This window comes from Silene latifolia, unplaced genomic scaffold (assembly GCF_048544455.1).
Source record: "Silene latifolia isolate original U9 population unplaced genomic scaffold, ASM4854445v1 scaffold_247, whole genome shotgun sequence".
In the NCBI taxonomy this organism is placed as follows: domain Eukaryota; kingdom Viridiplantae; phylum Streptophyta; class Magnoliopsida; order Caryophyllales; family Caryophyllaceae; genus Silene; species Silene latifolia.
Genome location: NW_027413194.1, coordinates 162,684 through 234,772, shown reverse-complemented (window position 1 = coordinate 234,772; position 72,089 = coordinate 162,684). Strand labels below are relative to the sequence as shown.

General features: G+C 43.0%; 1 protein-coding gene across 1 annotated transcript; it reads right to left on the bottom strand.

The window, feature by feature from the left end:
- Window positions 1-33,048: 33,048 nt before the first annotated feature.
- On the bottom strand, window positions 33,049-53,047 carry LOC141639001 (uncharacterized). Its single transcript, XM_074448185.1, has 4 exons — window positions 52,473-53,047; window positions 52,340-52,390; window positions 52,012-52,084; window positions 33,049-33,461 (listed from the first exon to the last, which is right to left on the bottom strand). Exons 1-4 carry the CDS (start codon window positions 53,036-53,038, stop codon window positions 33,291-33,293), a joined length of 861 nt encoding a protein of 286 aa, XP_074304286.1. The 5' UTR covers window positions 53,039-53,047; the 3' UTR covers window positions 33,049-33,290.
- Window positions 53,048-72,089: the final 19,042 nt, after the last annotated feature.

The following is a 72,089-nucleotide window of genomic DNA, read 5'->3' as shown; positions in this document are numbered from 1 at the left end:
TGGGGTTAGATAAAGCGGCCACGCAATATTTGAGCACCAACGGAAGACATTTGGGGGTGCCGGTGTGCCAGAAACCAACATTCGCCGAAACACGGATTATCGTGAAAAATGCGTTAAAACTCGTTATTTGAGGTCAAATCGAACAAAGTTAACTCCTGAAATGAGCTAGGTGCCTGATTGAAAAACAGGAGAAAAAGAAACCGGTCCTGACGACCTCCCGAACGGCCGAAATTGAAGTGTATAATACACGGTTTTTCGGGATTCCGAGTCCCGAACAAAACTCTCCGAAATCGCATAGGATGTTCCTGGGTCGATAAAGCGGACACGCAAAATTTGAGCACCAACGGAAGACATTTGGGGGTGCCGGTGTGCGAAAACCAAGATTCGCCGAAACTCGATTATCGTGAAAAATGCGTTAAAACTCGTTATTTGAGGTCAAATCGAACAGGTTAACTCCTGAAATGAGCTAGGCGCGTGATTGAAAAACAGGGAGAAAAAGAAACCGGGTCCGGTACGACCTCCCGAAAGGCTGAAATTGAAGTGTATAATACACCGTTTTTCGGGATTCCGGAGTCCCGGAACAAAATTCTCCGGAAATCGCATAGGATGTTCCTGGGGTCAGATAAAGCGGCCACGCAATATTTGAGCACCAACGGAAGACATTTGGGGGTGCCGGTGTGCCAGAAACCAACATTCGCCGAAACACGGATTATCGTGAAAAATGCGTTAAAACTCGTTATTTGAGGCTGAAATCGAACAGGTTAACTCCTGAAATGAGCTAGGGTGCCTGATTGAAAAACAGGGAGAAAAAGAAACCGGGTCCGGTACGACCTCCCGAACTACCGAATTGAAGTGTATAATACACGGTTTTTCGGGATTCCGGGTCCCGAAACAAACTCTCCGGAATCGCATAGATGTTCCCCGGGGTCGATAAAGCGGCCACGCAAAATTTGAGCACCAACGGAAGACATTTGGGGTGCCGGTGTGCGCTCCAAAGATTCGCCGAAACTCGGATTATCGTGAAAATGCGTTAAAACTCGTTATTTGAGGTGAAATCGAACAAAGTTAACTCCTGAAATGAGCTAGGCGCGTGATTGAAAAAAGGAGAAAAAGAAACCGGTCCGCACGACCTCCCGAAAGGTCGAAATTGAAGTGTATAATACACGGTTTTTCGGGATTGGTCCCGGAACAAAATTCTCCGGAAATCGCATAGGATGTTCCCGGGGTCAGATAAAGCGCCACGCAAAATTTGAGCACCAACGGAAGACATTTGGGGGTGCCGGTGTGCCGTAAAAGCAACATTCGCCGAAACTCGGATTATCGTGAAAAATGCGTTAAAACTCGTTATTTGAGGCTGAAATCGAACAGGTTAACTCCTGAAATGAGCTAGGGTGCCTGATTGAAAAACAGGGAGAAAAAGAAACCGGGTCCGGTACGACCTCCCGAACGGCTGAAATTGAAGTGTATAATAATACACGGTTTTTCGGGATTCCGGAGTCCCGGAACAAAACTCTCCGGAAATCGCATAGGATGTTCCTGGGGTCAGATAAAGCGGACACGCAAAATTTGAGCACCAACGGAAGACATTTGGGGGTGCTTAGGTGCGAAACCAAAGATTCGCCGAAACTCCTGATTATCGTGAAAATGCGTTAAAACTCGTTATTTGAGGTCAAATCGAACAGTTAACTCCTGAAATGAGCTAGGCGCGTGATTGAAAAACAGGAGAAAAAGAAACCGGTCCGGCATTTACCTCCCGAAAGGTCGAAATTGAAGTGTATAATACACCGTTTTTCGGGATTCCGGAGTCCCGAACAAAATTCTCCTAAATCGCATAGGATGTTCCCTGGGTCGATAAAGCGGCCACGCAATATTTGAGCACCAACGGAAGACATTTGGGGGTGCCGGTGTGTCCGAAACCAACATTCGCCGAAACACGGATTATCGTGAAAATGCGTTAAAACTCGTTATTTGAGGTCGAAATCGAACAAAGTTAACTCCGAAATGAGCTAGGTGCCTGATTGAAAAACAGGAGAAAAAGAAACCGGTCCGACGACCTCCCGAACGGCGGAAATTGAAGTGTATAATACACGGTTTTTGGGATTCCGGTCCCGAAACAAACTCTCCGGAAATCGCATAGGATGTTCCCTGGGTCGATAAAGCGGACACGCAAAATTTGAGCACCAACGGAAGACATTTGGGGGTGCCGGTGTGCAGCGTAAACCAAGATTCGCCGAAACTCCGATTATCGTGAAAATGCGTTAAAACTCGTTATTTGAGGTCAAATCGAACAGTTAACTCCTGAAATGAGCTAGGACGCGTGATTGAAAAACAGGAGAAAAAGAAACCGGGTCCGACGACCTCCCGAAAGGTCGAAATTGAAGTGTATATATACACCGTTTTTTCGGATTCCGGTCCCGGAACAAAATTCTCCGGAAATCGCATAGGATGTTCCTGGGGTCAGATAAAGCGGCCACGCAAAATTTGAGCACCAACGGAAGACATTTGGGGGTGCCGGTGTGCCAGAAAGCAACATTCGCCGAAACTCGGATTATCGTGAAAATGCGTTAAAACTCGTTATTTGAGGCTGAAATCGAACATGTTAACTCCTGAAATGAGCTAGGACGCGTGATTGAAAAACACGGAGGAAAAGAAACCGGGTCCGGTACGACCTCCCGAACGGCTGAAATTGAAGTATATATATAATACACGGTTTTTCGGGATTCCGGAGTCCCGGAACAAAATTCTCCGGAAATCACATAGGATGTTCCTGGGGTCAGATAAAGCGGCCACGCAATATTTGAGCACCAACGGAAGACATTTGGGGGTGCCGGTGTGCCAGAAACCAGCATTCGCCGAAACTCGGATTATCGTGAAAAATGCGTTAAAACTCGTTATTTGAGGCTGAAATCGAACAGGTTAACTCCTGAAATGAGCTAGGGTGCCTGATTGAAAAACAGGGAGAAAAAGAAACCGGGTCCGGTACGACCTCCCGAACGGCTGAAATTGAAGTGTATAATACACGGTTTTTCGGGATTTCGGGGTCCCGGAACAAAATTCTCCGGAAATCGCATAGGATGTTCCTGGGGTCAGATAAAGCGGCCACGCAAAATTTGAGCACCAACGGAAGATATTTGGGGTGCCGGTGTGCCAAAGCGATTCGCGAAACTCGGATTATCGTGAAAATGCGTTAAAACTCGTTATTTGAGGTCGAAATCGAACAGTTAACTCCTGAAATGAGCTAGGACACGTGATTGAAAAACAGGAGGAAAAGAAACCGGTCCGGTACGACCTCCCGAACGGTCGAAATTGAAGTGTATATAATACACGGTTTTTTCTGGGATTCCGGTCCCGAACAAAATACTCCGGAATCGCATAGGATGTTCCTGGGTCGATAAAGCGGCCACGCAAAATTTGAGCACCAACGGAAGACATTTGGGGGTGCCGGTGTGCCATAAAACAGCATTCGCCGAAACTCGGATTATCGTGAAAAATGCGTTAAAACTCGTTATTTGAGACTGAAATCGAACAGGTTAACTCTTGAAATGAGCTAGGGCGCGTGATTGAAAAACAGGGAGAAAAAGAAACCGGTCCTGTGACGACCTCCCGAACTATCGAAATTGAAGTGTATAATACACGGTTTTTCTGGGATTCCGGTCCCTAACAAAATTTTCCTGGAAATCGCATAGGCCGTTCCCTGGGTCGATAAAGCGATCCACGCAAAATTTGAGCACCAACGGAAGATATTTGGGGTGCCGGTGTGCCAGAAGCAAAGATTCGCCGAAACTCCGATTATCGTGAAAATGCGTTAAAACTCGTTATTTGAGGTCAAATCGAACAGGTTAACTCCTGAAATGAGCTAGGGCGCGTGATTGAAAAAACAGGAGAAAAAGAAACCGGGTCCGTCGACCTCCCGAACGGCCGAAATTGAAGTATATATAATACACGGTTTTTCGGGATTCCGGGGTCCCAGAACAAAATTCTCCGAAAATCGCATAGGATGTTCCTGGGTTCAGATAAAGCGGCCACGCAAAATTTGAGCACCAACGGAAGACATTTGCGGGTGCCGGTGTGCAAAACCAAAGATTCACCGAAACCCGATTATCGTGAAAATGCGTTAAAACTCGTTATTTGAGGTCAAATCGAACAAAGTTAACTCCTGAAATGAGCTAGGATGCGTGATTGAAAAACAGGAGAAAAAGAAACCGAGTCCTCATTTACCTCCCGAACGGTCAAAATTGAAGTGTATATAATACACGGTTTTTCGGGATTCCGCGGTCCCGGAACAAAATTCTCCGGAAATCGCATAGGATGTTCCCCGGGGTCGATAAAGCGGCCACGCAATATTTGAGCACCAACGGAAGACATTTGGGGTGCCGGTGTGCGAAACCAAAGATTCGCCGAAACTCGGATTATCGTGAAAATGCGTTAAAACTCGTTATTTGAGGTGAAATCGAAGTTTAGCTCTTGAAATGAGCTAGGTGCCTGATTGAAAAACAGAGAGAAAAAGAAACCAGGTCCGGTACGACCTCCCGAACGGTTGAAATTGAAGTGTATATAATACACGGTTTTTTTCGGATTCTCGGTCCCTGAACAAAATTCTCCGGAAATCGCATAGGATGTTCCTGGGTCGATAAAGCGCCCACGCAATATTTGAGCACCAACGGAAGACATTTGGGGTGCCGGTGTGCAAAAACAAAGATTCGCCGAAACTCGATTATCGTGAAAAATGCGTTAAAACTCGTTATTTGAGGTCGAAATCGAACAGTTAGCTCTTGAAATGAGCTAGGTGCCTGATTGAAAAACAGAAGAAAAAAACCAGTCCGTCGACCTCCCGAACGGCCGAAATTGAAGTGTATAAATACACGGTTTCGGGATTCCGGTCCCTGAACAAAATTCTCCGAAATCGCATAGGATGTTCCTGGGTCAGATAAAGCGGCCACGCAATATTTGAGCACCAACGGAAGACATTTGGGGGTGCCGGTGTGCGAAAAAACCAAGATTCGCCGAAACTCGGATTATCGTGAAAATGCGTTAAAACTCGTTATTTGAGGTCAAATCGAACAAAGTTAACTCCTGAAATGAGCTAGACGCGTGATTGAAAAACAGGAGAAAAAGAAACCAGGTCCTGACGACCTCCCGAACGGCGAAATTGAAGTGTGTAATACACGGTTTTTGCCGGATTTTGGGGTCCCTGAACATAATTCTCCGGAAACCGCATAGGATGTTCCCTGGGTCGATAAAGCGGTCACGCAAAATTTGAGCACCAACGGAAGACATTTGGGGTGCTTAGTGTGCGAAAAAAAGATTCGCCAAACTCGGATTATCGTGAAAATGCGTTAAAACTCGTTATTTGAGGTCAAATCGAACAAAGGTTAACTCCTGAAATGAGCTAGGGCGCGTGATTGAAAAACAGGGAGAAAACGAAACCGGTCCTGACGACCTCCCGAACGGCTGAAATTGAAGTGTATAATACACGGTTTCTCGGGATTTCGAGGTCCCGGAACAAAATTCTCCGGAAATCGCATAGGATGTTCCCTGGGGTCGATAAAGCGATCACGCAAAATTTCAAAGACCAACGGAAGATATTTGGGGGTGCCGGTGTGTAAAACGATTCGCAAACTCCTGATTAACGTGAAAATGCGTTAAAACTCGTTATTTGAGGCTGAAATCGAACAGTTAACTCCTGAAATGAGCTAGGACGCGTGATTGAAAAACACGGAGGAAAAAGAAACCGGTCCTGGTCGACCTCCCGAACGGCTGAAATTGAAGTGTATATAAATACACGGTTTTTCGGGATTCCGGTCCCGAACAAAATTCTCCGAAAATGGCATAGGATGTTCCTGGGGTCAGATAAAGCGGCCACGCAAAATTTGAGCACCAACGGAAGACATTTGCGGGTGCTTGTGCGTAAACCAAAGATTCGCCGAAACACGGATTATCGTGAAAATGCGTTAAAACTCGTTATTTGAGGTCGAAATCGAACAGTTAACTCCGAAATGAGCTAGGATGCGTGATTGAAAAACAGGAGAAAAAGAAACCGAGTCCGATGACGACCTCCCGAACGGCTGAAATTGAAGTGTATAAATACACGGTTTTTCGGGATTCCGGGGTCCCGGAACAAAATTCTCCGGAAATCGCATAGGATGTTCCTGGGTCAGATAAAGCGGCCACGCAATATTTGAGCACCAACGGAAGAGATTTGGGGGTGCCGGTGTGCCATAAACCAGCATTCGCCGAAACTCGGATTATCGTGAAAATGCGTTAAAACTCGTTATTTGAGGTCAAATCGAACAGGTTAACTCCCCGAAATGAGCTAGGTGCCCGATTGAAAAACAGGAGAAAAAGAAACCAGGTCCTGTCACGACCTCCCGAACGGCTGAAATTGAAATGTATAATACACGGTTTTTCGGGATTTCGGGGTCCCGGAACAAAATTCTCCGGAAATCGCATAGGATGTTCCCTGGGTCGATAAAGCGCCACGCAAAATTTCAGCACCAACGGAAGATATTTGGAGGTGCCTGTGCCGAAACCGCATTCGCCGAAACTCGGATTATCGTGAAAATGCGTTAAAACTCGTTATTTGAGGCTGAAATCGAACAGGTTAACTCCTGAAATGAGCTAGGACGCGTGATTGAAAAACAGGGAGGAAAAGAAACCGGGTCCGGTACGACCTCCCAAACGGTTGAAATTGAAGTGTATATAATACACGGTTTTTCGGGATTCCGAGGTCCCGGAACAAAATTCTCCGAAAATCGCATAGGATGTTCCTGAAGTCAGATAAAGCGGCCACGCAAAATTTGAGCACCAACGGAAGACATTTGGGGGTGCTGTGTGCCGAAAACCAAAGATTCGCCAAACCCTGATTATCGTGAAAAATGCGTTAAAACTCGTTATTTGAGGTCAAATCGAACAAAAGTTAACTCCTGAAATGAGCTAGGATGCGTGATTGAAAAACAGGAGAAAAAGAAACCGAGTCCTAGTACGACCTCCCGGACGGTCGAAATTGAAGTGTGTATAATACACGGTTTTTCAGGATTCCGGGGTCCCGAACAAAATTCTCCGGAAATCGCATAGGATGTTCCTGGGTCAGATAAAGCGGCCACGCAATATTTGAGCACCAACGGAAGACATTTGGGGTGCCGGTGTGCGAAAACCAAGATTCGCCGAAACTCCTGATTATCGTGAAAATGCGTTAAAACTCGTTATTTGAGGCTGAAATCGAACAGGTTAACTCCTGAAATGAGCTAGGACGCGTGATTGAAAAACACGGAGGAAAAGAAACCGGGTCCGGTACGACCTTCCGAACGGCTGAAATTGAAGTGTATATAATACACGGTTTTTCGGGATTCCGGGGTCCCAGAACAAAATTCTCCGAAAATCGCATAGGATGTTCCTGGGGTCAGATAAAGCGGCCACGCAAAATTTGAGCACCAACGGAAGACATTTGCGGGTGCCGTGTGCGAAACCAAGATTCGCCAAAACCCTGATTATCGTGAAAATGCGTTAAAACTCGTTATTTGAGGTCAAATCGAACAGTTAACTCCCGAAATGAGCTAGGATGCGTGATTGAAAAACAGGGAGAAAAAGAAACCGAGTCCGATCGACCTCCCGAACGGTCGAAATTGAAGTGTATAATACACGGTTTTTCGGGATTCCGGGGTCCCTGAACAAAATTCTCCGGAAATCGCATAGGATGTTCCTGGGGTCAGATAAAGCGGCCACGCAATATTTGAGCACCAACGGAAGACATTTGGGGGTGCCGGTGTGCCGAAAACCAAAGATTCGCCGAAACTCGGATTATCGTGAAAATGCGTTAAAACTCGTTATTTGAGGTCGAAATCGAACAAAGTTAACTCCTGAAATGAGCTAGGGTGCCTGATTGAAAAACAGGAGAAAAAGAAACCAGGTCCTGACGACCTCCCGAACGGCCGAAATTGAAGTGTATAATACACGGTTTTTCGGGATTTCGGTCCCTAACAAAATTCTCCGGAAATCGCATAGGATGTTCCTGGGGTTAGATAAAGCGACCACGCAAAATTTGAGCACCAACGGAAGATATTTGGAGGTGCCGGTGTGCGACGAAGATTCGCCGAAACTCGGATTATCGTGAAAATGCGTTAAAACTCGTTATTTGAGGTCAAATCGAACAGTTAACTCCCGAAATGAGCTAGGACGCGTGATTGAAAAACAGGAGGAAAAGAAACCGGGTCCGTACGACCTCCCAAACGGCTTCGAAATTGAAGTGTATATATAATACACGGTTTTTCGGATTCCGAGGTCCCTAACAAAATTCTCCGAAAATCGCATAGGATGTTCCTGGGTCAGATAAAGCGGCCACGCAAAATTTGAGCACCAACGGAAGAAATTTGGGGGTGCTTGGTGTGCCGAAACCAAAGATTCGCCGAAACTCGGATTATCGTGAAAAATGCGTTAAAACTCGTTATTTGAGGTCCGAAATCGAACAGGTTAACTCCTGAAATGAGCTAGGTGCCTGATTGAAAAACAGGAGAAAAAGAAACCAGTCCTGACGACCTCCCGAACGGCCGAAATTGTAGTGTATAATACACGGTTTTTCGGATTTCGGTCCCTGAACAAAATTCTCCTAAATCGCATAGGATTTTCCTGGGGCTAGATAAAGCGACCACGCAAAATTTCAGCACCAACGGAAGATATTTGGAGGTGCTGGTGTGCGAAACGGCGATTCGCTAAACTCGGATTATCGTGAAAATGCGTTAAAACTCGTTATTTGAGGTCAAATCGAACAGTTAACTCCTGAAATGAGCTAGGACGCGTGATTGAAAAACAGGGAGGAAAAGAAACCGGTCCGTGACCTCCCAAACGGCCGAAATTGAAGTGTATATATATAATACACGGTTTTTCTGGGATTCCGAGGTCCCGAACAAGATTTTCCGAAAATCGCATAGGATGTTCCCTGGGTCGATAAAGCGCCACGCAAAATTTGAGCACCAACGGAAGACATTTGGGGGTGCCGGTGTGCGAAACCAAAGATTCGCCGAAACCCGGATTATCGTGAAAAATGCGTTAAAACTCGTTATTTGAGGCTGAAATCGAACAGTTAACTCCTGAAATGAGCTAGGACGCGTGATTGAAAAACAGGAGAAAACGAAACCAGGTCCTAGACGACCTCCCGAACGGCCGAAATTGAAGTGTATAATACACGGTTTTTCGGGATTTCGGGGTCCCTGAACAAAATTCTCCGAAATCGCATAGGATGTTCCCTGGGTCGATAAAGCGATCACGCAAAATTTCAGCACCAACGGAAGATATTTGGGGTGCCGGTGTGCTGACGGCAAAGATTCGCCGAAACTCGGATTATCGTGAAAATGCGTTAAAACTCGTTATTTGAGGTCAAATCGAACAGTTAACTCCTGAAATGAGCTAGGCGCGTGATTGAAAAACACGGAGGAAAAGAAACCGGTCCCACGACCTCCCGAACGGCCGAAATTGAAGTGTATAATACACGGTTTTTCTGGATTCCGGGAACAAAATTCTCCGAAAATCGCATAGGATTTTCCTGGGTCGATAAAGCGGCCACGCAAAATTTGAGCACCAACGGAAGACATTTGGGGGTGCCGGTGTGCGAAACCAAAGATTCACCGAAACTCGGATTATCGTGAAAATGCGTTAAAACTCGTTATTTGAGGTGAAATCGAACAAAGTTAACTCCTGAAATGAGCTAGGACGCGTGATTGAAAAACACGGAGGAAAAGAAACCGGTCCTGCATTTACGACCTTCCGAACGGCCGAAATTGAAGTGTATATAATACACGGTTTTTCGGGATTCCGGGGTCCCAGAACAAAATTCTCCGAAAATCGCATAGGATGTTCCTGGGGTCAGATAAAGCGGCCATGCAAAATTTGAGCACCAACGGAAGACATTTGCGGGTGCCGGTGTACGAAACCAAAGATTCGCCGAAACCCTGGATTATCGTGAAAATGCGTTAAAACTCGTTATTTGAGGCTGAAATCGAACAGTTAACTCCGAAATGAGCTAGGATGCGTGATTGAAAAACAGGAGAAAAAGAAACCGAGTCCTAGACGACCTCCCAAACGGCTGAAATTGAAGTGTATAAATACACGGTTTTTGGGATTCCGGTCCCGAACAAAATTCTCCGTAAATCGCATAGGATGTTCCTTGGGTCAGATAAAGCGGCCACGCAATATTTGAGCACCAACGGAAGACATTTGGGGTGCCGGTGTGCGAAAACCAAAGATTCGCCGAAACCCGGATTATCGTGAAAAATGCGTTAAAACTCGTTATTTGAGGCTGAAATCGAACAGGTTAACTCCTGAAATGAGCTAGGATGCGTGATTGAAAAACAGGGAGAAAAAGAAACCGAGTCCGGTACGACCTCCCGACGGCTGAAATTGAAGTGTATAAATACACGGTTTTTGGATTCCGGGTCCCTAAACAAAATTCTCCGGAAATCGCATAGGATGTTCCTTGGGTCAGATAAAGCGGCCACGCAATATTTGAGCACCAACGGAAGACATTTGGGGGTGCCGGTGTGCCGTAAACCAAAGATTCGCCGAAACTCCGATTATCGTGAAAATGCGTTAAAACTCGTTATTTGAGGTCGAAATCGAACAGTTAACTCCTGAAATGAGCTAGGACGCGTGATTGAAAAACACGGAGGAAAAGAAACCGGTCCGACGACCTTCCGAACGGCTGAAATTGAAGTGTATATAATACACGGTTTTTCGGGATTTCGGGGTCCCGAACAAAATTCTCCGAAAATCGCATAGGATGTTCCCCGGGGTCGATAAAGCGGCCACGCAAAATTTGAGCACCAACGGAAGACATTTGCGGGTGCCGGTGTGCGAAAACCAAATTCGCCGAAACTCGGATTATCGTGAAAATGCGTTAAAACTCGTTATTTGAGACTCGAAATCGAACAGTTAACTCCCGAAATGAGCTAGGATGCGTGATTGAAAAACAGGAGAAAAAGAAACCGAGTCCGTGACGACCTCCCGAACGGCCGAAATTGAAGTGTATAAATACACGGTTTTTGGATTCCGGTCCCTAACAAAATTCTCCGAAAATCGCATAGGATGTTCCCGGGGTCGATAAAGCGGCCACGCAAAGTTTGAGCACCAACGGAAGACATTTGGGGGTGCCGGTGTGCGAAAAACCAAATTCGCGAAACTCGATTATCGTGAAAATGCGTTAAAACTCGTTATTTGAGGTCAAATCGAACAGTTAACTCCTGAAATGAGCTAGGTGCCTGATTGAAAAACAGGAGAAAAAGAAACCAGTCCGGACGACCTCCGAACGCCCGAAATTGAAGTGTATAATACACGGTTTTTTCGGATTTCGGGTCCCTAACAAAATTCTCCTGAAATCGCATAGGATTTTCCTGGGGCTAGATAAAGCAAACACGCAAAATTTCAGCACCAACGGAAGATATTTGGAGGTGCCGGTGTGCGAAAGAAGATTCGCCGAAACTCGGATTATCGTGAAAATGCGTTAAAACTCGTTATTTGAGGTCAAAATCGAACAGTTAACTCCTGAAATGAGCTAGGACGCGTGATTGAAAAACAGGAGGAAAAAGAAACCGGTCCGTACGACCTCCCAAACGGGCCGAAATTGAAGTGTATATATAATACACGGTTTTTGGATTCCGAGGTCCCTAACAAAATTCTCCGAAAATCGCATAGGATGTTCCCTGGGTCGATAAAGCGCCCACGCAAAATTTGAGCACCAACGGAAGACATTTGGGGTGCCAGTGTGCCGGAACCAACATTCGCCGAAACTCCTGATTATCGTGAAAATGCGTTAAAACTCGTTATTTGAGGTCGAAATCGAACAGTTAACTCCTGAAATGAGCTAGGTGCCCGATTGAAAAACAGGAGAAAAAGAAACCAGTCCTAGACGACCTCCCGAACTACTTTGAAATTGAAGTGTATAATACACGGTTTTTCGGATTTCGGTCCCTGAACAAAATTCTCCGGAAATCGCATAGGATTTTCCTGGGGCTAGATAAAGCAGCCACGCAAAATTTCAGCACCAACGGAAGATATTTGGAGGTGCCGGTGTGCGTAAAAGATTCGCCAAACTCGATTATCGTGAAAATGCGTTAAAACTCGTTATTTGAGGTCGAAATCGAACAGTTAACTCCTGAAATGAGCTAGGACGCGTGATTGAAAAACAGGAGGAAAAGAAACCGGGTCCGGTACGACCTCCCAAACGGCTGAAATTGAAGTGTATATATATAATACACGGTTTTTCGGGATTCCGAGGTCCCGGAACAAGATTCTCCGAAAATCGCATAGGATGTTCCTGGGGTCAGATAAAGCGGCCACGCAAAATTTGAGCACCAACGGAAGACATTTGGGGGTGCCGGTGTGCGAAAACCAAAGATTCGCCAAACCCTGATTATCGTGAAAATGCGTTAAAACTCGTTATTTGAGGCTCAAATCGAACAGGTTAACTCCTGAAATGAGCTAGGACGCGTGATTGAAAAACAGGAGAAAACGAAACCAGTCCTAGACGACCTCCGAACGGCCGAAATTGAAGTGTATAATACACGGTTTTTCGGGATTTCGAGGTCCCGGAACAAAATTCTCCGGAAATCGCATAGGATGTTCCTGGGGTCAGATAAAGCAGTCACGCAAAATTTCAGCACCAACGGAAGATATTTGGGGGTGCCGGTGTGCCAGAAAGCAGCATTCGCCGAAACTCGGATTATCGTGAAAATGCGTTAAAACTCGTTATTTGAGGCTGAAATCGAACAGGTTAACTCCTGAAATGAGCTAGGGCGCGTGATTGAGAAACACGGAGGAAAAGAAACCGGGTCCGGTACGACCTCCCGAACGGCTGAAATTGAAGTGTGTATAATACACGGTTTTTCGGGATTCCGGGGTCCCGGAACAAAATTCTCCGAAAATCGCATAGGATTTTCCTGGGGTCAGATAAAGCGGCCACGCAAAATTTGAGCACCAACGGAAGACATTTGGGGGTGCCGGTGTGCCAGAAAACAGCATTCTCCGAAACTCGGATTATCGTGAAAAATGCGTTAAAACTCGTTATTTGAGGCTTAAATCAAACAGGTTAACTCCTGAAATGAGTTAGGGCGCGTGATTGAAAAACAGGGAGAAAAAGAAACCAGGTCCGGTACGACCTCCCGAACGGCTGAAATTGAAGTGTATAATACACGGTTTTTAGGACTCAAGGTCCCGAACAAAATTCTCCCGAAATCGCATAGGATGTTCCCTGGGTCGATAAAGCGGACACGCAAAATTTGAGCACCAACGGAGAATTTTGGGGTGCCAGGTGTGCGAAACCAAAGATTGGCCGAAACTCGGATTATCGTGAAAAATGCGTTAAAACTTGTTATTTGAGGTCGAAATCGAACAGGTTAACTCCTTAAATGAACTAGGTGCCCGATTGAAAAACAGGAGAAAAAGAAACCGTGTCCGACGACCTCCCGAACGGCCGAAATTGAAGTGTATAATACACGGTTTTTCGGGGTCCCGAACAAAATTCTCCGGAAATCGCATAGGATGTTCCTGGGGTCGATAAAGCAAATGACCACGCAAAATTTCAAAGACCAACGGAAGATATTTGGGGGTGCCGGTGCCGTAGCGGATTCGCCAAACTCGGATTATCGTGAAAAATGCGTTAAAACTCGTTATTTGAGGCTGAAATCGAACAGTTAACTCCCGAAATGAGCTAGGTGCCCGATTGAAAAACAGGAGAAAAAGAAACCGGTCCTGCATTTACCTCCCGAACGGCCGAAATTGAAGTGTATAATACACGGTTTTTTCGGATTCCGGTCCCGAACAAAATTCTCCGAAAATCGCATAGGATGTTCCCGGGTCGATAAAGCGGCCACGCAAAATTTGAGCACCAACGGAAGACATTTGCGGTGCCGATGTGCCGAAACCAAGATTCGCCGAAACCCGATTATCGTGAAAATGCGTTAAAACTCGTTATTTGAGGTCGAAATCGAACAGTTAACTCCCGAAATGAGCTAGGTGCCCGATTGAAAAACAGGAGAAAAGAAACCAGTCCTAGACGACCTCCCGAACGGCTGAAATTGAAGTGTATAATACACGGTTTTTCGGGATTTCGGGGTCCCGGAACAAAATTCTCCGGAAATCGCATAGGATTTTCCTGGGGCTAGATAAAGCAGCCACGCAAAATTTCAGCACCAACGGAAGATATTTGGAGGTGCCGGTGTGCAGCGTGTGCAGACGACAAGATTCACGAAACTCGATTATCGTGAAAATGCGTTAAAACTCGTTATTTGAGGTCAAATCGAACGTTAACTCCTGAAATGAGCTAGGACGCGTGATTGAAAAACAGGGAGGAAAAGAAACCGGTCCTGGTACGACCTCCCAAACGGCCGAAATTGAAGTGTATATATATAATACACGGTTTTCGGATTCCGAGGTCCGGAACAAGATTCTCCGAAAATCGCATAGGATGTTCCCGGGTCGATAAAGCGCCACGCAAAATTTGAGCACCAACGGAAGACATTTGGGGGTGCCGGTGTGCCGAAAACCAAAGATTCGCCGAAACCCGATTATCGTGAAAATGCGTTAAAACTCGTTATTTGAGGTGAAATCGAAATCAGTTAACTCCTGAAATGAGCTAGGACGCGTGATTGAAAAACAGGAGAAAACGAAACCAGTCCTGCATTTACCTCCCGAACGGCCGAAATTGAAGTGTATAATACACGGTTTTTCGGGATTTCGAGGTCCCTGGAACAAAATTCTCCGGAAATCGCATAGGATGTTCCTGGGGTCGATAAACGATCACGCAAAATTTCAGCACCAACGGAAGATATTTGGGGGTGCCGGTGCCGTAGTGTGAAACGCAAAGATTCGCCAAACTCCCTGATTATCGTGAAAATGCGTTAAAACTCGTTATTTGAGGCTCAAATCGAACAGTTAACTCCAAATGAGCTAGGCGCGTGATTGAGAAACACGGAGGAAAAGAAACCGGGTCCCATTTACCTCCCGAACGGCTGAAATTGAAGTGTGTATAATACACGGTTTTTCGGGATTCCGGGTCCCGGAACAAAATTCTCCGAAAATCGCATAGGATTTTCCTGGGTCAGATAAAGCGGCCACGCAAAATTTGAGCACCAACGGAAGACATTTGGGGTGCCGGTGTGCCGAAAAACAAGATTCTCCAAACTCGATTATCGTGAAAATGCGTTAAAACTCGTTATTTGAGGCTTAAATCGAACAGGTTAACTCCTGAAATGAGTTAGGGCGCGTGATTGAAAAACAGGAGAAAAAGAAACCAGGTCCCAGACGACCTCCCGAACTACGAAATTGAAGTGTATAATACACGGTTTTTCGGGATTCCGGGGTCCCGAACAAAATTCTCCGGAAATCGCATAGGATGTTCCTGGGGTCGGATAAAGCGGCCACGCAAAATTTGAGCACCAACGGAGAATTTTGGGGTGCTTGGTGTGCCGAAACCAAAGATTGGCCGAAACTCGGATTATCGTGAAAATGCGTTAAAACTTGTTATTTGAGGTCAAATCGAACAGTTAACTCCTTAAATGAACTAGGTGCCCGATTGAAAAACAGGAGAAAAAGAAACCAGGTCCGGTACGACCTCCCGAACGGCCGAAATTGAAGTGTATAATACACGGTTTTTCGGGATTTCGGGTCCCTTTACAAAATTCTCCGAAATCGCATAGGATGTTCCCGGGTCGATAAAGCGACCACGCAAAATTTCAGCACCAACGGAAGATATTTGGGGGTGCCGGGTGTGCCGAAAGAAAGATTCGCCAAACTCCTGATTATCGTGAAAATGCGTTAAAACTCGTTATTTGAGGCTGAAATCGAACAGGTTAACTCCTGAAATGAGCTAGGGTGCCTGATTGAAAAACAGGGAGAAAAAGAAACCGGGTCCGGTACGACCTCCCGAACGGCTGAAATTGAAGTGTATAATACACGGTTTTTCGGGATTCCGGGGTCCCGGAACAAAATTCTCCGAAAATCGCATAGGATGTTCCCGGGGTCAGATAAAGCGGCCACGCAAAATTTGAGCACCAACGGAAGACATTTGCGGGTGCCGATGTGCGAAAACCAAAGATTCGCCGAAACCCGATTATCGTGAAAATGCGTTAAAACTCGTTATTTGAGGTCGAAATCGAACAGTTAACTCCTGAAATGAGCTAGGATGCGTGATTGAAAAACAGGGAGAAAAAGAAACCGGTCCGGTACGACCTCCCGAACGGCTGAAATTGAAGTGTATAAATACACGGTTTTTCGGGATTCCGGGGTCCCGGAACAAAATTCTCCGGAAATCGCATAGGATGTTCCTGGGGTCAGATAAAGCGGCCACGCAAAATTTGAGCACCAACGGAAGAAATTTGGGGGTGCCGGTGTGCCAGAAACCAGCATTCGCCGAAACTCGGATTATCGTGAAAATGCGTTAAAACTCGTTATTTGAGGCCGAAATCGAACAGTTAACTCCTGAAATGAGCTAGGTGCCTGATTGAAAACAGGAGAAAAAGAAACCGGGTCCGGACGACCTCCCGAACGGCCGAAAATCAAATTGAAGTGTATAATACACGGTTTTTCGGGATTCCGGTCCCGAACAAAATTCTCCTGGAAATCGCATAGGATGTTCCTGGGGTCGATAAAAGCGGCCACGCAAAATTTGAGCACCAAAGGAAGACATTTTGGGGTGCCGGTGTGCAGAAACCAAAGATTTGCCGAAACTCGATTATCGTGAAAATGCGTTAAAACTCGTTATTTGAGGTCAAATCGAAATCAAAGTTAACTCCTGAAATGAACTAAGGTGCCTGATTGAAAAACAGGGAGAAAAAGAAACCAGGTCCGGTACGACCTCCCGAACGGCTGAAATTGAAGTGTATAATACACGGTTTTTCGGGATTTCGGGGTCCCGGAACAAAATTCTCCGGAAATCGCATAGGATGTTCCTGGGGTCAGATAAAGCAGCCACGCAAAATTTCAGCACCAACGGAAGATATTTGGGGGTGCCGGTGTGCCAGAAAGCAGCATTCGCCGAAACTCGGATTATCGTGAAAATGCGTTAAAACTCGTTATTTGAGGCTGAAATCGAACAGGTTAACTCCTGAAATGAGCTAGGACGCGTGATTGAAAAACAGGGAGGAAAAGAAACCGGTCCGGTTTACCTCCCGAACGGTACAAAAATTGAAGTGTATATATAATACACGGTTTTTCTGGATTCCGGGTCCCGAACAAAATTCTCCGGAAATCGCATAGGATGTTCCTGGGGTCGATAAAGCGGCCACGCAAAATTTGAGCACCAACGGAAGACATTTGGGGGTGCCGGTGTGCCGAAAACCGTGTTCGCCGAAACTCGATTATCGTGAAAAATGCGTTAAAACTCGTTATTTGAAGTCAAATCAAACAAAGGTTAACTCCTGAAATGAGCTAGGACGCGTGATTGAAAAACAGGAGAAAAAGAAACCAGTCCCACGACCTCCCGAACGGCCGAAATTGAAGTGTATAATACACGGTTTTTCGGGATTTCGAGGTCCCGGAAAAAAATTCTCCGGAAATCGCATAGGATGTTCCTGGTGTCAGATAAAGCAGCCACGCAAAATTTCAGCACCAACGGTAGATATTTGGGGGTGCCGGTGTGCCAGAAAGCAGCATTCGCCGAAACCCGGATTATCGTTAAAATGCGTTAAAACTCGTTATTTGAGGCTAAAATCGAACAGGTTAACTCCTGAAATGAGCTAGGATGCGTGATTGAAAAAAAGAGAGGAAAAGAAACCGGGTCCGGTACGACCTCCCGAACGGCTGAAATTGAAGTGTATAAATACACGGTTTTTCGGGATTTCGGGGTCCTGGAAAAAAATTCTCCGGAAATCGCATAGGATGTTACTGGGGTCAGATAAAACGGCCACACAAAATTTGAGCACCAACGGAAGACATTTAGGGGTGCCGGTGTGCCACAAACCAGCATTCGCCGAACCTCGGATTATCGTGACAAATGTGTTAAAGCTCGTTATTTGAGGCTGAAATCGAACTGGTTAATTCCTGAAATGAGCTCGGACGCGTTATTGAAAAACAGGGAGAAAAGGAAACAGGGTCCGGTACGACCTTCCGAACGACTGAAATTGAAGTGTATAGTACACGGTTTTTTCGGGATTCCGGGGTCCCGGAACAAAATTCTCCGAAAATCGCATAGGATGTTCCTGGGGTCAGTTAAAGCGGCCACGCAAAATTTGAGCACCAACGGAAGACATTTGGGGGTGCCGGTGTACCAGAAACCAGGATTCGCCGAAACTCGGATTATCGTGAAAAATGCGTTAAAACTCGTTATTTGAGGCTGGAATCGAACAGGTTAACTCCTGAAATGAGATAGGATGTGTGATTGAAAAACAGGGAGAAAAAGAAACCGGGTCCGGTACGACCTCCCGAACGGCTGAAATTGAAGTGTATAATACACGGTTTTTGGATTTCGGTCCTGAAAAAAATTCTCCTAAATCGCATAGGATGTTCCTGGTGTCGATAAAGCACCACGCAAAATTTTAGCACCAACGGAAGATATTTGGGGGTGCCGGTGTGCGAAAAGCGGCGATTCGCGAAACTCGGATTATCGTTAAAATGCGTTAAAACTCGTTATTTGAGGTCAAATCGAACAGTTAACTCCTGAAATGAGCAAGGATGCGTGATTGAAAAAAGGGAGGAAAAGAAACCGGTCCTGTCGACGACCTCCCGAACGGCTGAAATTGAAGTGTATAAATACACGGTTTTTCGGGATTCCGGGGTCCCGGAACAAAATTCTCCGTAAATCGCATAGGATGTTCCTGGGGTCAGATAAAGCGGCCAAGCATAATTTGAGCACCAACGGAAGACATTTGGGGGTGACGGTGTGCCGAAAACCAAAGATTCGCCGAAACTCGGATTATCGTGAAAATGCGTTAAAACTCGTTATTTGAGGTCAAATCGAACAAAGTTAACTCCTGAAATGACCTCGGACGCGTGATTGAAAAACAGGAGAAAAAGAAACAGGTCCTGGTACCTTCCGAACGGTTGAAATTGAAGTGTATAATACACGGTTTTTCGGATTCCGGTCCTGGAAAAAATTCTCCGAAAATCACATAGAAAGTTCCTCGGGTCAGATAAAGCGGCCACGCAAAATTTGAGCACCAACGGAAGACATTTGGTGGTGCCGGTGTGCCACAAACCAGCATTCGCCGAACCTCGGATTATCGTGAAAAATGTGTTAAAGCTCTTTATTTGAGGTCAAATCGAACAGTTAATTCCTGAAATGAGCTCGGACGCGTTATTGAAAAACAAGGAGAAAAAGAAACACGGTCCGGTTTACCTTCCGAACGGGCGAAATTGAAGTGTATACTACACGGTTTTTCTGGGATTCCGGGTCCCAGAACAAAATTCTCCTAAATCACATAGAAAGTTCCTCGGTCGATAAAACGGCCACGCAAAATTTAAGCACCAACGGAAGACATTTGGGGTGTGCTTGGTGTGCCACAAACCAAAGATTCGCGAACCTCGGATTATCGTGACAAATGTGTTAAAGCTCGTTATTTGAGGCTGAAATCGAAAAAGTTAATTCCTGAAATGAGCTCGGACGCGTGATTGAAAAACAAGGAGAAAAGGAAACAGGGTCCGGTACGACCTTCCGAACGGTTGAAATTGAAGTGTATAATACACGGTTTTCGGGATTCCGGGTCCCTAACAAAATTCTCCGAAAATCGCATAGGATGTTCCCGGGGTCGATATAAGCGGCCACGCAAAATTTGAGCACCAACGGAAGACATTTGGGGTCTTGGTGTGCGAAACCAAAGATTCGCCGAAACTCGGATTATCGTGAAAAATGCGTTAAAACTCGTTATTTGAGGCTGAAATCGAACAGGTTAACTCCTGAAATGAGATAGGATGTGTGATTGAAAAACAGGGAGAAAAAGAAACCGGGTCCGGTACGACCTCCCGAACGGCTGAAATTGAAGTGTATAATACACGGTTTTTCGGGATTCCGGGGTCCTCGAAAAAAATTCTCCGAAAATCACATAAAAAGTTCCTCGGGTCAGATAAAGTGGCCACGCAAAATTTGAGCACCAACGGAAGACATTTGGTGGTGCCGGTGTGCCACAAACCAGCATTCGCGGAACCTCGGATTATCTTGAAAAATGTGTTAAAGCTCTTTATTTGAGGCTGAAATCGAACAGGTTAATTACTGAAATGAGCTCGGACGCGTGATTGAAAAACAGGGAGAAAAAGAAACACGGTCCGGTACGACCTTCCGAACGGCTGAAATTGAAGTGTATACTACACGGTTTTTCGGGATTCCGGGGTCCAAGAACAAAATTCTCCGGAAATCACATAGAAAGTTCCTCGGGTCAGATAAAACGGCCACGCAAAATTTAAGCACCAACGGAAGACATTTGGGGGTGCCGGTGTGCCACAAACCAGCATTCGCCGAACCTCGGATTATCGTGAAAAATGTGTTAAAGCTCGTTATTTGAGGCTGAAATCGAACTGGTTAATTCCTGAAATGAGCTCGGACGCGTGATTGAAAAACAGGGAGAAAAGGAAACAGGGTCCGGTACGACCTTCCGAACGATTGAAATTGAAGTGTATAATACACCGTTTTTCGGGATTCCGGGGTCCCGGAATTCTCCGAAAATCGCATAAGATGTTCCTGGGGTCAGATAAAGCGGCCACGCAAAATTTGAGCACCAACGGAAGACATTTGGGGGTGCCGGTGTGCCGAAAACCAAAGATTCGCCGAAACTCGGATTATCGTGAAAAATGCGTTAAAACTCGTTATTTGAGGTGAAATCGAACAGTTAACTCCTGAAATGAGATAGGACGTGTGACTCGAAAATCGGGAGAAAAAGAAACCGGTCCGGTTTACCTCCCGAACGGCTGAAATTGAAGTGTATATAATACACGGTTTTTCGGGATTCCGGGGTCCCGGAACAAAATTCTCTGGAAATCACATAGGATGTTTATAGGGTCAGATAAAGCGGCCATGCAAAATTTGAGCACCAACGGAAGATATTTGGGGGTGCCGGTGTGCCACAAACCAGCATTCACCGAACCTCGGATTATCGCGAAAAATGTGTTAAAGCTCGTTATTTGAGATTGAAATGGAACAAGTTAATTCCTGAAATGAGCTCGGACGCGTGATTGAAAAACAGGGAGAAAAAGATTCAGGGTCCGGTACGACCTTCCGAACGGCTGAAATTTAAGTGTATACTACACGGTTTTTCGGGATTCCGGGGTCCCAGAACAAAATTCTCCGGTAATCACATAGAAAGTTCCTCGGGTCAGATAAAACGGCCACGCAAAATTTGAACACCAACGGAAGACATTTGGGGGTGCCGGTGTGCCAGAAACCAGCATTCGCCCAAACTCGGATTATCGTGAAAAATGCGTTAAAACTCGTTATTTGAGGCTGAAATCGAACAGGTTAACTCCTGAAATGAGATAGGACGTGTGATTGAAAAACAGGGGGAAAAAGAAACCGGGTCCGGAACGACCTCCCGAACGGCTGAAATTGAAGTGTATATAATACACGGTTTTTCGGGATTCCGGGGTCCCGGAACAAAATTCTCTGGAAATCACATATGATGTTTATAGGGTCAGATAAAGCGGCCACGCAAAATTTGAGCACCAACGGAAGACATTTGGGGGTGCCGGTGTGCCACAAACCAGCATTCGCCGAAACTCGTATTAACGTGAAAAATGCGTTAAAACTCGTTATTTGAGGCTGAAATCGAACAGGTTAACTCCTGAAATAAGCTAGAACGCGTGATTGAAAAACAGGGTGAAAAAGAAACAGGTTCTGGCACGAACTTCCGAACGGCTGAAATTGAAGTGTAATACACGGTTTTTCAGGATTCCGGGGTCCCGAAACAAAATTTTCCGGAAATCACATATAAAGTCCTCGGGTCAGATAAAGCGGCCACGCAAAATTTTAGCACCAACGGAAGACATTTGGGGGTGCCGGTGTGCCAGAAACCAGCATTCGCCGAAACTCGTATTAACGTGAAAAATGCGTTAAAACTCGTTATTTGAGGCTGAAATCGAACAGGTTAACTCCTGAAATAAGCTAGAACGCGTGATTGAAAAACAGGGTGAAAAAGAAACAGGTTCTGGCACGAACTTCCGAACGGCTGAAATTGAAGTGTAATACACGGTTTTTCAGGATTCCGGGGTCCCGAAACAAAATTTTCCTAAATCACATATAAAGTCCTCGGTCGATAAAGCGGCCACGCAAAATTTTAGCACCAACGGAAGACATTTGGGGGTGCCGGTGTGCGTAAAACCAAAGATTCGCCGAAACTCGGGTTATCGTGAAAAATGTGTTAAAGCTCGTTATCTGAGGCTGAAATCGAACAGGTTAATTCCTGAAATGAGCTCGGACGCGTGATTGAAAAACAGGGAGAAAAACAAACAGAGTCCGTTACGACCTTCCGAACGGCTGAAATTGAAGTGTAATACACAGTTTTTATGGATTCCGGGGTCCCGGTACAAAATTCTCCGGAAATCACATAGAAAGTTCCTCGGGTCAGATAAAGCGGCCACGGAAACTTTGAGCACCAACGGAAGACATTTGGGGGTGCCGATGTGCTTGAAACCAGCATTCGCCGAAACTCGGATTATCGTGAAAAATGTGTTAAAGCTTGTTATTTGAGGCTGAAATCGAAGAGGTTAATTCCTGAAATGAGCTCGGACGCGTGATTGAAAAACATGGAGAAAGAGAAACAGGTTCCGATACGACCTTCCGAACGGCTGAAATTGAAGTGTAAAATACACGGTTTTTATGGATTCCGGGGTTCCGGAACAAAATTTTACGGAAATCACATAGAAAATTTCTCGGGTCAGATAAAGCGGCCACGCAAAATTTGAGCACCAACGGAAGACATTTGGAGGTGCCGATCTGCCAGAAACCAGCATTCGCCGAAACTCGGATTATCGTGAAAAATGTGTTAAAACTCGTTATTTGAGGCTGAAATCGAAGAGGTTAATTCCAGAAACGAACTCGGACGCGTGATTGAAAAACAGGGTGAAAAAGAAACAGGTTCTGGTACGAACTTCCGAACAGCTGAAATTGAAGTGTAATACACGGTTTTTCGGGATTCCGGGGTCCCGAAACAAAATTTTCCGGAAATCACATATAAAGTCCTCGGGTCAGATAAAGCGGTAACGCAAAATTTGAGCACCAACGGAAGACATTTGGGGGTGCCGGTGTGCCAGAAACCAGCATTTGCCGAAACTCGGATTATCGTGAAAAATGTGTTAAAACTCGTTATTTGAGGCTGAAATCGAACTGGTTAATTCCTGAAATGAGCTCGGACCCGTGATTGAAAAACAGGGAGAAAAAGAAACCGGGTCCGGTACGACCTCCCGAACGGCTGAAATTGAAGTGTATAATACACGGTTTTTCGGGATTACGGGGTCCCGGAACAAAATTCTCCGGAAATCGCATAGGATGTTCCCGGAGTCAGATAAAGCGGCCACGCAAAATTTGAGCACCAACGGAAGACATTTGGGAGTGCCGGTGTGCCAGAAACCAGCATTCGCCGAACCTCGGATTATCGCGAAAAATGTGTTAAAGCTCGTTATTTGAGGTTGAAATCGAACAAGTTAATTCCTGGAATAAGCTCGGACGCGTGATTGAAAAACTGGGAGAAAAAGATTCAAGGTCCGGTACGACCTTCCGAACGGCTGAAATTGAAGTGTATAATACACGGTTTTTCTGGATTCCGGGGTTCCGGAACAAAATTCTCCGGAAATCGAATAGGATGTTCATGGGGTCAGATAAAGCGGCCACGCAAAATTTCAGCACCAACGGAAGACATTTGGGGGTGCCAGTGTGCCAGAAACCAGCATTCGCCGAAACTCGGATTATGGTGAAAAATGCGTTAAAACTCGTTATTTGAGGCTGAAATTGAACAGGTTAACTCCTAAAATAAGCTAGGACGCGTGATTGAAAAACAGGGAGAAAAATAAACCGGGTCCGGTACGACCTCCTGAACGGCTGAAATTGAAGTGTATAATACACGGTTTTTCGAGATTCCGGGGTTCCGAAACAAAATTCTGCGGAAATCACATAGAAAGTTCCTCGGGTCAGATAAAGCGGTCACGCAAAATTTGAGCACCAACAGAAGACATTTGGGTGTGCCAGAAACCAGCATTCGCCGAAACTCGGATTATTGTGAAAAATGTGTTAAAGCTTGTTATTTGAGGCTGAAATCGAAGAGGTTAATTCCTGAAATGAGCTCGGACGCGTGATTGAAAAACATGGAGAAAAAGAAACAGGTTCCGATACGACCTTCCGAACGGCTGAAATTAAAGTGTATAATACACGGTTTTTATGGATTCCGGGGTGCCGGAACAAAATTCTACGGAAATCACATAGAAAGTTCCTCGGGTCAGATAAAGCGGCCACGCAAAATTTGAGCACCAACGAAAGACATTTGGGGGTGCCGATCTGCCAGAAACCAGCATTCGCCGAAACTCGGATTATCGTGAAAAATGTGTTAAAGCTCGTTATTTGAGGCTGAAATCGAAGAGGTTAATTCCAGAAACGAACTCGGACGCGTGATTGAAAAACAGGGTGAAAAAGAAACAGGTTCTGGTACGAACTTCCGAACGGCTGAAATTGAAGTGTAATACACGGTTTTTCGGGATTCCGGGGTCCCGAAACAAAATTTTTCGGAAATCACATATAAAGTCCTCGGGTCAGATAAAGCGGTCACGCAAAATTTGAGCACCAACGGAAGACATTTGGGGGTGCCGGTGTGCGAGAAACCAGCATTTGCCGAAACTCGGATTATCGTGAAAAATGTGTTAAAACTCGTTATTTGAGGCTGAAATCGAACTGGTTAATTCCTGAAATGAGCTCGGACCCGTGATTGAAAAACAGGGAGAAAAAGAAACCGGGTCCGGTACGACCTCCCGAACGGCTGAAATTGAAGTGTATAATACACGGTTTTTCGGGATTACGGGGTCCCGGAACAAAATTCTCCGGAAATCGCATAGAAAGTTCCTGGGGTCAGATAAAGCGGCCACGCAAAATTTGAGCACCAACGGAAGACATTTGGGAGTGCTTGGTGTGCCGAAAACCGATTCGCCGAACCTCGGATTATCGCGAAAAATGTGTTAAAGCTCGTTATTTGAGGTTGAAATCGAACAAGTTAATTCCTGGAATGAGCTCGGACGCGTGATTGAAAAACTGGGAGAAAAAGATTCAAGGTCCGGTACGACCTTCCGAACGGCTGAAATTGAAGTGTATAATACACGGTTTTTCTGGATTCCGGGGTTCCGGAACAAAATTCTCCGGAAATCGAATAGGATGTTCATGGGGTCAGATAAAGCGGCCACGCAAAATTTCAGCACCAACGGAAGACATTTGGGGGTGCCGGTGTGCCAGAAACCAGCATTCGCCGAAACTCGGATTATCGTGAAAAATGCGTTAAAACTCGTTATTTGAGGCTGAAATTGAACAGGTTAACTCCTAAAATAAGCTAGGACGCGTGATTGAAAAACAGGAGAAAAATAAACCGGTCCGGTACAACCTCTGAACTACCGAAATTGAAGTGTATAATACACGGTTTTTCGGGATTCCGGGGTTCCGAAACAAAATTCTGCGGAAATCACATAGAAAGTTCCTCGGGTCAGATAAAGCGGTCACGCAAAATTTGAGCACCAACAGAAGACATTTGGGTGTGCCAGAAACCAGCATTCGCCGAAACTCGGATTATCGTGAAAAATGTGTTAAAGCTTGTTATTTGAGGCTGAAATCGAAGAGGTTAATTCCTGAAATGAGCTCGGACGCGTGATTGAAAAACATGGAGAAAAAGAAACAGGTTCCGATACGACCTTCCGAACGGCTGAAATTAAAGTGTATAATACACGGTTTTTATGGATTCCGGGGTCCCGGAACAAAATTCTACGGAAATCACATAGAAAGTTCCTCGGGTCAGATAAAGCGGCCACGCAAAATTTGAGCACCAACGGAAGACATTTGGGGGTGCCGATCTGCCAGAAACCAGCATTCGCCGAAACTCGGATTATCGTGAAAAATGTGTTAAAGCTCGTTATTTGAGGCTGAAATCGAAGAGGTTAATTCCAGAAACGAACTCGGACGCGTGATTGAAAAACAGGGCGAAAAAGAAACAGGTTCTGGTACGAACTTCCGAACGGCTGAAATTGAAGTGTAATACACGGTTTTTCGGGATTCCGGGGTCCCGAAACAAAATTTTCCGGAAATCACATATAAAGTCCTCGGGTCAGATAAAGCGGCCACGCAAAATTTGAGCACCAACGGAAGACATTTGGGGGTGCCGGTGTGCCAGAAACCAGCATTTGCCGAAACTCGGATTATCGTGAAAAATGTGTTAAAACTCGTTATTTGAGGCTGAAATCGAACTGGTTAATTCCTGAAATGAGCTCGGACCCGTGATTGAAAAACAGGGAGAAAAAGAAACAGGGTCAGGTACGACTTTCCGAACGGCTGAAATTGAAGTGTATAATACACGGTTTTTCGGGATTCCGGGGTTCCGGAACAAAATTCTCCGGATCGTGAAAAATGTGTTAAAGCTCGTTATCTGAGGCTGAAATCGAACAGGTTAATTCCTGAAATGAGCTCGGACGCATGATTGAAAAACAGGGAGAAAAACAAACAGAGTCCGTTACGACCTTCCGAACGGCTGAAATTGAAGTGTATAATACACAGTTTTTATGGATTCCGGGGTCCCGGTACAAAATTCTCCGGAAATCACATAGAAAGTTCCTCGGGTCAGATAAAGCGGCCACGCAAACTTTGAGCACCAACGGAAGACATTTGGGTTGCCGATGTGCCAGAAACCAGCATTCGCCGAAACTCGGATTATCGTGAAAAATGTGTTAAAGCTTGTTATTTGAGGCTAAAATCGAAGAGGTTAATTCCTGAAATGAGCTAGGACGCGTGATTGAAAAACATGGAGAAAAATAAACAGGTTCCGATACGACCTTCCGAACGGCTGAAATTGAAGTGTATAATACACGGTTTTTATGGATTCCGGGGTTCCGGAACAAAATTTTACGGAAATCACATAGAAAGTTTCTCGGGTCAGATAAAGCGGCCACGCGAAATTTGAGCACCAACGGAAGACATTTGGAGGTGCCGATCTGCCAGAAACCAGCATTCGCCGAAACTCGGATTATCGTGAAAAATGTGTTAAAACTCGTTATTTGAGGCTGAAATCGAAGAGGTTAATTCCAGAAACGAACTCGGACGCGTGATTGAAAAACAGGGTGAAAAAGAAACAGGTTCTGGTACGAACTTCCGAACAGCTGAAATTGAAGTGTAATACACGGTTTTTCGGGATTCCGGGGTCCCGAAACAAAACTTTCCGGAAATCACATATAAAGTCCTCGGGTCAGATAAAGCGGTCACGCAAAATTTGAGCACCAACGGAAGACATTTGGGGGTGCCGGTGTGCCAGAAACCAGCATTTGCCGAAACTCGGATTATCGTGAAAAATGTGTTAAAACTCGTTATTTGAGGCTGAAATCGAACTGGTTAATTCCTGAAATGAGCTCGGACGCGTGATTGAAAAACAGGGAGAAAAACAAACAGAGTCCGTTACGACCTTCCGAACGGCTGAAATTGAAGTGTATAATACACGGTTTTTTATGGATTCCGGGGTCCCGGAACAAAATTCTCCGGAAATCACATAGAAAGTTCCTCGGGTCAGATAAAGCGGCCACGCAAAATTTTAACACCAATGGAAGAAATTTGGGGGTGCCGATGTGCCAGAAACCAGCATTCGCCGAAACTCGGATTATCGTGAAAAATGTGTTAAAGCTCGTTATTTGAGGTTGAAATCGAAGAGGTAAATTCCAGAAAAGAGCTCAGACGCGTGATTGAAAAACAGGGAGAAAACGAAACAGGTTCTGGTACGACCTTCCGAACGGCTGAAATTGAAATGTATGATACGCGGTTTTTCGGGATTCCGGGGTCCCGGAACAAAATTTTCCGGAAATCACATATAAAGTCCTCGTGTCAGATAAAGCGGCCACGCAAAATTTGAGCACAAACGGAAGACATTTGGGGGTGCCGGTGTGCCCGAAACCAGCATTCGCCGAAACTCGGATTATCGTGAAAAATGTGTTAAAGCTCGTTATTTGAGGCTGAAATCGAATCTGGTTAATTCACAAATGAGCTCGGACGCGTGATTGAAAAACAGGGAGAAAAAGAAACAGGGTCAGGTACGACCTTCCGAACGGCTGAAATTGAAGTGTATAATACACGGTTTTTCGGGATTCCGGGTTTCCGGAACAAAATTCTCCGGAAATCACATAGAAAGTTCCTCGGTCAGATAAAGCGGCCACGCAAAATTTGAGCACCAACGGAAGACATTTGGGGTGCTTGGTGTGCCGAAAACCAAAGATTCACCGAAACTCGGATTATCGTGAAAATGTGTTAAAGCTCGTTATCCGAGGTCAAATCGAACAGGTTAAATTCTGAAATGAGCTCGGACGCGTGATTGAAAAACAGGTAGAAAAACAAACAGAGTCCCGTACGACCTTCCGAACTGCTGAAATTGAAGTGTATAATACACTGTTTTTTTGGATTACAGGGTCCCGGAACAAAATTCTCCGGAAATCACATAGAAAGTTCCTCGGATCAGATAAAGTGGCCACGCAAAATTTGAGCACCAACGGAAGAAATTTGGGGGTGCCGATGTGCCAGAAACCAGCATTCGCCGAAACTCGGATTATCGTGAAAAATGTGTTAAAGCTCGTTATATGAAGCTGAAATCGTAGAGGTTAACTCCAGAAATGAGCTCGGACGCGTGATTGAAAAACAGGGAGAAAAAGAAACAGGTTCCGGTACGACCTTCCGAACGGCTGAAATTGAAGTGTATAATACACGGTTTTTCGGGATTCCGGGGTCCCGGAATAAATTTCTCCGGAAATCACATAGAAAGTTCCTCGGGTCAGATAAAGCGGCCACGCAAAATTTGAGCACCAACGGAAGACATTTGGTGGTGCCGATGTTCCAGAAACCAGCATTCGCCGAAACTCGGATTATCGTGAAAAATGTGTTAAAGCTCGTTATTTGAGGCTGAAATCGAAGAGGTTAATTCCAGAAATGAGCTCGGACGCGTGATTGAAAAACAGGGAGAAAAAGAAACAGGTTCTGGTACGACCTTCCGAGCGGCTGAAATTGAAGTGTAATACACGGTTTTTCGGAATTCCGGGGTCCCTGAACAAAATTCTCCGAAAATCACATATAAAGTCCTCGGGTCAGATAAAGCGGCCACGCAAAATTTGAGCACCAACGGAAGACATTTGGGGGTGCCGGTGTGCCATAAACCATCATTCGCCGAAACTCGGATTATCGTGAAAAATGTGTTAAAGCTCGTTATTTGAGGCCGAAATCGAACTGGTTAATTCCTGAAATGAGATCGGACGCGTGATTGAAAAACAGGGAGAAAAAGAAACAGGGCCAGGTACGACCTTACGAACGGCTGAAATTGAAGTGTATAATACACGGTTTTTCGGGATTCCGGGGTCCCGGAACAAAATTCTCCGAAAATCACATAGAAAGTTCCTCGGGTCAGATAAAGCGGCCACGTAAAATTTGAGCAGCAACGGAAGACATTTGGGGGTGCCGGTGTGCCAGAAACCATTATTCGCCGAAACTCGGATTATCGTGAAAAATGTGTTAAAGCTCGTTATTTGAGGCTGAAATCGAAGAGGTTAATTCCAGAAATGAGCTCGGACGCGTGATTGAAAAACAGGGAAAAAAAGAAACAGGTTCTGGTACGACCTTCCGAGCGGCTGAAATTGAAGTGTATAATACACGGTTTTTCGGGATTCCGGGGTCCCGGAACAAAATTCTCCGGAAATCACATATAAAGTCCTCGGGTCAGATAAAGCGGCCACGCAAAATTTGAGCACCAACGGAAGACATTTGGGGGTGCCAGTGTGCCATAAACCATCATTCGCCGAAACTCGGATTATCGTGAAAAATGTGTTAAAGCTCGTTATTTGAGGCTGAAATCGAACTTGTTAATTCCTGAAATGAGCTCGGACGCGTGATTGAAAAACAGGGAGAAAAAGAAACAGGGTCAGGTACGACCTTCCGAACGGCTGAAATTGAAGTGTTATTCAAAAACAGGGAGAAAAAGAAATAGGGTCAGGTACGAACTTCTCGGGGTCTTATTGAATTTTCTTTCAAATGTCGTGACCTCAATTGTGTTACGTTCCTTCATCATATGTGAAAATGACACTATTTTAAAATTGTCGCTCGATTTCCCTACGGTGTCCGTGACGTCATTTTCGAACGGAGTTATTAGCTTAAAATTAGTTCTCTCGGGGTCTTATTGAAGTGTCATTCAAATGTCCTGACCTCAATTGTGGTACGTTACTTCATCATATGCGTAAATGACACTATTTTAAAATTATCGCTCAATTTCGTCACGGTGTCCCGTTACGTAATTTTCGGACTGGGTTATTGGCTTAACATTAGACTTCTCGGGGTTTATTGAAGTGTCCTTCAAATGTCTTGACCTCAATTGTGGTACGTTAATTCATCATATGCGAAAATGACACTATTTTAAAATTGTTGCTCAATTTCGTCATAGTGTCGCGTTACGTAATTTTCGGACTCGGTTATTGGCTTAACATTAGACTTCTCGGGGCTTTTTTGAAGTGTCCTTCAAATGTCCTGACCCCAATTTTGGTACGATATTTTATCATATATGAAAATGACACTATTTTAAAATTGCCGTTCGATATCGTCACGGTGTCCTAGTACGTATTTTTTGGACTGAGTTATTGGCTTAAAATTAGACTTCTCGAGGCCTGGTTGAAGTGTCCTTGAAATGTCCAAGCCTCAAATGTGGTACGTTACTTTATCATATGTGAAAATGACACTATTTTAAAATTGTCGCTCGATTTCGTCATGATGTCACGGGACGTCATTTTCGGAGTGAGTTATTGGCTTAACACGAGACTTCTCGGTGCCTTATTGAAGTGTCCTTCAAATATCCTAACCTCAATTGTGTTACGTTCTTTCATCTTATGCGATAATGACACTATTTTAAAATTGTCGCTCGATTTCTCCATGGTGTCCCGTGAGTCCGTGACATCATTTTTGAACAGAGTTATTGGCTTAAAATTAGACTTATTGGGGCCTTATTGAAGTGTCCTTCTGTAATACTCCGTATTTATAAGTCTTGGGGTACTCTATCGAGTAGGCCTTACTCTGTCGAGTAAGGGTAAGTTGCGAAATAAAATTGTTTCTGACCTGTTGGGTACTCGATCGAGTAGTCAGGGGCACTCGATCGAGTAAGGGGTACTCGATCGAGTACCTTGGGTACTCGATCGAGTGTCCGGTTTTACGGGGAGTTTTCTCGGGTTTTGTTAATTATGCGATTAGGGTATTTAAGCTTCGTCGTCATTATTCTAAATCACTTTTACAAAACCTAAATTCCTGTTTAAGAGAGAAAGCAAACAAGTTCATCTTCTTAATCGCATTCTTAGCAATTCCGAGTTCAGACGGTCGGTTCTTGTCGTTGTTCGTACCGTTGAGTTCCTTGCGTCGAGGGTAAGATCTATGTACCCTTTTTAGTGTATTTCCTTTGATTTGGTTAAACCCTAATTTAGAGATTGGGGGTTTTATGTGTAGTATGTGATGTGGTAGCCTCTATGTGTTGTATGACAGGAGGAGGGTTCATAGAAGAGGCTTTTTGACTCAAAGATGAGAGAGACCGTCGATTGTGTGCATACCAGGTAGGATTTCCTACTCAGTATTAGTCCCATAATGGGATATTGGTTGATGTGTTGTATTTGGTTGTTTGATATAATAATTGTACTGTGCTTTTGGTTGTGATCGTTGTTGATGGTTCTCGAGATGCGTTCTCGGCTGAGTGGGGTCACTTGCGGGAGTGGCTTCACGCCCTAGTTTCGCCTTCTGTGGAACCCGCCACAGAAGGGATGTGCACATTAATGGACAGGGTTATCGCTCACTATGTGGAGCGGGGATTTGGTGGGTACGGCTGCGGTCCCCCACTGACAGGGCTAGTCCAGTGGACAGTCAGTTGAGATGATTGGGTTTGGCGTGATTGTGTGTGTGTGACAGTTAAGCTGTCTGTTTATCTTATTGTTGATATATACTGAGTTGTGTGATTAGTACTGACCCCGTTTAAATGTTTTAAAAACTGTGGTGATCCATTCGGGGGTGGTGAGCAGTATTTGAGCAGGTATGATTTGACGCGTATGGGATAGCTGGGATGAGTCATCACGTGGCAGTTAGAAGTCTTCCGCTGTGTTAGACGACGTTTTATAGCTTTGATAGTTTTAGCAGTAGACCGTCTGAGGATCTTGTATTTCTTTTTATCAGTTGCTTTGTTATGTAATCACTTAAAGTTATTTGATAAAGTACGTTTCCTTATTGTCTTATGATTATCATTGCCTCGGGTAACCGAGATGGTAGTATCCTTATACCTGAGTGGTCCTGGTAAGGCACCTGGAGTATGGGGGTGTTACACCTTCAAATGTCCTCACCTAAATTGTGTTACGTTCCTTCATCATATGCGAAAATGACACTATTTTAAAAATGTCACTCGATTTGCCCACGGTGTTCCGTGAGTCCGTGACGTCATTTTCGAATAGAGTTGTTGGCTTAAAATTAGACCTCTCGGAGCCTTATTGAAGTGTCTTTAAAATGTCCTGACCTCAATTGTGGTACGTTATTTCATCATATGTGAAAATGATAATTTTAAATTTTTTGGTAAGTTATTATATTGGGTGATATATGGTAATAAGAAGAATTTTTTGAATAAAGGATAGGGCATAAGGCCGGTGGAGGGAATTGGAGTCATACTCACCATGTGGTTGACTGATTCCGTTACATTCACTCTTTTTCAGGTTTAAGTATCCGGGAAGGTCAAGCGTGAGGATTTTCACAAAGAAGATAAGACCTATAAAATGTATAATTTATAATTATAGAGTTTTATTTTCTTTTAAAAGTGTATAAGCCTTGTATTTTTCGGAAGGAAAATACGGCGGAGAAGCCCTATAATTCCGCTGCTGTCTATTGTTTATAAAAACATCTATTTTGAGATGCTTGCTTGCTTTCGGGGCGTTACATTAGGGTACCAAAATTGCACTAATCTGTAATAATTTCAAGCAAGTTACATATCCACGTACAACTACAAGTGTAATCAAGATCATAGATCGCAGAGGAGTCGGGGTTAAACTAAAAAGGAGAGGCTAAAAACTTGTTCTCCATGGTTGAATAAAATAGGGTAAGGTGGGTGTCTAGAGTACGTCTAGGTAGGAGAAGAGGTAATCCTACCGTAGTGAAGAAGCATGATGTGATGAGAGGCTACGGAGTCCGGAAGCAAAGTCGTCATAGTGTGGCTTGGACTCCAAATTTGATCCCTTACATGCTGCAACGTTAAGAATGGCACTAATATTTGCCCTCTGCATCTTATCTCCACCTGCATTCATCCATTCACATTATTACTCACTCATGCAGTCATATATGAAAAAAAGGAGGGAGTATCATTGATTTCCCAATTTCATTGAATACACACATTCATGCCGTTACGTACTTAAAATTTGATTAATTTTAGTTGTAGCTTTATTTTTTTTTTCCTCTCAAATTAAATTTAAATGATGATGAGAAACGTTGGAAATTAACTAATTGTCAAGTTACAATCTATAAATAATATACTAAAACATAAAATCTTATATGTATGACTTTTTTTTTATTTGACGCGATCTTATATGTATGACTTGCGATAAATTAGTAATCAATTTCTATTATGAAATTTAATACTAAATTATTCATTTTCAAATCAAATTTATATTTAAAATTTTGTTTCGCGTAAAAACTATCGACTATTAGACAATATATCGAATGTTAATAAAAAATATTTTAAAACTATTCATATTTTATGATATATTAAGGGCTATTTTTTTTTATGTAAAAGGTATCGCTTGCTACATAAATTATCAGATTTAACAAAAATAAAAGATGGTCGAAAATGACATGCAATCACGGCTAGACAATTGAATTAAGATATGAATATATAGAGATGACGATACATAATTACATATGCTTAAATTCAAAAATTTACTCTAATAAATAAAAAGTAAATGTACCAGTCGCATTACTATGTTTCGTATGGACAACCATATAATTTGATGCGGCCTCGAAATTAATATGATTTAGTGGCTACATATATGATTTGCAGTGCACTTAGAAAGTTTTGATGTATAATACCACATACATTTCAAACTTTATTAAAGATTATTTTTGCCTTTTATTTTTTATTTTAGAAACGTCGGCGGCTCTATTTTTTCATTTTCCATCGATTGTTGCATACTTAGATAAGTGCATCACATTTGTTAACCTAAGTGAATTTCTCCTTTTCTTTCCCATTTAAGATTTTTAACTCATTTTCGTAAAGACAATCAAGAACTTCGAGAAGGAGTACACTTAGGGCTCATATTCGAAATTGTTAATACGACATGAGAATGAATTAGGTGCAAGAATAGTGACTTACAAATGTTTGGGACAACGTACAAATCAAGTAAGGGGTAAACATAATATATATTCTTATCATTGCGGGTTTTTGAGTCATTTTTGGGTTTATTCTTATCAAGGGATATTACACTCGGACAATAAACATTTAGGTAAGATCAACTTCGGATCGTTAGATCCGGTGTTTGGACGGGTAATGCAGATTGTATTATTGATTTTCATGTGAATTTTTCTTAGAATTTAAAACATTTACATCTTATTAATTCAAATCAATTATAATATTGTACAATCAAATTAATATGATTTTGTAAAAATAAAACTCTAAAAGCTTATTTATAAATTCCAATATATGTCTCTGCAATTTTGCACGAGTTCTAAACTAAGGAGATGAATAAAATAAAAACGGAATGTATAAAGAGAAGTAAATAATTTGTCTTATATATACCCATATAAAAGAATCAAAGCGCCTTACTTGCGACGGATATTGCCCATCTCACAATAAGGCAAGTGGAGGGAAAATGGAGCACCCCATGGATGCCACTTCCATATTGTGAGAGGAGCACTATCCGTCCTCAGCTTGTATTGGATAGTGTCCGTCTTCAATGAGAATTTGTGTAAAATAATATTTGACCTAGCCATCAATATATCATACTCCTATAGTCCTATACTAGTATAGATCTCGCGCGAATGCGCAGTTTTTTAGATAGAAATATTAAAGAAAATATGAAGTAACAATTATAAAACCTGATATTTAACTCAATTTAATATTTAATTGTAAAATTTATAAGTAGCCATAATATTAAGTCCCACAATAGGGAGAGCATAATAAACTCATCTACAAGAATACGCTAGAGAGAGAAAGTTAGAGAGAGAGACCGGCTCTTTTCTCCCTTTCCTAACCCCTAAGTTTCCTTGCCTACTACCGCCTCCATCCCCTCCATCCACACCTGCTCCCTTCCGACTCCGCCGGCGGTTCCTTATGCTTGATCATGGGCTTTTTAATCATCCATCCGACCTTTGTTCCGTCACAGTGTGCTGATTTGAGTCTTATGGTCTTCATCTCTGTTGATCTGAAGTTTTTTCATTACTAATCTTTTTTCCGTCCTTTCTTTAATATCTTTTAATAGATGGTTGAGATTTCTAGATCATGCATCTTTAGTTAAGTGTTGCTACAATTGGTTTTCTAAATTGTGGTTTGCCGCTTTTAATAATTGAGACTTTAGATTTTAAAAATTCATATCTTCTGGTATGCTGCTGGAATTTCCTTTTCGCAAGGGTTTTCTAAATTGGTCCTGCTGTTCTTTTAAATTTGTCGTTGTGCGTTCCTATGATTTTATGCTTTGCTTTTGGTGATTGGTCGGAGGTTTAGGTTGTCTGCTGGTGCTATTTTTCGTGGTCTCTTCCTCCCATGATTGACTCCTTTAGTCGGTGGATTGCTTGTGTTGGTGTGGGATGAATTGGTTGTAGTAGTCTCCTCTCGAAATGGATTATCAATCTCTCCTTTTCAATCTTTGCGATTTAGTTATTTTGAATGATAATGGTACTGATGACGACGTCTGTGCTAAGTTGATTCTAGAGTTGGGGGAGCCATCTATCTCTCCTGTTAATTTGTTGAAGGATAGAGGTAACCTTCTCTTCAAGGAAGGTAATATATGTTTAGCTAGCCTACACTACACGTCAGCTCTGAAATTTCTTTGTTTTCTCGGCCTCCCACCCTCGTCTGAACAGCACATGGCTTCCTCCCTTGCCTTTTCTCTTATCCTAAATTTAGCATTTTGTGAATTAAAGCTTTCAAATTATACTAAGGCGGTGTTATACTGTAACTTTGTCTTAACCTTTGAACTGCGTAACGTCAAAGCCCTATATCGTCGTGGCTTAGCTTTCAGGAATTTGAATTCCCTTACTAAAGCTCTTGATGACTTCGAGTTTGCGTTGAAAATTGATCCGAGCAATAAGGATGTTACCCGTGAGCTTCATTCTTTAGTTGACCGTCTAGCCCTCAATCTTAATGGCAAGCGGGTCGCTTTATAATTCGACCCTTTGGCCATAAACAAGAAAGATAAGAAACATGTTTCTAGTCCAGACTCGTGTGTTTGTCCTTCTTTGGCAGGAGAATTTTCCTGCAGTGCTAGTAAGTCCTTCAGTGCAGATCCAGGTGGTGTTGTAGTCGGAATTGCCACTAGCTCTGATGTGATGGACTACCAGAGTGATAACTACCCATCCTCGGCGATGGAAGCTGCGCAGTAGTAGGATAGTAATGATATTGCTCGCTCCTGTACTTCTCCCTCAGAACAAGCCAAATTTGTCTTCACCAACAAAAAACATTCCCAGAAGCGGTTACATGTTTCTGCTGGTGACTATAATAACTTGATGGTCGGGAAAAAAATTGAGTTTTTTCACCCCAAGACTGCCCCCAGTCGCCCCCAGTCTTGAGGGTTCGCCCCCTCACTCCTAAAACTTCTACCCAGTCGGGAACTGTCCATGATGATATGTCATGGGAAGCAGCAGTTCCCATTTCCGTTCCTTTGTCAGATATCAGCATGTCAAAGGAAGACATAACGGTTCCCATCTTTGGTCCTCCACCAGAGGAAGAGTTGGCTCAAGAGGAAGGCTTTGTCCAAACAGACAAGAAGAAACGCCTTTCTTCAGACACTTCTTCTGCGAGTAAGGTCTCTGTAGTCCAGTTTAACTTTAAAGCAGTTAGGACGTCATCGAGTAAGCAAGTATGGCATACAGATACTCGTTCTATTGCTCGTGGTCAAGTTGATCGGCCTACTGTTAATTTGAAGAAAAGAGTTTCGGTTTCTGTCACCCGTTTATCTTCTCTTTGCAGGTACACCGAGACTACTATTGTAGTAAGGAAGACTAAAAGGTGCGAGGAATATCCGATTCAGTTCGATGATTACTACCCACCATTCAAGAAATGTCGTCTTGCTGATTCTCTTTGGTCTACCTCGAAGTTTAGTCTAATTAATTGGATGTCGGATAGATTGGCAGTTTTCCGTGGTCGCCCATTTGAATATGGGTAATATGTAACGAGATACTATGTAAACTTTCTTTCTTTTATTTATATCAGTTTATTGTTGTCAAAAAAAAAATTAAAATTTATTATTAATGTTTTGTATTAATCGGTGGAAAATGCAAAGTACATAATCCAGTTGTAAATATAATATAATGAAAGCTCAATTACATAAATGATACTCCCTCCCAGTCACTATATTGTTCCCATTTGATATGGGCACAATACTTAAGGAAAAGTATTAAAATAGGAGTAATAAAGTTGTGTGGGGTTGGTGATAGGAGAGAGAGAGATAAATTATTAATAATTAAATAAAGAATTGTGGGGCCAAAACATAAAGGAAAGTAATAAAATAGGAGTAAAAGAGTTGTGTGGGGTTTGGTGATAGGAGAGAGGAATGAATAAAATAAGAGTAAAAGTTACTAAAAATAGAAAGGGGAACATTAGTTGAATAATCCGTTTCGGGAAAGAGGGAACATTATAGTGACTGGGAGGGAGTATAATATAAACATAATTACAGATATAACATAAAAAAGTCCAATTATAGCCAAAATTATTTAGATAAAAAAAATTTAATTTTTTTTTCTTTTAGTATAAGAGGCATGGCAAAGGCAAATATGCGAGCCTTGTAAGGTGTAACTTGTACGTGATAAGCTTACGCCTTGCATACTAATTAATGATGCAAAAATATGTTTCTTTTTTTTTTCCTTGTCCATCTTCCCTATTTTACTCGCTATCACTGACCCTTCACAAGACATGACAAATGAAGCATAAAAAAAGGTCAGCGGTCAGCTGTTGGAAGAGACGGCATTGTCTTTAATCACTCCCCTGCCCTAGTTTTAATCATTACTTGGCCCACCTAACTTTGCCCTTAAGCCAAAATCATTATCTCCTCCACTTTTAAGTTTTAACCTCATTTCACTATTTCTCCCCAACCTTTTTCATATTCTTATTATTCCAAATAATTTTCATGCACTTGTTATTAGCCAAAATCATGAATAGTACGTAAAGTAATTATCATTTAATTCGTTTAAAAAAAAAAGAATTACTACAATATTCCACAAACTCTCATTTAATTCGATGGGCGTATTCTCAGACCACACCAAGCCAACATATTGAACGAGGTCAAAGATATCCACAAAGAAACAACGACTTAGACCGCCTAGCCGATGCAGCCCATCGGCACTTTGCTAGCTAGAGGTATCGGCATGGCAACCCGCCGGGGGCACATATCCGCGTACTCACATCCAAGACCCTCGGGGCTGCCGTAGGTCCATCGGTGAGGGTAGAACGGTCTTTCCACCGATCGCCACTTGGCCACTTGGTCACTACGTGACAAAAGGTGAAAGCCTATATATACTCCTCAACCTTCATTGAGGAAAGGATCCCACAACTTAACCTAAATACACTATTCATCCAGAATATCTCCCTCATCTCTCTACAATACATACCTAGGGCCAAGCAACACAACTTAATCCTTTGAGTTTCGACTTGAGCGTCGGAGTGAGTACGCTTGGCACAAAGCCAAGCCCTCGGTTCGTTCATTGTTGCAGGAGAGGCCGAGAGGAACGATAAGGACAAGAAGAATCCAACCAAAGACATTACTCTACAAGCCACGGGTGGTAACGATACTTGCTCGGAATTACACCCGGAACAATTGGCGCCGTCTGTGGGAAACGACACTAGAAGCTAGTCACATTCATTCCCAAAAAAAAAAAAAAAAAAAAAAAAAAAAAAAACCAACAAGAACCCACCCAAAAAGCTAAGAAAATGTCGAAACAACAAGATGCGAATCGAATCGACGAAACCGCATTTTACCAAGATGATACTTTCAACAATTCTCGAGTCATACAATGCCCGCCACCCGTGTGTAATCCAACCGGAATTCGGGATGCCACCAATACCCGACACGCGCCCGACCAACCAGGTCACCATCATGGGACGTATGGTTGACATAGCAAAGCTGAAAATGCTCCTGGACCTAATTAGTAATACGCCCGCTCACACTGTCACGCCGACAAGAGCGGCGGAAACTGTCCGGGAGACCAGGGCCCAAAATGTGACTCAAAAAATTTGAACGGAGCACTAGAAGAAGCCGACCCGTCAAGACGCCTGGGAGCCCAAAGTGGGCGCGGTAGACCTAAGTCCTTCCCGCACTCGTGGGAGGACAGCGTCCCCGCCACACGAACGAGGCTCACCCCGGAGGAGCCGAGAAGTCCGACTCGGCGAGTTGGAGAAGAAGCCCGAGTCGAAGAAGGAGCCCCTCCGTCACGTGGGAAGAAGCCGAGTTAGGGACGCAAGGAGCCGATCGCCGCGTGTCGTTCGACATATGGTTAGACGACCCCTCAACGCCTACGTCCTAGAAGTCCCGGTGCCGAACAAGCTCAAGTTGCCACCTGCTCGTCGTACAAAGGAGATGGCGACCCGATCGACCACGCCGAGGCTTTCGAGTCTTACATGTCGGTATGGGAGCAGCGGCCGACGAGGTCCAGTGCCGAATTTTCCCAACAACTTTGCATGGGATGGCTCGAGTTGGTACAAAGGGCTTCCCGACGGCTCGGTGTATTATTACGCCGACCGAAAGGCGCTTTCCTAGCCCAAGACTCTCGCAACAAGAGAAGGGCCGTAGAGACATCCGACCTCCCGACTATCGGACGGAGGGGGCGAGTCTCTCAGGAGCTATGTGAAGAGATTTGACGGAAAGGTCCAGCAGATTCGAGAAATTAATCCCAGCCGGCGGCCTTCGCACTAATGAAGGGCCTCCCAAGGGGAGCCTTAAAAACGAGCTCATCAAGAGCGGAGGCACAGGCCCGGACGCCGCGAAAATTGGCCGACCAAGCCATCAAGGTGGAAGACTACCACAAGACACGGAAGATCCCCGCGGCCGAGCACTCGGAAAAGAATAGTCGCAAGGTGACGATCGGGACGAAGGACGCGCGACAACACCGGCTCGCGGTCCAATGGAAGACGCCATGAGCATAATAGGTCACGGTCGGACAGACCCGACCGGAAGCAAGACTCGGCGGGCGCGGGTGGAATTGAGGCGTACCACCGGGGCGGTATAGTGAAAAAACCCCCTCATCGCATCGGCCGCCGAAGTCTTCGCCTTGAGCAAGAACGAGGGCCGAAAGTGGGAGAGACCCCCAAGCCAAAAAGTGACGGCGACACGAGCCGATCGTGAGTACCTCGCCACACCGCCATTTAACCAACGACGCCGCCATCCGAAGAATGCTATAGAGGAGCCGATCCGGAAGGAAGCCTCGGCAAGTACGTTGCAAAAGGCCAAAAGACGGACGCCGGCGGTTCAGATAGGAAGTCCGTCTTCGAGCGAATAGGCGTGATTCATGTTGTCATCGGGGCAACGAAACGGAGGGTCCGCTCATGGGCACAAGCGGCACCTAAACGAGCTATATCAGGCCATCAACTTTGTGCCCAACTCGAGGATCCCCTCCGCAAGCATCCCCGATATGACTATCGGAAGAAAGGACTACGAAGGGGTCATCGCCCCTCACAGCGACCCGCTGGTAGTCAATTTGGACATATCCAACCACTTGGTCAAGAGGTGCCTGATTGACACAGGTGCATACACGAACATCATGTTTAGGGAGTGCTTTCTCGGCCTCGGCCTGAAGGTCAAGGACTTAAGCCCCCGCACCAACCCCCTATACACTTCTCTGGGGCCGGCCTGGTGCCGCTGGGATCAATTAGACTCCCGGTGACGTTCGGCGAAAAGAACGCGGCCAAAAACATCCTAGCTGAGTTCGTCGTCATTGACGGCTCGTCCGCCTACAACGTTCTCATAGGCCGAGTCACCCTGAGCGAGGCTGACGCAGTGATGTCCATCCGGGCCTTAACACTGATGTACGTCTCGGACCGGGGGGAAGCGCATAAGCTCGTCTCCAAAGACGAGAAGGATGAGGTGGTCAACGTCCAGATAGCTGCCCGAGGTTGCAACATGCAATCCCTCAAAGAGGCGAAGAAGTCCGAAAAAGGGAAAAGTCCGTCCTTACAGCAGGGGAGCGACCTCATGGATACGACTAGTGGCTGATTCGGGTATTTAGAGTCGTTAGGGCATTTGTAGTCTTGTAAAATTTTATGTAGCTACGGAGGTGTCCAAGATAGCTGTGGACACCCCAACGCATGTTTTTTACCTGGTGAAAACAAAAACATCCCCGCCTTCCATCAAAGCGAGGTTCTTCCCCTCAGTTATCTATCAAGAAACAGATGCCGGCTCACACTGTCATACCGACAAGAGCGGCATTCTCTGTCAAGAAATTAGCGCCGTCGCAGTCACCCCAAGTAGCGTACGCCACGGCGATCACCCTCGGAGGTTTGATGCCGTCGCAGTCACTCCAAGTGGTAGACGCCACGTAACACGCTATCAAGAAACAGATGCTTGGCTCACACCGTCATACCGACAAGAGCGGCATTCTCTGTCAAGAAATTAGCGCCGTCGCAGTCACCCCAAGTAGCGTGACGCCACGGCAGTCACCCTCGTAGGTTTGATGCCGTCGCAGTCCCTCCAAGTGGTAGACGCCACGTAACACGCTATCAAGAAACAGATGCTTGGCTCACACTGTCATACCGACAAGAGCGGCATTCTCTCAAAAGAAATTAGCGCCGTCGCAGCACCCCAAGTAGTAGACGCCACGGCAGCCACCCTCGAGGTTTGATGCCGTCGCAGTCACTCCAAGTGGTAGACGCCACGTAACACGCTATCAAGAAACAGATGCGGCTCACACCGTCATACCGACAAGAGCGGCATTCTCTCGTCAAGAAATTAGCGCCGTCGCAGCCACCCCAGTAGTAGACGCCACGGCAGCCACCCTCGTAGGTTTGATGCCGTCGCATCCTCCAAGTGGTAGACGCCACGTAACACGCTATCAAGAAACGACGCCGGCTCACACCGTCATACCGACAAGAGCGGCATTCTCTCACAAAAACTAGCGCCGCTCATACTGCGTCGTACCGATAAGGGCGGCAATCACCCTCATAAGGCGGATACCACGCGAACGGTCATCACACACTACACCCGCAAAACGGACGAAGCGTCTTGGAAGCGTTAAAAGCACGATTGAGATACGCACTCCAAAACGAGAATACAGGAAGACAACTTTGACGAAGATGGGACAAAGACCTCGGCCACGCCGAAGGCAAAGGAAACGAATTATTATTAGAAGTTATAAAATTACAAGTGAAAAGAATACAGACAACGGCCGTCCCCATAGGGACAAGCCGAAACACAACCTACCAAGGTCGTACAAAAAGAAGACAAAAACTACCACTATGTTCATGTATCATGAGACAGCGGGGAGGAAGGGCTGAGTAATTGGCCCCCGGACAGCTGAAAGCAGATCTCACTGTAAACTTGTTCTCATCAAAAGACGTGGTAGCATGTGAGGAGTCAAGCGGATCTGCTGTAAACTTGTTCTCATCAAGCCGCATCTTCTTCAAAGAGGGCGGCCGAAAGAAATTTTTTTAGCGACCTCGGCCTTGGCCTCGATCCTCACCGCCCTCATCCTTTCGGCTTCTTCTTTAGCCGCCCTAGCCTTCTCAGCAAGAGCTGCCTTTTCCGCGGCCGCCTCCCTCTCCATCTTCGCCTTCACCGCCTCCTTGGCCTCTTCCACCGCGGCTCTCTCCTTAGCCTCGAGCTTGTCATCAAGCAACGCGTCGAACCCGCCCCACGGGAAGGAGCCATCAAGAGGAAAAGCTCCCGATAACTTCCCTAGCGGCATTTTCGGCCAAATCCGAAACTTGGCGCACGCTTTGGGAAGCATGTCGGTTTGCAGCATCTCGATGTCCGCCTCCTTTTGCTTGATGATGGCATCCCCGCCCCAAACCACCTCCGCTTTGAGCCTTAAACAGTCCGGGACTCGTTCCTCTGCTGAGGTAGAGGTCGGCGCGCCCGAGCGAGCTCACATTTCCTCGCCATCCCCGGCCTCGGCGGCCCGCAGCCTCGGCTTTAGCCCTCTCGGAAGGACCTCCTTTTCGGCGTCCTCCCCGAGTTTTCTCTGCCAAGAGCGCCTTCCCGCTTCTTCCCTAAGCCTCTCGCTCATTGAGGAGATCCGGCCGCCGATGCACCACCGCTTAGTGGCATTACGCTCATGAACAGCCCGAGCCACGGCCTTCTCCTGCTCCCCGAGACGAGCGGCGGTAGCCACGTTCCACCTCGCCGCTCCCCTAATAAGCTTCGTACCCTCCTCTATAAGCTCGGAGACGGAAGCCTTCGGGATGAAGGGACGGTGGTGGCACCGCCACTAGCTGCGGGCCGGGGACGAAAGCCTTCGGGATGAAGGGTTGACGGTGGTGCCCGACCACCAACCCGTGCGAGAGGACCCCACCGCCTTTGCGCCAACGTGAGCAATAGCCGATCGCGGCCGATCTCAGAAATTCGGTTAAAACATCGATGATCGATGTCGACCCATCGAAATACCTAGTGGCACGGCTGAATTTAAGCCACGAGCTAGATAGGTACCATGTTTGGCCTTCTTGACCGGGAGAAGGCACTTCCTTGCCGCCGGTAGAAGCCGTCCCCTTCCTCTTACGGATAAGGGGAGATCCCTCTGCGTCGAACCCCCTCATCGGGAATCTCAACAATCTCCACCTTCTTAGGGGAGGGTATGGGAGTTGAAGCCGGTGTCGACCCCGTTGCCACCAAGGGCCTTGTTCTCTCGCGTCCGACGCACCACGCCGCTAACAACCCTCGCTGCGCCTCCTCTTTGCTCAAGACCTTCACCCCTGCTCCATGAGATCGTTCGGCGACATCCTGCGGTCATGGGGGTGCACCTTGGGATGCAAGTCGAACGGTTTTATCTTTGTGCGGCCCATTCTCCGAAGAAGATCCTCGAAAGGTCCTGGTCCAAAGTGGTCTACGAAAGAAACAAAGCAAGAGTCAAGTAGAAGAAATGAATCAAAATTCGAAAATAAAGAAACACTGAGAACGGCGGAGGGCCTCACACCGACCCCACTCACCCCGTGCTAGGGCCGGTATGAGGCCGACATAGCAAAGCGGCTCATCCTGAAGAATGATCTGCGTCGGGGGAATCCATCTTTTCGGCATCCCACGCTTGTCCACCTCAAAGAGCCTCGTTGCCGACCTCTCATCCTCCGTAAGAGGAACCACGCTAGCATCCATTTTAAGATGCTTTCGAGTGACCCATCCGTCATGCTCCGCCCTAGTCTCACACCGCAAGTTAACCCTCTTTGGAAGGAACGAGGCAGCGGATAGTCATTCGGCACTTTAACATACACCCACCGACCTTGCCGGTCCTTGCAAGAAGAAGGTTTGTCGCAGAGACATAACCCTGCTCGTTTTGCACACCGTACCACCCAACACGGCCAGAGAGTGACGGTTTGAGATGATGGAGTCGGCGGAATAAATTCACCGTCGAGTCTCTCCCTTAAAAAGACAAAGCCGACAAAAACCAATTATGGTCCTCATGGCGGCGGGTGCGGTTGGGCAACAAAGAACGTTCATGGCTCTAATTATGGCCATAACGTACCCGTTCAATGAAACCGAGCCCGTACTCCAAATGCCGCAGTATACGCCAAGATCTGACCCGACGGAGGGCGGCAAACGGCGACCCTCCTCGGGGATGACAATTTCGTATCCCCTACCAAAGAAAAAATGACCCTCGAGAAGTTTCCCGCCGAACAACGGCAAGCTCACAGGACCAAGTACGGTCAAGGTGGATCTTACGACATAGCCGTGATCCATGACGTCGTCTCCCCTCGCTAAGACGAGACGTTTCCGCATCATTACCAAAATCATCACCAAGATCACCAAAAGAGTCAGAATCCTCCCATTCCTCCAGAATTTGAGGATCAACTTCAGGAGAAGGGGACTTAGGGCCCCCCGACGCAGGTTCACTGGGTCCAGCATCAGCAGAAGACATGATTCACAGAGATTACTAGCAAGAAAAAAATAAAAAGTTTGCTTGTTTACCTTAAAGAAAAACACACGCCGGATCAAATACTCCGAAGATTAAGAAGAAAACCCTTGAAAGTTTGGAGAAATGAAGATCTTAGAGAAAAATTTTCGAAAATAAAATGGAGGCCAAAATCACGGAATAACTACCCTATTTATAGAGAAAAGCCCATGAAGAAGGACCAATCAGGGCACAGCCCATGAAGCGTCAACCAATCAGCAAACACACACGTGTCAAGCATGCAACCGCGGAATGTCAATCGTCGCAACAGTTGAATGTCAATCAATGCAACAGTGACCAAACGTCTTCAACACGCCTATTCACATCTCTTCGACTGTTCATCTCCCGCAAACAAATATGTAGGTACCTAGTCTCCGCCGGCCATCGATCAACCAAGCCAGGGAGCACGGCGGGGGCATATCAAAGTCAACCTAAGGCACCCTCTGACCGATCTCGGCCGGCGTCTTGATTCTTTTCCACATCGGATACCCTTCACGCATCCATGCGGAGGGGGGATATGGTATACGGTACGGCCTAGCAAGAGCCACGCCGCACACACAGAAGACGCCGTGACAGAGAGATTTTCAAACTTACTCCGCAGAATATACGCTCGGTATACATCGAGAGCTATACCACGGCATAGACTACGCTGGGGGCAAATTGATGGGGCATATTCTGCACCGCTGACCAAGTCAACATATTGAACGAGGTCAAAGATATCCACAGCAAGTCAACGACTTAGACCGCCTAGCCGATGCAGCCCATCGGCCTGCTAGCCAGGGTATCGGCATGGCAACCCGCCACCGGGCACATATCCGCGTACTCACATCCAAGACCCTCGGCGCCCTGCCGTAGGTCCATCGGTGAGGTAGAACGGTCTTTCCACCGATCGGCCACTTGGCCACTTGGTCACTACGTGACAAAAGGTGAAAGCCTATATATACTCCTCAACCTTCATTGAGGAAAGGATCCCACAACTTAACCTAAATACACTATTCATCTGGTAATATCTCCCTCATCTCTCTACAATACATACCTAGCCAAGCAACACAACTTAATCCTTTGAGTTTACTGACTTGAGCGTCGGAGTGAGTACGCTTGGCACAAAGCCAAGCCCTCAGTTCGTTCATTGTTGCAGGAGAGGCCGAGAGGAACGATAAGGACAAGAAGAATCCAACCAAAGACATTACTCTACAAGCCACGGGTGGTAACGATACTTGCTCTGGAATTACACCCGGAACAAATTCGTTTTACCAAATTACATGACAAGGTTGTCTAAAAAATGCTAAAAATATTGTCTTTATTACTACTATGTGATAATATTTGACTTCTTTCAAAAATATTAAGTCATGTAGTTGGTATAATACGAAGTAGCACTCATAATATATACTCCCTCCAATCTACTATTTTCTTCGCTATTTCCGTAAATGGATTATTTAGATTTTCTTTCCTATTTCCTTTTTTGGGTTGATTTGGGTGGTCCAAATTCAATAACATGTGGGGTAGTGTGTTTTGTGTACTTCAAATTCAGTTTCTTATTTCTTGTGCAAAAAGAAAAGAGGAAAAAATACTATTGTCACATAAACCTAATACAGTAATACTCCTCTATAATTATAGATGAAGTCTAATTTTGAACCCTACTCAAAAACACAAAATCTCATTTGTGACGACACGTATCCGTCACTTTGGAGTTACGGATACCATTTTCCCTCACAAATGACCTAAATAGAGGAGAGAGGGAAGCACATGGGGGTGCCCTCACCTTGTCCCCCTATCCATTTTGTGGGTAGCATTATCCGTCATTTCCTCCGACCCGTCTTCAGCAAGACTAATTGACTCAAAAAAACAAACTCAAACAAAAAAAAGCATGGAAAAAGGTGATGAGGGGAAACAGTCGAAAGCATGACGACGTAGAGAAAGAAAGAAAGAAAGAAAAGGAGGCATGCAGGTGGAGTGCTTCTCAATGATAAGCCACCACGTATAGTTTTCCGAGATAATACATCCTTATATGAGTTCATCATGATGATGACGACGACGATGGGTGCAAAAGTGTGCTTGTTTTTCATGTCTAGTTAAATTGAGTGTGAACTAATTAAGGCCAATCCATAATGCTATGAAAATGATTGCACCATCAACTTTCATTTCACCTTCTAACAAGTCAATTCCCCCATTTTAAGCTGCCTTTCCCCTACTCAGTTACGGACTATATTGTTTACGTTTTACTTTCAATCAATTTCAAATACTCCGTATTACTCCGTATTTATTAGAGTAAATTATCAATTACATCCACGTTTAATCCTTTTTTTTACATTTACTCTCATGTCAATTTTTTTTAATGTTTTACACCCAAATTAATTGCTCAGTTTATATTTTGCACCCAATACCATTTTCAGACCATATTTCCGTTAAAACAAAAATTTTATGACGATTTTGCCCTTCATTCTTCTTTTATTAAACATTCTTTCTCCTCAGTCATCCTCTTCTTTATCCTTCCCCCTCATTTTCCCCAATTTAATTTTCCCAAATTTGATTTCCCCATTAATGTTCCCTATTGACATGGTGGGCTTCTGACTTAGATACGATTGGTATGGTGGTAGTCGATTGGGCATTGGTATTTACATCCAGCTGTGTACTTTGATGGGGATTCAGTGCTTGGATGTCATTATGTTGAATTCTTTGATGTATTTGGCAAGGCATTTAATACCACTCTCAAGGAAATAGTTGATCGAAAGAACTTAAAGGGGAATAAAATTGATGTGATTGTTACCACATTCTCACCGCACCATTTTGAAGGAGACTGGGATAAATTTGGCGCTTGCCCTAGAACAAAGCCATTCACGGAAGGTGAGAAGGTTCTTGAAGGTATGGATGCTAATATGAGGAAAATTATTGGGGAAAATCAAATTGGGGAAAATTAATGGGGGAAAACAATGGGGGAAATCAAATTGGTGAAAATGAGAGAGAATGATAAAGAAGATGATGAACGAGGAAAAAGAATGTTTAATAAAAGAAGAAGGAATGGCAAAATCGCCATAAATTTTTTGTTTTGACAGAATATGGCCTGAAAATGGTATTGGGTGCAAAATATAAACTGGGCAAATAATTTGGGTGTAAATCATTAAAAAAATTGACGTAGGAGTAAATATAAAGTGGATTAAGCGTGGGTGTAATATATAATTCACTCTATTTATTACTTCCTTCATCCCATTTTTATTCTCCCCTCTTTTCCAAAATTTGAATATAAATATTAAAAATGGTCAATTCTAATGGAATATTAATGATAGATGAATCATCTCAACCAAAACATTAAGGGTGTGTTTGGATAACAAAAATGGAAGGAAATAGAGAGGAGGGGGAAAGAGGGAAGAGAAAGGGAGGTAAGGGAAAGAGAGGGTAAATGGGGTGTAAGTGTTTGAATACAATTTTCTTTCAAATTTTGCCTATTGTGAAGAGATTTTGATTTGTGGAGGGAAAATAAATCTCTCCGAATCTCTCTTCCTCCATTTCTTTCTACCCTTAGAGCATCTGTAACAATGGGGTTCCCCATATTTTATCTCTCCTTTTCTCATTCTTCCAGCTCATTTTCCACTAAGTTTATCTGCAACAATGAAATTCCCCAACAATACTAATAACACATAAATAATTTGGGAGCCTCCCCATATGCTCCAAGAGTTTATGTGTGCTTTTAGTTGAGAACCTTCCCTAAAACTAGAGGCATCCCAAATTATGGGGAGCCACCGCAACAATGAGGCTCTTTATTTGATGAAAGAGAAAGGATATGGGAAAGTTAAAATACACCTTTGCGGATGCTCTTATTTGCTATATCCAAACAAGAGATCTTATATCCCCTACTCTCTCTCCTTTATTTTCCCTCCAAACCCTTTAATCCAAACAGTGTGACCAAAGGTCGCGATTTCAAATCCTAAAAACCTTCAATAAATAAGTGGAACTTCAGCATATGGTATAGGAGAGTCTGTATACTAATCACTCTTCAAACCGATGTTTTTTTCCCTCTTATTGAAAGGATACAATAATGTTACTCCGTATATTATTACATTTTATTAAATTCAAATGTTTAATAAACCCCCAATATTACCCCTAAATAATTTAACTACCACCATCTTTATCCAATGATATTATTTCCATTCCCTTTAATTCAAATGATAGAGTAACAATTCACCATATTTCTTAAATTATTACAATAAAAGTGAAATGAAGGGAGTACATTTTATTAAATTCAAATGTTTAGTTAAAGGAGACCATATGAATTGAGTATATGGAAGATTATTAGAAATCACAGTAGCTAAATGATTGATCAATTGATCAAAGAATAACAAAGCATTATTATCAATCATTTTTTTCTCCTTTTTAAAATTTTTTGTGAGAAATATTTTAATCAAACTTAAACAAATAATTGAGACAAAAGAAATACCAAATTTCATATCCTTAATTATCCAGATCTTTCAATTCATTATTTTTGTTAGATTCATTATCATTATTTTTCTTCAGTAGTATCATAGGAGTTTTTTTTTTTTTTTTTTTTTTTTGACAGCAATATCATAGGAGTAATACAGTTATACATCTACGACGGCATGCTCGACGGCATTATTGTCAATCATTTATTAGTTATGCACTGACATTGCTGTATTTAGTTGTGTTCTTTATCACAAAAGTTCCCATAAATAAAATATGAATACTGAATATCACAATCCGTGAATTGCGGTAGAATAATAAGGTAAGAAGACTTTATGAACATAATGATTGATACACGCTCGCATACCTATAGGCTATACAAGTATATATAGTGCACTCCGTAACAACATCTTTGAGTCTTTGACGATGATCTCGTCAAGTTTTGGCAGAAGGGCAAGAATGTGTGTAGGCCAGCATCAATAAATAAACTTTATCTAAAAACGTACAAAGTGACATGAAATCCAGTTTAAAATTTAACTGGTTAGAGTTACAGTCGAAAACGTTAGCTTGAAATTGACCCAAAATTCGTTGAGCATAAGATATTGAAGATCTGACCTGACACGAAATGAGGGTTGGGCTCAATTCCAATATTGTCTTCGAGTTTCACTTATTTAGATCTAATTAAATTAGATAATATAATAACAAATAACAATAGTTATATAGGAGTATAAAGTTAAAAAATTATATATGTTTAAATACCTACTGAAATAACAAGTATACATATAGTGAAATAATAATCATGGTAAATCACTGGTCTATCGGCCATGTTAATTATGCTCGATATCGGTCGGATTGATATTGGGACTATGCTCGATATGATATTGATAGGACCTAACTCAAGCCAAGGCTAGATTGAAACTGCTTTAAGGGTTTATCGACCATGGTATATAGTTTATATGTTTATTTGAGGGTAATAATATAGGAACTAGGCGAATAAATAGAATACGTTATATATATACTCCATGCATGAATATAGTTTATATGTTTATTTGAGGGTAATAATATAGGAACTAGGCGAATGAATAGAATACGTAATACACCTACATAGTTTAAGATATAATGAAGACGACAACATAACAAGAGGGAATATTAATTAGATTATACATACTCGGTAGATGAATATGTGGTTGTTGATGGGTAGGGTTTGTATTGTAACAAAACATTAAGGGTTGACATGTATGTTGATAAATATATATTGGACTACTTCTTAAGAAATGGAAGATTAAGGAGGAATGAATCAAATAAAAAGGAATGTCTATTGTCTAGGATGGATCGGAGATGATGTTGAGCTATGCTAATAAGTCAAAGGAATTAGAAGCCATATTAAATGCATGTTGGGTAGAGAATGTTATCATTATTCTCATCATATGAATCTAATTCTCAATATTCTGTATGTTTATATATATATATATACAGAATAATAATGTTGATACCTATACCTATTACACCATAATAGAATCATTCAATTTAATTCGTACATGATTAGTCTTTTAATACTCCGTATTTAAATACACTTTGTTATATTCTCCTCAATATATACCTAACCAAAATCATGTGTATTATTTAGGAGTAGTATGTCATTAATTTTCAGTCAACAACTAAGTATTGAACTAACACGATTGTTATAATAAGGCAATATATATATATATATATATATATATATATATATATATATATATAGGGTTAAATTCAGTGATTAATTTTCTGGTCAAGAAGTAACAAAAGTGTAAGATTGACTCAACATCAAACCCTAAAAGTATATATGCATGGTCCATTGGCCTGGTTCCATGTCCGCAAGACATACATGCATGCATGTAAATTGACTACTCCGTATATATGTAATATCTACTTATGTAGTAGTGTTATACGGAGTATGTGTATTTCGAATCTTTGCCTACTACTTGTTTTATATGATTATTAATTAAGCAAAGAAAGAATAAAATGTTTGAGAAGTTAAATGTGGATAATTAATGAAAACAAGAGAATCAAATGAAGGCTTAAGGTGGTTTGATAATGTTGCGATCAAATAGATAGATAGAGTAAATAAATAGGTATGTAGATGGAGTTAATTAAGAAGGTACCTGTGAATGGGTGCCCAAACCAAGCTTGGTAGATACATACTTGATCACAATCCCAACCGTCATCCTTCCATCTCTGTACAGTACAGTACAGTTTTGTTTATTACCAATTCAATTAACACGTCAGCATTGCATCATCAAATTAAATTGGACTAAAACCTAAGTTAGTATGTATGTATAAACTCCGTATATATGTATGTATCTGTAGCTGCTGAATAGTAAACTTGGTATGCATACCCTAAATATTACAGTAATTAAATAAATAAATAAATATAATAAATAAAGGCGTAATTAGAATAAAAAAGAAAAAGGAAAGAGAAAAGAAAAATACTTAATCCTGAGAAAGCGTTTGGAGAGGTGAGGCAAAAAGGGTTGACCGGATCTGCAAGAAAGCAAAGTAATGAAGAAAAGAAAGAAATAAGAAGCAGGAAAAGATGGAGAAGGAAAAAGAAGGAATAACGTACGGGTGAAGTGAAGGTAGGAGGCAAAACCAAAGAGGAGAGGGATGATTATGATTATGATTATGATTATGATTGTGATTGTGATTATGTGGAGGGTGAATAAGTTTCAAGTGAGAGTGAGAGGGGCCAGGAGCGGATCTCATCATCATGAGGCGGCCACCTGGTGACGACCAAGGGTTATCATCAAATAAGCCCAACCCACCAGACAAGGACGGGGGAGGATGAGGATGAGGATGATGATGATAAGGGTAAGAATAAGGATAAGGATAAGGATGAGAAAAGAGTGGGATATTAGGTGGCGGAGGAGGAGGAGGAGGAGGAGGAGCATAGGAATCTCGGAGATTAAGGTCGAGCATCAAGGGTGTTGTTGTTGTTGGATCTGGGAGGGCTAATTGGAGCCAGTGGGTAGATGAGGATGATGATGTTGCTGGCGGCGTCGCCTCATCACTTGTACTACTATTATTATACCTTGATGATAATACACGATGACGCTCCTCCTCCTCCTCATTTTCATCATCGTCTTCATCCTCTACTTGATGATGATATTGTTGTTGTTGACTACTCTCCATATCATGATCAGATGCTACTAATAACATGCACTTTGCTTCCTCCTCACTATTACTGCTCCTTCCGCTACTGTAATGCCCCGACGTCTTATTATTATTATTATTATTATTATGGGAAACCACCATGCTCATAAGTCATGCATTTATGGATTCACCACTATCCTACCTTGGCCTCCTCATCAGATCATCCTCAACCTTGTTATCAACGCTTCTCTTTTAATTTTAGACTCCAACTCAATATATATTATGTGGATTATAATTTATAAGGGAGAGATTCAAGATTAATTAGACGAGACTTGACAGAAAGAGACACACTGACACCCCTTAATTTGCTTCTCCAAATATTCTCCCTTTTTTATTATTATTCTCTTCCTTTGTAAGCTTGTGGAGCCGAACCTCTTTACACTTATACAGTTATACTTCTACTTTGTCTCCTTCACCACTCACCACCCTACCTCCTCTTCCCCCCCTTTTTTTACTCAACACAACAACCCATTCCCTCCTTTTCCTTTGCTTTTCTTTCTTTAAATACTAAAAAATTTCATTACAAGGAAAAAAAAAAAAAAGGATATGGGTGCTACCCTTCCCCCAAATAATAATCCTAGATAAAAAATAAAGTGATAATCAAAATGAGGCCTAAATGTAAGCTATACTATTTACAATGGGTCCACATAAAATTACTATTAGACAAATCTAGGAATGATATTCAGATGTAAAGACGTTAAGTTGCTTGGCGACTATATGTAACGCCACAAATTCCATTTGAACGTAAGTAGAGTATGTAGGAAACTAGGAATTATCTAACCCCTCAATCCGATTCAATCTTTATTATCTTACCCCCGTCAAAAACCGAATTATTAGCACGAATGATAAAGACCACTTAGCGACAATTTAAGGTACGAGTCGTTCTACCACTCTTTTAATGTGTTCTTTATCTTTTTATTTCGGTACGTCTTTTTTGCGACGGATATATTTAGAAACGACAATGGATCCTAAACTTTACTCAGATATGCAAGACCCTACCCTAATGGCTAGGATATAAATTCTAGAATTTTAGACCCTTTGTATATGAATAGGATATGACCTGGTTCCAATTGTTTAAAAACGGATCTAGATCTAGATATACCCAAACAGCCCCATATCCTACCCTATACCCATTTTTATTAATAAAAATAAAAGAAAAAATGGTAGGATTTGAGATTGCTAGGAATAACTACTTTATTTCATTTTCCCCAACATATGTCACTGGGTCGCAACAAATTTGAACGCCATCATAATTAAAAAAAAAAAAAAAATGTTAGTTTCGTTTTAGAACCAAAATTTAAAGGGTATATATGTAATTTTATATACATTCTTATTTATTCAATTTAAAATTAACACTCTTTAAGTAAACTAAATTTTATCAATAATATTCTACATCAAACAATTTATTTAATATTAATCTAATTTACACTAAGTTATCTTCATCGATAATTATATTTTTCTTCATCTACCTCGTTTTACATCGCCCGAAAAAATGGGTCAAACTAGAATGCACACAAGTTTGACCGGCCATGACAAATCAATTTAGCCAATTTTTTTGTTAATGTGCTTCGTTAGTTGTTTAGTCTCACAAATTCACTATTTGATTCCTTCCTGGCTTCACAACCATGGCTTCACATCACCATGGCTACTGATAAAACCATAATAATTTCCTAATTCCCAATAAACAAACATTGTTATTATGAATTAAAGGAACATTAATTTTGCTTTTGCTTCTAATTAACAAAACAATATTAATATCTCGCAGCTATAGAGTTTCTAAACTACCCTTAGCTAGTTTTATACCCGTGCAAAATTGCACGGGATTAGATATTTAATTACTTGATGAAATGTTTAAATGTTAAAAATTAAAATTGCATATAATTATAAATTTGAAATATATTAAGTTGTTAAAATTACACTCATTCCTTGAGCATCGCGGGCCATCACGTCTTGGATCCCGTGTGGAGGGATGTGAAGCTCATGGTCACCAAAAGGAAATGTCAATGCCATCTTCGATAGTTTGTCCGCGTTGAAATTAGCTTCGCAATAGACATGTCGAATCAAATACTGTCCACCTTGAAGCAGTCGCTTACAATCCTTGATAAGAAGCCCGTAAAATAGATTATCTGTAATACTCCGTATTTATAGTCTTGGGGGTACTCTATCGAGTAGCCCTTACTCTGTCGAGTAAGGGCAAGTTGCGCAGATAAATAGTTTCTGACCTGTTGGGCACTCGATCGAGTAGTCAGGGGCACTCGATCGAGTAGAAATACTCGATCGAGTACCTTGGGTACTCGATCGAGTGTCCTTTATCGGGGAGTTTTCTCGGGTTTTGTTAATTACGCGATTAAGGTATATAAACATATTCGACATTGTTCTAAATCACTTTTTACAAAACCTAAAACCTGTTTAAGAGAGAAAGCAACTTGTCTTCTTCCTAATCGCGTTCTTGACAATTCCCGGAGTTCAGACGGTCGGTTTGCATCGTAGTTCGTGTCGTTGGATTCCTTGCGTCGAGGGTAAGCTTTTAATGTAATTTATATAATGATTTGTTAAGATTAGTGAAACCCTAATTTAGGAATTGGGGGTTTTTATGAATAGTAATTGAATAGTAGTATCTATGTGTTGTATGGTAGGAGGAGAGTTCATAGAAGAGGCGTTTTGAGACAAACAGTAGATACCGTCTGCGTGTTGTGCTTTCCGGGTAGGATTTCCTACTCGCATTAGTCCCATAATGGGATATTGGTGATGTCTTTGTAGTTAGTTGATTGATATGATGATTGTAATTGTGATTGTGATTGTGGTTGTGTTTGTTGATGGTTCTCGAGATGCGTTCTCGGGTGAGTGGGGTCACTTGCGGGAGTGATCTCACGCCCTAGTTTCGCCTATACATGGAACCCGCCACGAAAGGGGATGTGCACATTAATGGACAGGGTTATCGCTCGTACGATGAGCGGGGCTTAGGTGGGAACGGCTGCGGTCCCCCACTGGCAGGGCTGGTCCAGTGGACAGTCAGTGGTTGAGACGGTTGGTTGGTGTGTGTGTGTGTGTGACAGTTCAGCTGTCTGTTTGTCTTATTATCGTATCTATGTTGATTGTGTGATTAGTACTGACCCCGGTGTTGTTTTGTAAACCTGCGGTGATCCGTTCGGGGATGGTGAGCAGATATTGAACAGGTATAGAGATGATACTGGGATAGCTGGGATGGCCACGACATGACGATAGAGTCTTCCGCTGTAGTCTAGTTTTATTTACATTTCAGTTGAGCTCAGACAGTTTGGAATAATGTATTATACTTTCAGTTTGGTTTCGAGGATTGTATTCATTCATTAAACTATTATAATAAATGTTGTTTCTGTTTTGTCTATTTGATTATCATACCTCGGGCAACCGAGATGGTGATGTCTTCATACCTGAGTGGTCCTGGTAAGGCACTCGGAGTATGGGGGTGTTACAAATGGTATCAGAGCGACGATCCTGAAACCTGTAACCAATGAACTTAATGAACATAGAGAGAGTCAATTAAAAAGAACCCGGGGTAAAAGTTGTAGGAGCTAGTGCAAAGGCTTGGGAGACGTCCTAAAGTCGCAAGGGGTCGCCCTACAACTTTGAACCGGTCACGGGGGAAAGTGTTTGTCGAATGTATGTGTGCTTGTTTAACTTGTGCAACAAAGTGATGAAATGTGTTGATTGTTTGGTGTTGAAGTAGGAGGTTGAGCATGTGAAAGAAAAGTAGTGTATGGTTGGAATAACATGTTGAGTGTTTACAATGTGGCTTTCATAGCATGATGAATTGATTTTTGCTGATAAGTAGAATAAATGCGTAGCATATAATTTATGATATCATGCGGTTTTTATAAAGTTTAGCATGTTAGTATATGACGTAACATGCGGGTAGCCTTTACGTATTAGTGATACTTGATCGAGTGAGACTAACTCGATCGGGTGGGTTTCTGCGATTTTGAGTCCGTAATCGCGTTTTTAGGGCACTCGATCGAGTAGCTAGGGGTACTCGATCGAGTAGAAATCACTCGATCGAGTAGCCTAGATACTCGATCGAGTGGGTTAGAGATCGAAAGGTCTGTTTGGTTCTAGAGTTTGGGTACTCGATCGAGTACATAGGGGCACTCGATCGAGTAGCCCGTTACTCGATCGAGTGGGTTTGGATACTCGATCGAGTAGGTCCTATGCAGCGCGTTATCGTGTTTTGAGGTTTAGTACGCGTGTTTATGTTTATCCCTTTCTTCTATAGCTTCAAGATGCCGCCCAAGAGAAATGCTTTGTACGCGAGAGCTGAGGTTATGACTACGGATGACATCGTTAAGATGTTGGAACACCAGGACGCTCTTACAGAGACCCTGAAGAGAGTGAATGAGGACAAGGATAAGAGTAAGGAGAAGGAGGTTGATCATGCTAAAGTCAGCCTCTATATTGCGAGGTTTAACCCGAAGGAGTACAAGGGAGTTGAGGAGCCTAACCATCTTGATAGTTGGCTGAGGGAGATGGAGAATATACTAGATTTAGTTCGTTTGTCCCGATGAGATGAGAGTGGATCAGGCTGCATTTTATCCGAGGGAGGCAGGTGGCAAGTGGTGGGATTCGGTGAAGGTGAGTGCTAAGGAGTTGTATACCAACCAAGGGTTACTGCTATACCTTGGGAGGAGTTTCGTAGGGGGGCGTGAGGAAGGAGTTTGTCTTAGGAACATGTGAGGAGTAAATTGAGGGAGGAGTTTGATAAGTTTAAGATGACTACTGAGATGTCTGTGGCTGAGTACTACAGGCAGTTCAATGAGAAATCTAGATATGCTGAGGACATGGGTTTGAGTGATGAGAATCTGGCTTTGAGGTTTGAGAGCGGGCTAACCACGAAAATTATGGATAAGTTACCCGTGGGAGTCCTTACTGATGTAAAGGAAGCGTATGAGAGGGCTGGGAGAGCTGAGAGACTAGTGGAGATGGCGCAGGAGAGGTCGGGTGGTGAGAAGAGGAAATCGGAGAGCGAGGGTGGTGGCCAATCTAATTACAAGAGAGGCAACCACAATCAGTCTAAGGGGTTTTCTTCTGGATCAGGATTTAGTGATGGGGCTTCCTTTGGGCGGGCCGAGGGAGTGTGAGTAACAGTGGGAGTGACTGCTTTGGATGTGGTGGCGTAGGCCACAAGAGACATGAGTGCACGAGTGCACCGGATCTTTCGAGACCTCGCACAGAGCTTCGCGAGCAACAGACCAGCTGGATCATGGCCAAACCGGGGAGGTCAGAGCTACCAGAGTGGAGGCAACCGCAACGGCGGTAATTCATATCAGAAGACACCGATGAACAACAACAACAATCAAGGGTCGGGTGCTAAGCCGACCGCATCGCCTAGTCTTGTCCGGGGAGGTGGGCGGAAGACCGATGTGGCAAGTTATTCATGATGGACAAGAAGGGTGAGGAAGATGCGCATGTCATCACCCCCGAAATTCCTTGTTAATGGTATTCCTACGTTTGTTTTGTTTGATTCGGGGGCTTCTCAGTCGTTTGTGTCTTCGAGTCATGTAAAACAATTGGGTTTGAGAGTATATGAGTCTGTTAATGAGCAAGTTTTCATACCGTCGGGTGAGTCTGTACCATGTGGGAGGTTGTTTAGAGATGTATCCTTGATAGTTGGGCAAGTTGATTTCCTGTAGACTTGCTAGAGTTTCCTTTTAACGGCTTTGAGATGATAGTTGGGATGGATTGGTTAGGAAAGTATAAAGCTAAGATAGACTGTCATCAAAAGAAAGTGTCCTTGAGAGGTCCTAAAGGTGTTAGTGTGTCTTACCGGGGGTTTCTAGTCAAACCCAAAGTTAAGTTGATTGCAATTGTCACCTTGAAGTCTTATCTGAGGAAGGGATGCCCTTTGATCTTATGCCATGTGAGAGATGACCGGATAGAGAGTCCGACGGTTGATGAGATACCGGTGGTGGGAGAGTTTGCGAGATGTCTTTCCGGAGGAGATTCCTGGTTGCCACCGAAGAGGAGATAGATTTCACCGTTGAATTAAAGCCGGGGACGGGGCCAATCTCTAAGGCACCGTATCGTATGGGTCCTAAGGAGATGGAGGAGCTTAGGAAGCGGTTGGATGATCGATAGAGAAGGGATACATTAGACCAAGTGTATCGCCGTGGGGAGCACCAGTTCTATTTGTGAAGAAGAAAGATGGAACTTTGAGGTTATGCATAGATTACAGAGAGTTGAACCGAGTGACGATAAAGAATAAGTACCCTTTGCCAAGGATAGATGACCTGTTTGATCAGTTGAGTGGTGCAACGGTCTTTTCTAAGATCGATTTGAGGTCGGGGTACCATCAGGTGAAGATTAGAGATGTGGACATACCGAAGACAGCTTTCACGTCGAGGTATGGCCATTATGAGTATGTGGTGATGCCATTTGGGTTGTCTAATGCGCCGGCAGTGTTTATGGATTTGATGAATAGGATCTTTAGACAGTTCTTGGATCAGTTTGTAGTGGTGTTTATTGATGATATCTTAGTCTATTCTAAGACTAAGGAGGAGCATGAGGAGCATTTGAGGATCGTGTTGCAGACATTGAGGGAGCATGAGTTGTATGCTAAGCTGTCCAAGTGTGAGTTCTGGTTAGAGAAAGTGGCTTTTCTGGGGCATGTGATATCTAAAGATGGGGTAGCTGTAGATCCGGCGAAGATTGAGGCAGTGACAAAGTGGGAAGCACCAAAGAATGTTCTTTGAGGTTAGGAGTTTCTTGGGTTTAGCTGGATACTACGGACGGTTCGTGAAAGATTTCTCCAAGATAGCTAGACCGATGACAGCGTTGATGAGGAAAGAGAACAGTTTTCGTTGGGATGAGAGTTGTGAGACGGCGTTCCAAACATTAAAGGAGCGTCGACCACGCTCCTGTCTTAGCATTGCCTGAAGGGAGCGAGAATTTTGAGGTTTATACCGATGCTTGAAGAATGGGTTAGGTTGTGTTTGATGCGAGAATGGTAAGGTGATTGCCTATGCTTCTAGACAGTTGAAGCCTTATGAGGAGAATTACCCTACTCATGATCCGGAGTTGGGTGCGGTGGTGTTTGCTCTCAAGATTTGGAGACATTACCTTTATGGGGCGACCTTTAAGGTATTTTTCGATCACAAGAGTCTCAAGTACATCTTCACTCAAAAGGAGTTGAACATGAGACAGAGGAGGTGGATGGAGTTGATTGGCGATTATGACATGGAAATCATCTACCATGAAGGGAAGGCCAATGTTGTTGCTGATGCTTTGAGTAGGAAGAGTGTACATTCCTTGTGTACAGCTCTATCTTTGATGAGGTTGAGGGATGAGGTAGCGAGCTTTGGGATTCATATGATGCGAAAAGGAGATGCCATGGGTGATATGACAAAGACATATGGAGTTTTATGATGACATTCGAGGTAAACAGACTTTGGATCCTAAGATAGTTGAGTGGAGAGCGGGAGTAGAGAAAGGGACAGTGTCCCGGTTTTCCATTCATACAGATGGTAGTTTGAGGTTTGATGGTAGGTGGTGTGTTCCTAATGATGAGGAATTGAAAAAGACAATCATGACAGAGGCGCATTGCACACCATATTCATTCATCCGGTGGAGACAAGTTATACAAAGATTTGAAGAAAACGTTTTGGTGGCACTGGGATGAAGAAAGAGACAGTGAGTTTGTGTCCGTTGTTTGACATGCCCGAGAGTTAAAGGGGAACAGAGAAGACCACAAGGTAAGATTCAGTCTTTGGAGGTGCCTGAGTGGAAGTGGGAATCCATTTCCATGGATTTTATTGTGGGTTTGCCAAAGAGTCAGCAAGGTAACAACATGATTTGGGTGATAGTGGATCGCTTGACCAAGTCAGCTCACTTTGTTCCAATGAAAGATACATGGACTAAGGCACAATTGGCTATGGCCTATCGAAAGAACGTGCTTAAGTTGCATGGAGTCCCTAAGGACATAGTGTCGACGAGATGCGAGGTTTATATCGAGGTTTTGGAAGGAGTTGCGGGAATCATTGGGAACGGCTTTGAAGATGAGTACTGACATTTCATCCTGCGACGGATGGGCGATCGAGAGAACAATCAAGACTCTTGAGGATATGTTGCGAGCTTGTGTGATGGATTTTGGTGGTAGGCCGGGAGCGGAGGTTGGACTTGATAGAGTTTTCTTACAACAACAACTATCACACTAGTATTGGTATGGCACCGTTTGAGGCTTTGTATGGGAGGAGATGTAGGAGTCCAATCTGGGGACGATAGTCTTTGAGGCGATGGCTTTAGGACCAGAGATGGTGCATGAGATGGTTGAACAGTTAAGATGATCGGGGAAAGGATGAGAGCGGCTCGGGATCGACAAAAGAGTTATGCGAGATCTACATCGGGATATAGAGTTTCAGGTTGGGGATAAGGTTCTTCTGAAAGTGTCTCCTATGCGCGGAGTTATGAGATTTGGGAAGAAAGGCAAGTAAGTCGAAGTTTATAGGGCCGTATGAGATCTTAGAGCGAGTTGGAGAGGTTGCTTATCGTTTGGCTTTACCTACCTTTGGAGAGAGTGCATAATGTGTTTCATATATCGCATTGCGGAAGTATGTGAGTGACCCGTCACATGTGTTAGAGGCGGAGAGAGTCCGGAGCTAGATGAGTTCCTATCATATCTTGAGGTACCCAAGCAGATCCTAGACCGAAAAGTTAGAAAGACTAGGAGTGGTGAGACGGTTTTGCTTAAGATCCTGTGGTCTAACCACGAGACCGAGGAAGCTACATGGGAGGCCGAGGACATCATGAAAGAGCGTTACCCTTTCCTTTTTGAGGTATGTATGGTTACGGGGACGTAACCTTGTTTCTTTTAGGGGGTAGGAGATGATCGCGAGAGTTTTTAAGAGTTTTATACACCTTTTATATGTTGCGTCGGGATGTTTGCCTTGGGTTTGTATCATGTTTTGTTTGGCTTTTGAGTCGGGAAGGTTGAGGGAGTACCTTTGTTTTTGTAGTGGTTTGAACTTCGGGGACGAAGTTCTTTTTAAGGAGGGAAGACTGTAATACTCCGTATTTATAGTCTTGGGGGTACTCTATCGAGTAGCCCTTACTCTGTCGAGTAAGGGCAAGTTCGCAGATAAATAGTTTCGACTGTTGGGCACTCGATCGAGTAGCCGGGACACTCGATCGAGTAGGGGGGTACTCGATCGAGTACCTTGGGTACTCGATCGAGTGTCCGGTTTATCGGGGGAGTTTTCTCGGGTTTTGTTAATTACGCGATTAAGGTATATAAACATATTCGACATTGTTCTAAATCACTTTTTACAAAACCTAAAAACTGTTTAAGAGAGAAAGCAACTTGTCTTCTTCCTAATCGCGTTCTTGACAATTCCCGGAGTTCGGACGGTCGGTTTGCATCGTAGTTCGTGTCGTTGGATTCCTTGCGTCGAGGGTAAGCTTTTAATGTAATTTATATAATGATTTGTTAAGATTAGTGAAACCCTAATTTAGGAATTTGGGGTTTTTATGAATAGTAATTGAATAGTAGTATCTATGTGTTGTATGGTAGGAGGAGAGTTCATAGAAGAGGCGTTTTGAGACAAATTTGTAGATACCGTCTGCGTGTTGTGCTTTCCAGGTAGGATTTCCTACTCGGTATTAGTCCCATAATGGGATATTGGTGATGTCTTTGTAGTTAGTTGATTGATATGATGATTGTAATTGTGATTGTGATTGTGGTTGTGTTTGTTGATGGTTCTCGAGATGCGTTCTCGGTTGAGTGGGGTCACTTGCGGGAGTGATCTCACGCCCTAGTTTCGCCCTTCGTGGAACCCGCCACGAAAGGGGATGTGCACATTAATGGACGGGGTTATCGCTCGTACGATGAGCGGGGCTTAGGTGGGAACGGTGCGGTCCCCCATCGGCGGGCTGGTCCAAAGGACGATCGATGGTTGAGACGGTTGGTTGGTGTGTGTGTGTGTGTGTGTGATTCGGTTCAAATTGTCTGTTTGTCTTATTATCGTATCTATGTTGATTGTGTGATTAGTCGACCGGTGTTGTTTTGTAAACTGCGGTGATCCGTTCGGGGATGGTGAGCGAGATATTGAACAGTATAGAGATGATAATCTTAAGGGATAGGCTGGGATGGCCACGACATGACGATAGAGTCTTCCGCTAGTCTAGTTTTATTTACATTTCGATTGAGCTCGACGATTTGGAATAATGTATTATACTTTCGATTTGGTTTCGAGGATTGTATTCATTCATTAAACTATTATAATAAATGTTGTTTCTGTTTTGTCTATTTGATTATCATACCTCGGGCAACCGAGATGGTGATGTCTTCATACCTGAGTGGTCCTGGTAAGGCACTCGGAGTATGGGGGTGTTACATTATCAATCGTCCCACATTAAATTTATTGATGAGGTTTACTATCACTTGTGAGTCGGACTCAATTATAAATTGTACCAAGTCCATCTCGCGTGCCAAATTCAAACCAAACCACACCCTACGCAACTCAGCTAGTATCACTATAAAATGTCCAAGAGTTAACACAAAGCCAAATATCCAATTTCCGCTACGCGAAATATTCGGCCTGCACCCAGTGGACCAGGATTACCTTTAGAGCATCCGTCAACATTCAATTTAATGGCATCTCCATGTGGAGGTTCCCATTTAATCTTCTTTTGTATCATGTTCCTCACTTCCTCTCCATATATACCTGACCATATTGAACCCACGCTTTGACAACATCTCTTGCTTGTGAAATCACGAAACCCCGCACATCAAAAATAAGGACGAGTATTGGCTGACTAGGAAATCGCGTTATAACGCCACTTCCATAACCACCATCATGTTATTACAAAAATAATATTCCGCGATATACCCTAAACTTTAACATCAGTTAGTACTAAGTTATTATACTTCCAAGCATGAAGAGTTCTGGCATAAAATACGGTGAGTTTATCCCCAAATAGAAGTAGCCTGGGAGCATTCCATCAGCACTGGTGCAAAAATAATGTTGTGTTTAATTACGTAAATTATGTATTTTATTGTGAGGCCATTCATTCAAAATTACTAATTTTGCATCAAGGATTAATGGTTCAGTTATTGAATTTTTCAAGTTTATCCTTCAAGTCATATATACCGCGCCGGAAAATTATTGTGCCCCTTTAAAGAAAAATCATGTGTCCGCCACTGTTTGGGTCTTGTTATAGGACGCTACCCATTGTCATTCTTAGATATATCCGTCAGAAGTTTGTGACGAGTTAAATATCATTCTTATAGTTAGATAAGACAGAAATCAAAATGCCTAGGTAATAGGGAGTCACAAATAACTTGTGTTTATCTACGCATGTGAGTTTTATTGACCCGTAGCCAGGGGCGATGTAGCAAAAGGGTAACCATTGCAACCCCAAGTCCCCATCCCAAAAAAATTAGTTACATTGATTAATTTTCGCTACCTCAACAAATTTGAAATATTTATTTAAACGATAAGTAAATAATATGTATTGAATGAGGCAGAAAGTTGTTTGTGTCTTAGTGATGAGGATAGTGTGGATTTAACCCTGGACACTAGAGTTCGAACCCTACTAACTTAACATATTTGCTCCCTTGCTAGTGAGCTTCTATATTATAGTGCTAATTAATCAAATATATATTTTAGTATTTTTTTAAAAATGTTCAAAGATTACAATATTTAGACATCCAATGTTAATACTGATACGAAGTGATCACTTATGTTGGTTAAATAAGTCGGAGAAGTAGATAGCAAGACATGTCGACAAATTTTAAAAAGTTGGACTTTTGTTGAATTATATAAAAACTAAGTTAAAAAATTATAAAGCGATACTCGAAGTTACCCCAACTTTAAAATCCCAACTTTAAAATCCTAGCGTCATCCCCCGCCCGTAGCGTTACAAATGAGAATTTGTGTTTAATTTCCGGGGTTGGGAAAACAGGGATCTTACTATGTAATACTCCATCTTATTCTCTAACATCTTCCACATTTCCTAAAACGACAAATTCACTAAGATCTTTCACTTTCCTTATTAGTCCATAATTTGTAATTCTTAAGACTTGTGATCCTACATTTACTCTTTTACTTTTCATTTTCTACCATTTTTCACCACAAAGATCATTCCTCATAAAAACTCCTCAAAAACTAACGTGGAATATTATAGTGAATAGGAGGAAGTAAAAAAAAAAAAAAAAAAAAAAAAAAAAAAAAAAGCTGACGCAAAATAAATAAAAAAAACAGAGTATTGAAAATGTAAAGAAGCGAGACATGAGACAATGCATGAGCATGCGGAAGTAATGAGTAGGAATGTCAGGCCATGCATGTGAGTGGAGATGTGGGATATAACAAGTAACAAGTTGAATTGATTAATTAAATAAATAAAATTAGTTGGTAGTTTAATGATTAGTGTGTAATGTGTTGCCGTGTTGGAGTAAGCGTGTCAAAGCCCAGATGCTTATTTAGAGGATGCACAGGGCGTGTGCCGGGAATTTGTCAGCTTTTGTTTTGTTACCAGTCCAGGGATTAATCTTAATTAATTAGTTTAGAGTTTATTAATTAAACGAGACAATCAGTAGACGCTCAATTATTCTTTTTCTGGCTCAGAATTCATAGCTACCTCCTTAACCCTTTCTTTATTAATTAACCCTATATTCTACAAACCCCAATGCATTATTCATGTGCTTATTAACTAAACCCCTAAATTATACTTATGAAATCACTAGTACCCTCAGTGTTGCTATCAGTGTTACGTTACCGGAAATGAAAAGTTCTTCCTTTTAGCATAAAATGTTTTACAGAAAGGCGTGATCATAACAACATGTATTGCACTTTGTCATTTGTAATACACCTCTTTATAGGTTGTCCAGTCTATTAAACCCGGCCCATTTCACCTACTAAATAAGTGGGTACACACAAGATATTTTAAGAAAATTACAAAGAACCGGACTATAAAGAAAATTATGTATTTTGTTTATGGAGACTTATTATAGAAATAGAGGCCAGTATACTACTATTGCAACCTTGTTGCATGCAATAGTACACACATAAATAAAAGCGACCCATATTTCCGCTCTATATTGGCCAAATCAAATTCCACTATAAGTAGGAAAATTATGGACCTAAAATAAAATGTACGGAGTAAACAAGTAAAAAAAAGGTAGGGTGAATAAATTGAATAGGGCGTTAATTGGGTAAGCTGATAATGGTAGTCCTATAAGTGGGCACACGTAACGAGGAAGCTAAGAAGGGAGTGCCGGAGGAGGGAGTCCAAAACCCACGTTGCTCACATCCATGCAGAAAGCAGAATATGCAGGGCGTCGAATTTTATGATCACTCTCTCTTTCTTTGGCTTTTAAATTAGGGACTAGAATAGATAGGTACTTTTTATAATATACATTTCCCGTTCAACTTCACTCTACCACTTTACTTTATCACGTTTATCAACACGTATTTTACGCGGTAAACATCGTTAGTTACGTATTTGCAAAAATTATAAAATTAGATATTTTTAATGTACTCGTAAAGACGAATTAAACAAGATCTCACATGAATATATTTTCAATTATGTATTAAAAGAAAATGGAAATTGAATGTGTATTTGTGAATAATATAGAAAATTGAAAGTGGTAAAGTGAAGTTGAATGGAGGAAGTATCAGTCAGTATTGCTTATAACCGTTATAGGTTACAATGAAGGGATGGGATTTATGGGAAATATTATCACCCTCAAAAAGTTGTTAATTTGAATGAATTTATATTCAATGTAAATTATTCTTATTTTATAAGGGTTATATAAAAAAAATCTGTGATTATAATTTATACCTTGCTGACTTCGGACTTCTCCTCTCCTGCCCTATTGTGTGAGCAATTGGTCTCCCTTGTAATGGGTTACCATTTGTGGCGGATACTTTGTGAGTTAAAATGGTAACAAAATGGGTTAGTGGAGAAAGGGGACCACATGAATAGTATTGCAGAGAGAGAAAAAGTGGGTACTTTGTGAGGTAAAATGGTATCCGTCTCCGTCACTCAAGAGTGACGGATATGTGCCGTCACAAATGAGATTTTGTGTTGTGTGAGTTTGTGGTTGTGAGACCCACTTAACGCATGGCTATTTCACGTTGTTTTGTCCTTTTACTGTTCCTCCATTTCTTGTTTAATTTCCTTTTTATATTCCACTATTTTTCAAGACTAAGAGTCTAAGACCATGCCCGAGCAAGGTCACCAACTGGGTCGTGACCTTGTTGGGTCATGCTAATGACGGTAATTAAGGAGTATTAATGTTATAATTTGGTGACCTTGAATAACTCAGGGTCAATTGGTGACCTTGAGTTGAGTTGGTGACCTTGTTGGTGACCCGGTAGGTGGCACTCTTCTATTGGATGGAAACAAAAAAAAGTACAACCGTCAAAACAAAGGGAAGGTGACCTTTGGTTGAGTACGGTGATCCGGTAGGTGGCAGTCTCTCATTGGCTGGTAAGTGGAAAATAATTGGGTTGCTGACCTAGGTCGTGACCTTCTGCTTGGAAGGATAAAAGTGGATCAAGATAATTAAGGTGTGATTAAGAAGAAAAATATTGGTGACCCGATTATCTCGACCTTCTGCTTGAGAATGGTCTAAGACTCTTCACAAGTTCTATCCTAATTTATTATTCTCTTTCTTTTTAAGATTTGTCCCTAAAAATATGTAGAAATTGTACAAGATTAACTTAAATTAATATTGATAATAAAACAACTATTTATACAAAACTTAGGAATGCAAGCTTATGAAAACCTAGATACAATTAATATTGTAGATGAGATACAATCGAGATCGAGAATACAAAGATATAGGTCATGTTTGGCAAACAATGATTAATTTCAACATAAGCAGGTTGTAAAATTAGATTATAAATATAGCAGATTTTATCAGATTGTTTGACTAGCGTATTATAATTAATAGACTGGTCAAACATGCTAAAATCCTTGGCATATATGCTGTTTTACGTTTTTTTTAATAGATTTGTGTCGGTAGACTATCAAAATATATAGCATAATTTTTTTTAGTTGTAGCATGTATCGCATAATAATTCAATTTAAAAAAATGAGTTTTTCTAATGTGTGCCCAAATAGCATATGTTAAGACTTAAGAAGCTAAATAGAGAAGGTTTTGCAAGAATATCTCATATAATTACCATACTTAGAGAATTATTCTTGCAAAACCTTCTCTTTTTAGCCACTTAACATGTGCCCTTTAGGCCACATTAGAAAAATCCAAAATGAAATTTATGTTTATAGTTTTAACTTCACCCAAGATTAAACGCTAGTTTCCCTAATTTAGGCTATATTTGGTAAAACTAACTGAAGAGGTAGCTGAAAACTGAAAAGCTAACTGAAACCTGATAAGGTAACTGAAAATTAAGAGCTGATAAGGTAACTGATTATATGAAAAAAGTGTTTGGCAAATTAACTAAAAAGGTAGCTTATTTTGATGACATTACCAAAAAGGATATAATAATTATTTAATATTAAGATTGAAGGGGTAAAAAGAGAAAATAAATTAGGATCAGGTACCTGAAATCTCAAATGCTACCCTAGGTAGCGTTTTATTTCAGGTAGCTTATTTGGACAAATAAGCTACTTGTCAAACACTTGCAAAAATATAAGCTATCTAAAATTTTGGTCAAATAAGCTACTTTAACCAAATAAGATGCCTGAAATACTCTACCAAACAAAGCCTTAAATTATCTTCCTATATCATCTCAAAATAATCATTCATTTTCTTTTCTAGTACAGTCTTATGTTTTTTGGGTAAACTTTGTCGTATTTCTCTATACTTTTTATTATTTCCATGTACAAGACAGTGAGAATAATTTTGAGATAGAGGGAGTAGATTATGTCAAGGAATGACTTGTTACAAGATTATAGGGGCAGTGCTTGAGAATATAAATTGTGGCCTTGTGGGCTACCAGTAGTTTGGTCATGTAGTAAATGGTGACGTTTTGATAAGTTGTGTACTTGTGTGGGTGTTATTAAACTTTGGGGTTTAGCTTTTGGTCAACTACTCAACTAACTTACCTAGCTAAGAGCCCAGGATATTCCCAGGACATGTTTGGTTTATCATGGAAAATTAAAGTTTTTAGAGAATTAAATTCATACGAATTTGTAGTTAATGTGAACTGGAAAATTGTTGTTTGGTTGGTTGGATTTAAGAACTTGAATTTATGTTGGGATTTCAACCTACCAATGGGATTGAATAAGTGAGTTCCTATATTATGTAAGAATTGAATTTCTACGGAATGTTTCAACCATAAATTTAGAAAGCAACCAAACAAGCAATTTCAGCCGTTCGGGAGGTCGTACCGGACCCGGTTTCTTTTTCTCCCTGTTTTTCAATCACGCGTCCTATCTCATTTCAGAAGTTAACCTGTTCGATTTCAGCCTCAAATAACTAGTTTTAACGCATTTTTCACGATAATCCGAGTTTCTTCTGCACGGCGAATCTTTGGTTTTCGCACACCGCACCCTCAAATGTCTTCCGTTGGTGCTCAAATTTTGTGTGGCCGCTTTATCTGACCCCAGAAACATCCTATGCGATTTCCGGAGAATTTTGTTCCAGGACCCTGGAATCCCGAAAAACCGTGTATTATACACTTCAATTTCAGCCGTTCGGGAGGTCGTCTTAGGACCCGGTTTCTTTTTCTCCCTGTTTTTCAATCACGCGTCCTAGCTCATTTCAGGAGTTAACCTGTTCGACCTCAAATAACGAGTTTTAACGCATTTTTCACGATAATCAAGAGTTTCTTCGGAAATGTTTGGTTTACGCACACCGCACTCCCCAAATGTCTTCCGTTGGTGCTTAAATTTTGTGTGGCCGCTTTATCTGACCCCAGGAACATCCTTTGCAATTTCCGGAGAATTTTGTTCCGTGACCCCAGAATCCCGAAAAACCGTGTATTATACACTTCAATTTCAGTCGTTCGGGAGGTCGACTGACCGGTTTCTTTTTCTCCTGTTTTTCAATCACACGCCTAGCTCATTTCGAGTTAACTTTGTTCGATTTCACCTACAAAAACGAGTTTTAACGCATTTTTCACGATAATCCGAGTTTCGGCGAATGTTGGTTTCTGGCACACCGGCACCCCCAAATGTCTTCCGTTGGTGCTCAAATTTTGCGTGGCCGCTTTATCTGACCCCAGGAACATCCTATGCGATTTCCGAAGAATTTTGTTCGGGGACCCCGGAATCCTGAAAAACCGTGTATTATACACTTCAATTTCAGCCGTTCGGGAGGTCGTACCGGACCCGGTTTCCTTTTCTCCCTGTTTTTCAATCACGCGCCTAGCTAATTTCAAGAGTTAACCTGTTCGATTTCAGCCTCAAATAACGAGTTTTAACGCATTTTTCACGATAATCCGAGTTTCGGCGAATCCTGGTTTCTGGTACACCGGCACCCCCAAATGTCTTCCGTTGGTGCTCAAATTTTGCGTGGACGCTTTATCTGACCCCAGGAACATCCTATGCGATTTCCGGAGAATTTTTTTCCGGGACCCCGGAATCTCGAAAAACCGTGTATTATACACTTCAATTTCAGCCGTTCGGGAAGTCGTACCGGACCCGGTTTCTTTTTCTCCCTGTTTTTCAATCACACGCCCTAGCTCATTTCAGGAGTTAACCTGTTCGATTTCAGCCTCAAATAACGAGTTTTAACGCATTTTTCACGATAATCCGAGTTTCGGTGAACGCTGGTTTCTGGCACACCGGCACCCCCAAATGTCTTCCGTTGGTGCTCAAATTTTGCGTGACCGCTTTATCTGACCCCAGGAACATCCTATGCGATTTCCGGAGAATTTTGTTCCGGGACCTCGAAATCCCGAAAAACCGTGTATTATACACTTCAATTTCAGCCGTTCGGGAGGTCGTACCGGACCCGGTTTCTTTTTCTCCCTGTTTTTCAATCACGCGTCCTAGCTCATTTCAGGAGTTAACCTGTTCGATTTCAGCCTCAAATAACGAGTTTTAACGCATTTTCACGATAATCCGAGTTTCGGCGAATGTTGGTTTCTGGCACACCGGCACCCCCAAATGTCTTCCGTTGGTGCTCAAATTTTGCGTGGCCGCTTTATCTGACCCCAGGAACATCCTATGCGATTTCCGGAGAATTTTGTTCGGGGACCCTGGAATCCCAAAAAACCGTGTATTATACACTTCAATTTCAAATGCCGTTCGGGAGGTCGTACGGACCCGGTTTTTCTCCCTGTTTTTCAATCACGCGTCCTAGCTCATTTCAGGAGTTAACCTGTTCGATTTCAGCCTCAAATAACGAGTTTTAACGCATTTTTCACGATAATCCGAGTTTCGGCGAATGTTGGTTTCTGGCACACCGGCACCCCCAAATGTCTTCCGTTGGTGCTCAAATTTTGCGTGGCCGCTTTATCTGACTCCATGAACATCCTATGCGATTTCCGGAGAATTTTGTTCGGGACCCCGGAATCTGAAAACCGTGTATTATACACTTCAATTTCACCGTTCGGGAGGTCGTCTGGACCCGGTTGCTTTTTCTCACCGTGTTTCAATCACGCGTCCTAGCTCATTTCAGGAGTTAACCTGTTCGATTTCGGCCTCAAATAACGAGTTTTAACGCATTTTCACGATAATCCGAGTTTCGGCGAATTCTGTTTCGCACACCGGCACCCCCAAATGTCTTCCGTTGGTGCTCAAATTTTGCGTGGCCGCTTTATCTGACCCCAGGAACATTCTATGCGATTTCCGGAGAATTTTGTTCCAGGACCCCGGAATCCCGAAAAACCGTGTATTATACACTTCAATTTCAGCCGTTCGGGAGGTCGTACCGGACCCGATTTCTTTTTCTCCCTGTTTTTCAATCACGCGTCCTAGCTCATTTCAGGAGTTAACCTGTTCGATTTCAGCCTCAAATAACGAGTTTTAACGCATTTTTCACGATAATCCGAGTTTCGGCGAATCTTTGGTTTCACACACCGCATCCCCAAATGTCTTTCGTTGGTGCTCAAATTTTGCGTGGACGCTTTATCGACCTCGGGAACAT

Excerpts from the sequence above, each read along its gene's own strand:
- LOC141639001 (XM_074448185.1), bottom strand. The coding sequence starts at position 53,038 with ATGGAGAGTAGTCAACAACAACAATATCATCATCAAGTAGAGGATGAA. Across the intron at positions 52,391-52,472 it reads CTCCTACCTTCACTTCACCC|ATCCGGTCAACCCTTTTTGC; the intron begins GTACGTTATTCC and ends GCTTTCTTGCAG. Across the intron at positions 52,085-52,339 it reads AAACGCTTTCTCAGGATTAA|AGATGGAAGGATGACGGTTG; the intron begins GTATTTTTCTTT and ends TGTACTGTACAG.